Raw genomic sequence first — 72,089 nt, forward strand, 5'->3', positions numbered from 1 at the left:
AAATGATTCCAGCTCTGTTATCTGGTACCTGTGGCAACAAACGTGTAGATACATCAGAAATAGTATTTATTTGTATTAAAATATATTCCCCATGCCTTCCAATTCGTCCCTGATGGAGCAGGCATTTTGCACTCTGGTGTGGATATGGAGTAACAATTTGTCCATTCTAGTCAACTGTCTTGACTACCCAGGTGAAGCAATTTCCCACCAGGTTAAACAACCTTCCAAAGCCTTCTTTCTGTTCCCCTTACTTCCTGGCTTGTATCCTTAGTACATAGTTTGTAAACGTTATCACAGAGGGTTTGGTACTTTAATTCGTGCATCTAAAAGGTTGGACAAAATTAACCATGTTTGCCCTTCAGTACATTAGATCTGCAGCTACATTAGTTGACTCTGTGTCTTTAGATTTTGCAAAAGGGAACTGAAATCCAGCAAATCGTATTAGAAGCCCATTCAAAAAGTGAACAAAAAAGCAAATGAAAACCACCCAGAATGAAGTGGTGTATTTTTCACTTTGCGTTTTGTAGGCATAAGTCCCTTCTTTATAATTTGCAATTTTTTCTGAGAGGTGGTGGATTTTCACTTCAGAGGCAAACAATATCATGACAAGACAGCCGCAGGAGCCTGCAAGAGAAAGAACAAACAGCATGTTGGGACAAATATTTCCTGATTGTAAGGGACAGGGAAGAGGGTTTATGTGCAAACTAAAGAAAGCCTTTTCCCATCATCCTCATTTGCATTCTTCTGCAAAAATATATTTCAAATTTGTAATCACGAGCCTGGTTCTCCAACCGATGGCTGGTAGTGCCTGGGTTATGGCTCTGCGTGAGAAGACTTTTGGGGTGGTGTGGGTAGAATCAAGCCGATCTTACAAAGACTGGGAGACGTTCCACTTTGCGTGAGGAGAAGGCTGAATTTCTGGGTACCTTAAAAGCACAGTGGTGGAATCAGGCTATAAAGCAGCCACTGCTATGGTGTGGCTTCAAAAGAACAATTTCTCTGTACTTCACAGGTCATGCAGAAGAAATGGCAGTCATCCAGCCCCCTTGTGAAAGGGCTGAGGGTTTCCTTCAGAAGGCTTACATGGTTCCTCCCCCTCCTCGGGCTCCCACCTGGCCACAACTGCCCAGACGTGTCCCTGAGCAAAGGCAGCCATGGATAAGGTGTCGAGGCGGAGAGTATCTGTTCTCCTTGTTTGTAATAGAGCTCAGGATTTTTACCTGGGCATGTGGCTGACTTGAATGAGGACTACATTGGTTGAGGGGGGCTGGGATGTAGGGGCCAGAAAGTTTCCTTGAAGTTTGCAGTATTAGGGGCCTGCACTTTCTTTCCCCTGTCCTCCTTCCTGTAGCTGAAATATGGATGCAATGGCTGGAGCACCAGCAGACGTTTTAGACAAGGTGGCCTTAGAAATGGAAGCCATATATTATGGAAAAACAGGAAAGGAGGAATTTTGGATATCAGACACCGGGAGCCACCAGTGTCTTCAATGGACTTTAACCTCTAGATTTTTGTGTGAGAGAATAATAAACGTGTATTTTTTTAAACCCATTATTATTTAATTAATTTATTTATTTATTTATTTTTGGCTGTGTTGGGTCTCCGTTGCTGCACGCAGGCTTTCTCTAGTTGCGGCAAGCAGGAGCTACTCTTCGTTGTGGTGCGCAGGCTTCTCATTGTGATGGCTTCTCTTGTTGCGGAGCACAGGCTCCAGGCGCGCGGGCTTCAGTAGTTGTGGCACGTGGGCTCAGTAGTTGTGGCTTGCGGGCTCTAGACCTCAGGCTCAGTAGTTGTGGCATGTGGGCTTAGTTGCTCTGCGGCATGTGGGATCTTCCTGGGCCAGGGCTCGAACCCGTGTCCCTTGCATTGGCAGGCAGATTCTTAACCACTGAGCCACCAGGGAAGCCCTATCATTATTATTATTATTATTATTTTCCCCTTACTTACCACTCATTGGTAGCCTAATCTAATCTTAAGTGGTGTGGTTGTGGCCTGGATGAGATCTCTGCAGGACAGGAGCACGTCATATTGAGTGGTGCCTGGAAACTCTAATAGGCCCTCTCCCGTGAGGATGGAAAATGAGAGCCCCCCAGATGGATGGATGGCACAGGGGGCAGAAGCAGGTGGCAAGAGGGGCAGAGTCAGGGGCACCGAGGCGAGCCAGGGCTCCCAGGGCTCCCACAGCTACATCTGCATCCTGGGCCACCACAGTGGGGCGTTAGTTAACAGGAAACTTGCTGAGATGGTTTTCAGACTTTGGTCAAACCAATTTGGGTTCAAACCCTGATTCCGCCAGTAGCTATGTGCAAGTAGTCAATTTTAACCTCCAAGTCTCCACTTCCTTGTCTATAAAATGTGGACAGTAAAGATGATTCAAGATTAACACTTGGTATTAGAATCGGCACATAGAAGTGCTCACTAATTGGTAGCTGTTCCTCTGGTTTTTATGTATTTTTTCATCTTGCAAGTCTTTACCATCGTCCCTTACTTCGTTCCACCACATGCTCTCCCATTAGGTTTATGACTCCTTGAGGAGGGGTAAGTGCTTTTGCCTTCAATTACAGTTAACTCAAATGCCCTGGGAGCACCAACATAGTGGCTTCAGTTCCCATTCATTAATTCACTCATTCATTTATTCCATTAGACTTATTACGGGCCAAGCATGGGAATAGTGGTGGAGATCTCAACATTAAAGAAAATGCAGATGGTTTCTGCTGTAACAGAGAGTATAATCGGGCAGGGAACTCAGATAAAACAGTTATAAACCAATCTCAGTGGGTGTCATAGTAAGGGAGGTGCAGGTGGCTATTACTGAGAAGGTGGGCAGCACCCTAGAAGGTCCTTTGGAAGTAGCTGTAGGAAAAGTTAGCAAAGGGAGGTTGGGCTGTGTGGGGAGAACGCTCCAGACATGAGGTGCTACCATGCAAATGATGTTCCCATTCTTTTTCCAAAGGCTGGGTTTGGGTTGGTAAGATGGGGGTGGAGTTGGGTTGGAGGTGAGGAGGAAAGGTGAAATTCCATTTCTTCTGTGAGAATTTCACCTGGGACCGGCTCCCGCCAGCTTGAGCCTCACCATCATACATCGCCAGGTAATTAAGTGATATAATTTTCTTGAAACTTCACTTCCCACCAGCCTTGGAGAATATTCCTTTGTAAAAATTGTCAGCCTATTTTTGTATTCTGAGCTTAAAACCAGAGCTCTCCCCTGGCAATACTGTATTATTCCTTTATTGTTAGATCCAACAAAGAGGCTGCGATGCTGTTTTCTCTTTATCTTTTATTTGAAAATTGTGGAGAAAATGCCATTGCTTTTACCATAAGAACCTTCTTTGTGTGAGGAGATGGTGAATTTCAGACAGAAGCGAAACACTGTATTTCCCTGGTGCTTGAAAGGAAAATTCAAGCTCGGTTTCCTTTTTCAAGTTGTTAAATATTTTAAAGGTGCTGCTTTGTTAAGGAGAAGGCATCACACTGAGACTGCATTTCAAATTCTTAAAGTAAAAGTTGCTTGGGTATCTAAGACCAATAGCCCTTTGCTGGAGCTAATACTTCAAGCATGCAAGCTCCCCAAACACGATGTAGTCGTTAAGAGGATGGTCTGAGATTCTGCTCTGGAGTCTGGGGTTGTCCATGAGGTCGACTTGGTCATTTCAGAGTCAGAGCATGGAAACCCAGCCTGAGTCTCTGCCAACCCCTCAGCGACGCTAGGACACGTGGAGGGAAACAACTCAGTGTGAATTTAGGATATTTTTGCCTCTCTCTGTCCCTGACTCTAAAGGAAATGTGGGACCACCAATACCTATTTATGGCTTATGGACCAAAAGATACCCAGGAAGAGTCTCTTGTTTGTGGCCTGGCCGCTGGGGACATGAAGAGAGGTGTGTAAGGGATGTGATTGGTGGTGGGAACAGGGCTCAGCACGTTTTCCGATCTGGCCCTTAGATTCCAGCAAGGGGGCTCCTGCTATGGGTCCCACATTTAGAGGGTCCTGCTTTCTCTCCTGTTGACACCCCTCCCCATGGGGTGAGGAATGCTTGATGTCAGTGGGATGGGGCCATCTGGAGTCCCTGACCACATGCCAGATGGTACCCCTGGGACCCAGGAATTTCCTCCGCAAACAGCCCTGAGCATACTTCCTGGGCTGGCACGAGCATACTTCCTGGGCTGGCACGAGCATCTTCCTGGGCTGGCACGAGCATCTTCCTGGGCTGGCACGAGCATCTTCCCTGGTCCATTTACACAGGGGTGGATTTTGTGGCTTCTGCTATACAGGCCTGAGGGTGGCCAAGGAACAGCTGTCTGGGGGGCATGGGCAGAGCTCGGATACGCGGTGGAGTGTTCACACACACATATGCTCGAGGCCCTTTACAGTGTGGATGGAACCAGTCACGGGAAGAGAGACGAATAGACAGGGCTCGGCCCTCCTCTCATCACCACATCAGGTGCAGAATTCCCAGGGCTCAAGAAGTCTAGATTTGAATCTGGCCTCCGGGTCCTTATAGAGAGACGTGTGTCAAGGGCGAAGGATAAACATGTTTCACTGAATAGTTTATTAGCTTATAACTTTTAAATGTTGAGACACGTGGTGTGTGGGCTTTCATTCGTGCTCTTGCCCAAGGGTTAGGATCAGGCCTGCCCGCTTCCTCCCCGTTACCCTTGTCCCCCAAGAGCCCAAACTCAGCTGGGGCCATTTGGACAGATTTCCCCCTTGTCCGTCTATCTGACCAACACTGTTCCAGCTCACAAGAAAGGTTAAAGTACACCAAATCTAGGAAAACCCGACAAGCCTTGCTCAAGCCAGAATTTGGAATATAACCAGGCATACGAGGTTTTGCTCCGGCTGTCTTACTCAAAGACGAGCCATTTTCCTTTCATGTGTTTGATTTCCCCACCATCTGGCTGGTACCGTAGTGGGTTTTGTTTTTTTTTTTTTTCCTTCTCCTTTTAATGACTTTGATTACTGAGTTAATTTCTGACTGAATAGGATGGCTGAGTTATAGGGCTGTCACACCATGAATTACCAGTCAATTAACAAACATGTGTCATGTACTAGACACTACACACTCAGGGCTCTCCTCTGGCAGCTGAGACTACAGAATCGGTCACCTCTCTCCTCCAGTCCCTTACAATATAGGGACTGAAGGTCACAGCCAACAAGAAAGCTGCTTCTTTATCCCTCGGTGACCCCTGAGAGTGACTATACTTTATGGGTGGGAATATCCTGCCAGGGTCCATGGGAGTCTAGGGTACCATGGGTTTCCGTAGAAATGTGTCCTCAAAGGTGAAAAAAAAACCTCTGAAACTTTCTCCTATTATCACTAAGATTGCATTTCGGAAATAGTAAATTAGAATTTCTATTCCATTTAAAGTAATGGCCAAGATTTCCAGAAAGCTAACATGTCATCTTTAAACTCTCTTAGAGATGTTGAGGGGAAGCAGGATTTGTCACTCCCAAATATACCACTTCAACAGATTGATTATTTTGAATTAAAGTTACTTAAGAAACAACTAGTGCAAGAAGGACACTCTGACCTTCCTCCGTCTCCCTGAAATCAGGAAATAAATTTCCCACGTGAAGCGTACCCTCCCTGCACCCGGAGGGTAGAAGGCATCCTTATCACCAGAGATAGGGAATTCAGGGCCGAGATGGCTGTATAAAAAAACCTTGCTACTTCTTCACTAATTTACTACCCCAAGCCCAAACTCCTTTGGTCAATTTTTCACAAATTTATTGTTTCTTTGTCTGAAAGGTATAAACGCAGCCTGCTTGGGTCAGTTCTTTGAGTCTCATATTTTATGAGCTCCTGTACGTATGAAACTAAATTTGTTCTTCTCCTGTTAACCTGTCTTATGTCAATTTAATTATGAGGCAGACAAAGAACCTGGAAGGGAAGAGTGAAAACTTTTTCTCCCCTACAATGACAACTGTTAGAGGCATTCCATTTCCTCTACAGAATGATAAGTTGAAAATTTCCTTCTTTAAGGAGTCTTGAGAGATGATACATGGGGTTGAAAAAGCCACAACTTTTCAGGTGTAAGTGCTAATTTTCTGTGAAATTATGTAATCTCACTAGAAAGTCAGTTATTATTGGTGAGGTCTCCAGCAATGGTTTCTTCCCCAAATGGAAGCTTCTCCAGTTCCAAACTGTTTTAGAGACCAATGGCTACCATCTAGACTAGTAAAGCAAGCTAATACCTAAGAGTAGATTTTGAGGTCATAATGGAGAGCAATTTGGTCATGTATTTCCAAAGAGCAGGTGTGGAGGAAGTTATAACACCAGTTGGGTTCAGCTTTTCCCCCTCTTCTGTGATACAATGTCTTCTGTAATGGAGAGTTGAAGAGCCCATATCTAACTTAAGTTTTACAAATGTCATGTTAGTGAGAAGAGTGATTCATGCAAAGATCTTTTTCTCATTTGAATTGATTTGCAGAAAAGGAGATTGTCATTTGTTACTAGAAAATACGTAGAGCTGCTTCTGTTTTATTCATTTACCAACAACTACTTACTGGATGCTGACTGAGCTATTCTGGGCACTGGGGATACAGCACTGAATAAAGCAGACAAAAATCCCTGTCTTCATGGAGCTCTCAGTGGTAGAGAGAGTGGAGAGAGAGGCTATAACAAAATAAGTAATTTCATTCTGTAGTTTATCAGAGTGTGATGTGTACTAAGGAGAATAAAATAAAGCAGGGAAGAGGGATGGCCTGGGGAGGCCTCAGAGAGAAGATGACACTTTAGTGCCTCTTGAAGAAGTCAGGGGGTGAGAAGGTAGGTATTTGAGGGGAAGAGCATTTCAAGCTGAGGGAACAGCGAGTGCAAAGGGAACCAGGGGATTTGAGCAGAGAGAAGACGAGAACCAGGCAGAGGGGAGTAAGCGGTGAGGTATGTGTGCGGGTTTCTAGGGTGGGCACAGCAAGTGCTGCTTTGGCGGTCGTAGCAAGGACTTGGGTTGTGACTCTAAATGAAAGAGAGGGGAGACACTTGTGCATGTTCTGAACAGGACAGGAGCCTCTTTGCAGTTGTGACGGGACAAGATTGAGCATCTCCTTGAACCAGATCATGCACTGCAGGCCCTGTGCAAAGTGAGCTAAACAGTCCTTCTGTTGCGTCCCTGCCGTGAATGAGCTGAATGCAATCCCGTCACTATGGTTCTGCCCCTTCAGATGCTGCCCTGTATCTCAAAACAAAATTCCTTGTCCGTTGACCGTCACGGGCTGGCTAATATTACTTCTCTTCCTTCTGTGGCCTCCTTCCAAAGCTTATGCTGAGAAACTAGTCTTTTTGGTGCTGACTTTTGCTGCCACCGATCCTCTCCCTCCTCAGGCTCTGTGGCTTTAATGCCCAGGTGTCCCTGGGTCTTTCTCAGACTCTGAGCAAGAGCTCCTCCATAAGGACTGAAGCGGAACTAAGCTCCAGATGGTTTTTCACTAACAGTTGCAGAATAATATGCCCTAGACTTATTACAGAGGCCAGGATATTATTAACACTGAAACTGATATATAACGTAAGCATCCTTCTATTTCTGTACTGCTATTTGTTTTCCTGTCTTCATGTTTTACATATGACTGAGCTTATTTATGTTCCATGCCACGGCTGTAATTTTCGTAATTAATTATGTCCATATTAGGAGTATCCCCTTTTTAAAGAAAGGCAGTTATTTTCTTTGTTTGCCTTGCTTGGTGTAACTCAAACATGATGCTACATGTAAGAGAAGGTGTAATAAATACACTTCGCAATAAGTCCACATTTCGGTGGTTTTCATCACCTCTAAAAGGCCTGAACCAATACATTCCATAGCATCCTCAGGGAATATTCACTGAACTGTCTAGGCTGTTCCACTAAGGATCCATGGCAAGTCTTCCACGTAACCTGCTCTCTTACATGCATATGTGGGTTAGACTCTCTATCATCAATTGGGAACCTTCTCGAATGGAATGTATAAAAGGCATATATCACGGCTTCCCTGGTGGCAAAGTGGTTAAGAATCCGCCTGTCAATGCAGGGGACACGGGTTCAAGCCCTGGTCCGGGAAGATCCCACATGCCAGGGAGCAACTACGCCCGTGAGCCACAACTACTGAGCCTGCGCTCTAGAGCCCTCAAGCCACAACTACTGAGCCCGTGTGCCACAACTACTGAAGCCTGCACGCCTAGAGCCGGTGCTCTGCAACAAGAGAAGCCACTGCAATGAGAAGCCCGTGCATCGCAACGAAGAGTAGCCCCCGCTCACCGCAACTAGAGAAAGCCCGTGCACAGCAACGAAGACCCAACACAGCCAGCCAAAAATAAAAATAAAATAAATAAATTTATTTTTTAAAAAGGCATATATCAGTGCTCCAGTGTGAAACTATGGGTCTAGTTGCTGCTATACTCAGCTCCTTCTATTTGGGCTCCCGGTCTCTCTCTACCTCCTTAATTTGAGTGCCTCTCTCTCTCCTACTGTGTTATAAACCTTGAGGAAAGTGTTTTTCACCGTTTTCCCCATTCTGTCTTCCCTGCCACCCTTCCTTGACTCTCGCAGGTGGCCTCCCTTCCACATACTTCATTGTTGATCTGTACTCTTTTTTTTAAAAAAACTTTTAATTGGAGTAGAGTTGATTTACAATGTCATGTTAGTGTCTGGTGTACAGCAAAATGATTCAGTTATTTATATATATATATATATATATATATATATATATATATATATATATATATATATATATATATGTATGTATGTATATATATTCTTTTTCATATTCTTTTCCAGTCTGGTTTATTATAGGATACTGACCATGGTTCCCTGTGCTCTACAGTAGGCCTTGCTGTTTATCTGTTTTATATCTAGTTGTCAGTATCTGCTAATCCCAGACTCCTAACTTATCCCTCCCCCACCCCCTTCCCCCTTTTGTCACCATAAGTTTGTTTTCTATTGTTGGCCTGTACTCTTGAAACATCCCCCTCTTGTAGCCTCTGGGACACCACGTCTCCCGATTTTCCTTCTTCCTCTCCAGACACACCCAGTCAGTGCCCTTTGCTGCCTGCTTCTCAGCCCCAAAATTAACTGATGGCGTTATTCAGGGATTGGTCCTAGGCCAGTTTTTCTCTATCTACACTCTCTTCTTAGATGATCTCATCCATTTTCATTGCTTTGAATGATATCTATATCCTGACAACTCTTAAATTTACGTTTTTTGTCTAGACCTCTTCTCTGAGCTCCAGACTCATATATCTGACTGTCTACTTGACATGTCCTCTTGAACATCTCATAGGATCTCAAACTTGACATGCCCTAAATGGAACACTTGATTTCTAATGCTAAGCTCCTCTCCCCACTTCTTTTTTGCCCTAAACTCTAAGCCTGTTCCTCCCCTGTCTTATTCAGCTTGATTAATGCCACCACTGTCTACTAATTGCTTAAGCTACCTACAAAACATTTCGGATCTACTTTCAAAATGTTTTTAGAATACATTCATCTCTCTCCATCTCCAATGCAATAGCCTAGTCTTTCACCAGACAGTTCTTAAAAGGGAAATCAGTTGGACTTCCCTGGTGGTGCAGTGGTTAAGAATCCGCCTGCCAATGCAGGGGACACGGGTTTGAGCCCTGGTCCGGGAAGATCCCACATGCCAGGGAGCAACGAAGCCCATGCGCCACAACTACTGAGCCTGCGCTCTAGAGCCCGAGAGCTACAACTGCTGAGCCCACATGCCACAACTACTGAAGCCCACACACCTAGAGCCCGTGCTCCACAACAAGAGAAGCCACAGCAATGAGAAGCCCGTGCACCGCAACGAAGAGTAGACCCCGCTCGCCACAACTAGAGAAAGCCCATGCACAGCAACGAAGACCCAATGCAGCCAAAAATAAAATAAATAAATTTATAAAAAATTAAAAGGTAAATCAGCTATCAGACAGCTTCTTAAGGACTTTCAAAAGTGTCTCATTGCAATTAGAATCCATTCTGAATGACTTACCGTGGCTTTTGAGGTCTGACGTTAACTGATGTCAACTGATCTCTCTAATTTTTTTTTTTTTTGCCCATTTTCCCCTCACTGCCTGTTCTCTAGCCACATGGGCCTCCTTTCAGTGCCTACAACAAGCTGGCCTCTTTCCCTAGCATCCTCATGTGTGTTTTTTCCTCTCCTTGGGAAGTTCTCTGAGGATCCTTAGCTCTTTTGTATCTTTAGAACTCAGCTACCTGGAGTAGCCTTTGCCAACCACTGTATCAAGACCCGATCCTCCCTTCCCTTCATTCTCTATCATGACAGCCTGTTCATCAGCCTTACTGTGATCTTTAATTCCCTATGTAAACTTCTGTTGACTCTCCCACTAGATTTTAGGCTCCACGAAGGCAGGACTGTGTGCCTGATGGGTTGTGGTAACACCAGTACCTCTCATAATGGCTGCTACGTAGTGGCACTCAGTCAGCGTTTGTTGAATAAATGAAATGAGTGCACCTGTATCAGTGGTTCTTGACACTGGTCACACATTAGAATTACCTACGAAACCTTAAAAAAAAAAAAAAAGACCAGTGCCCAGGCTCCACCCCCAGAGACTCCAATCTGTGATGTGGGACCCAGCATCAGTATTTTTGGAACTTACTTCTGGTGATTCTAATGCACGGTCCGGGAAGAGAATCACTGTCCAAGATGAACCATGGGAGATCATTAAGATATTACTAAAATCCTAACTCAGGGAAAGACTTCTCAGGCCTGGGTTATGATTGACAAGATGAGAAAGAACAAATTAACTGACTTGGGTGGGTTTCATGGAACAATGACAATGGGAAGACAAGTTACACGAAGAAAGCTGAGGAATGTGAGCCAGACTGAAAGCCATGAGAAGTGGAAGGCAACAGGATATTGGGCCACAAGGACAAGCAGGCCGTGGTGACTGAAACCGTTGCTGACCTCATCCAGAGGCTGGCGCCCTTTCCTTTTCTCCCCCTGAGGTCTGGCTTGCAGGGCATCAGGGGACACAAGGAGATGCCCACAGCATTGTTACTCTAGGCAGCATGCAATGCCCCAGACAGACAAGCAGGAAGAGCTCTTTTCCCTTCTCTTCCCCGCAAGGAGGATGCCAAGCCTGGGGGTCCCATCCAGCAGGGAGGTAGACAGCTGAAGAAAGAGCCCTGGCATGACATCAGCACAAGGAAAGGTGGCATCTTGGGGGACCCAGGGTTGAGTAGGAGGAGAAGAAGAAAAGGGAGGAAGGAGTTTTTCTCTGCTGGCTATGAGGGAGGCCGCCAGGGTAGAGAAACAGGGGGGAAAACTCAGCAGAAGAGAGCTGCCCCAGGGGAAGGAGGTCTCTAGTGAAGTGTGACTCCCATGGGCATTAAGGGACCCCCCCCCCACCCACCCCAGTACAGGCTCTGGCCTCTGAGTGTGTGATTCATTGGCTCACATTTCGAGTGTTTGTGATAAGGGCCGTGAAATCCCCATCTTTCCACGAGTGGGGTTTAAAGCTGGGGTCTCTGTGAATATTACAACCTTAGATAAACTTTTCCAAGCCTCCAGGGGCTTACAGGTACCATATGTAGATCAAAGGGAATGAAGTAGTTAGTCTGTGATTCAAGAGTGACTTGTTACCTCTAGAGGTCACAAACTGTCGGTCCATCTGACCTTCAAACATGTTTCGTTGTCAGGCACAGTTTTTAAAAAATTGTTGAAAATTCTGGTTTTTAAAAATAAGAATTTTTTTTTAAATTGTTGAAAATTCTGGTTTTAAAAAATAAGAATTCTTGGGCTTCCCTGGTGGCGCAGTGGTTGAGAGTCTGCCTGCCCACGCAGGGGACACGGGTTCGAGCCCTGGTCTGGGAGGATCCCACATGCCGCGGAGCAACTGGGCCCGTGAGCCACAATTACTGCGCCTGCGCGTCTGGAGCCTGTGCTCCGCAACAAGAGAGGCCGCGATAGTGAGAGGCCCGCGCACCGCGATGAAGAGCGGCCCCCGCTCGCCGCAACTGGAGAAAGCCCTCGCGCAGAAACGAAGACCCAACACACTCATAAATAAATAAATAAATAAATAAATAATAAAGGAATTCCTTTAAAAAAAAAAAAGTAAAATAAATATCCTTTAAAAAAAAATAAGAATTTTTATATCTGTTTTTAAAAAAAACGGATAATCTGGAAACACTGGGCCTTTATCCTCCGCAAGACGCAGATGTGGAGCTGGCTCCTTCTTTCCTTTCTCCCCCTCTCTTCCTTCCCTCATCCACAAACCTTTATTGAGCACCTGCTTTTGCAACAAGTTCAAGGATAAATACAATACAGTGTAAGCCCAGGGCCTGTGTTCCCGCATACATTTCTGTGCTCAGGTTTTCTTTGCGTTAGACTTGGCCGAAAGCCGAGATAAGATCTGGGACTCGGATTAAAGTCTGCGTTCTCATGAGTCATCCTGCTTTTCAAATACCGTTAGTTTGGTCGTCCGTTAGAACTGTCAAATAATTTGTCTTCCAAATGGGCTGTTCTCAGTTTCATTCAGAAGCCGGAGTGTGAGATGGCTGTGCCACTTTATAAGCTGTTGTGTCTTGGCATCAAACCAGCTCTTCTTTTCTGTGCTTTGTGATGCTGGGTGCAGGCTCCCCCCCAACTCTGGTTCTGCCTTGTCACCTGCCCCAGTTCTACCAATAGGGAGGATACCAGGGCAGGGGAGGAAGGTCTGGCTGGCCTTGCCACGGGGTAGCACTTCTCTGGGCCTCCGCTGAGGAGTTCCCAAGCCCTTTCCACATTCCCAGAGCTGCCTGCTGGTGTCACATGACGGTGCCACTTCCTCAGAGGTCTGAGACCCAGTGCCCCGAGGCCTCTCCTCAAGCCTCTAGGTTCTGGTAACACTAAACGCTTCCCTGGGTTCTCTAGCCCTAGGGCTGGCCACTGCTTTGTGACATTGCCATCTCTGAGTTACCTCAGCGTCTCCTTTTTTTTCAGTCCTCCAACATCTATTTAATCAGCTCCCTATAGCCCTGGTTCTCAAACCTGAACTTGCATCAGAATCACCTGGAGGGCTTGGTAAAACACAGATGGCTGGGCCCTACTCGAGGGTTTCTGATGCAGGAGGTCTGGGGTGAAGCTGGAGAATTTGCTTTTCTATCAAGATCCCAGGTGATGCAGATGCCGCTGGTCTGGGGACTCCCCTTGAAGAACCACTGCTGAACATTATATTCCCTCTGTTAAAATAGTGTGTGTCCTGTTGTCTAGCTGGCCCCTGGTTGATTCAAGGGCCTTCACTAAAACAGCACACCACCCAGATGCTCCAGTTTGGTTTGCTGTTGTGGGTGGGGTGAAGTAATCCCAATACCTACTTCTAAGCTGACCTTCCCTTGAGATTGAACCACTGCCTCTGCCTGTCTGTGTGCACCCTGTACTTGGGTTCTTGCTCCTCTGCCCTGATCGCAAAGCTCTTGGCCTTCCTTTACATTACTCTGTCCCATCTCTCTGGATCTTGTCCCACCGCCTCTGCAGGTCTACTCTGCTAATTCCATCCCATTCGCATTCCCATTCCTCTAACCTGTGCTGTTTAAGTGACCGGCTTAACATCTCCTTCTGGGCTTGCTTTCGCAAGTCAGTGAATAGGTATTGAATCGTTTACTGTGTGCAGAGGCCCATGCTGGATGCTTTCGCTAGAGATCCAAAGATGAGAAGGACTTAGACACTGCCGTCGTAGGGTAATCATTTCTGCACAATTGAAACTGTATTATTTGCTTGTGAAAAATATGGAGAACATATTAGCAGAACCTCCGCTAGAGAGAGAACTATTTTGGTTGGGTAAATAATTTGAAGAGCAAGATGTAGATGGCGTAAGACCCCAAGAGGTTGAGACAGGCTGAGACCTGGGACCCTTTTACCAGAGTGCTTGCACCTGGACAAATGTCTCCTCGAGCGAAAGAATACAAAGAAACTACAAGGGACTAAAAACCACTGCACGCATGTGCACGTGGGGCAAATTATGATACAAAAAGGCCAAAGCACAACTGCCACTTTCTGCGGGGAGCAAAAGCGGGGTACTGCGCAGGATCCCTGCACACAGCACCACCAAGGGGGTGAGCAGACCACCTGTCACCCCTCCAGCCTGACCCACCGATCTGCTCCCACCCTCACCGCATTTAAAGAACCAGCTCCCCCCACCTCAGCGAGCAAGCTAGGGCACCTGTTACTTGGTCTTACTCCCTTGTGCTGCAGCACAAGTCCCAGTAAAGCCTTGCCTGAATTCCGCATTTTACCAATTTCTATTGATTAAGGAGCCCAAGAACCCAGGTTGGTAACAAAGGGTGCTCAAGTGATCATGAATAGAGGCTCATATACTGCTTTCTAAGGGAGCACCCGTTAACTACAAGGTTTTGTTTGCTAGAGAGGGAGCTATGCGAGTTTGTGGCTGGAGTTGAATTGTGCAGGGAGAAGGGAGTGGTGTCAAGAGAGGGAAGGGGCCTGGTGGCCTGGGGGCTGGGGGCTGGCAGCCAAAGGGCAGCTGCAGAGAAGGAAAGAGTCTGATATTGATCTTCAATACACTGTTTGCTGGTGTGAGTTGTATTCTCTCTCATCTCTCCATGAAATCACTAATACAATTACTTGCTTCCTGGGGATATGACAAAGCATTGAGTCTTTTTTGCAAGTTTGGAGTGGGGTGAAATCAGAGACCTCCCACTGAAGGATGGTGCATATGAGTTATGTAGACAATTTTGATTTTCTCATCTCTTTCTCTTTCTTGTAAATATATCCTAAGCACCCTGTGGCACTGACTAGGTTTCATATTATTTCCCATCAGCCCTAGTTATTGAGTAGGACGTGTTTATTAATGAACTAATTTTGGGGTTTAGAGTTTTCTCCTTGCCCAGATACATCTACTTAGGCTACACAAAGACCCTATAGGCCTGAATATGGCAACTCGTTTGGGTGGAACACCGGCTCTTTACTCTTTTTTGATGGCTTTTATTTATTCTTCTGATTATGAATAAATAAATGCACATTCCTGAATGTTTGGAAATAGTAAAAAGTATGAGAAAAAATGAAAATCACCCATAATTTTACTGCTCAGAGATAACTACTACCAACAGAATACACTCTCTTTCTCTCTATATATATATGTGTGTATATATATATATATACATATATATATATATTTATGTATATATATGGAGGCTATATATATGGAGAGTCTATATACAATATATGTATATATTCTCTATATTTATATATAAAATCAAATTAGGTTCATATTTATAAAATCTTTTTCTTTTTATAGTAATCTTTTATTTATTTATTTTTATATTTATTTATGGCTGTGTTGGGTCTTCGTTTCTGTGCGAGGGCTTTCTCTAGTTGCGGCAAGCGGGGGCCACTCTTCATCGCGGTGCGCGGGCCTCTCACTATCGCGGCCTTTCTTGTTGTGGAGCACAGGCTCCAGATGCGCAGGCTCAGTAGTTGTGGCTCACGGGCCTAGTTGCCCCGCAGCATGTGGGATCTTCCCAGACCAGGGCTCGAACCCGTGTCCCCTGCATTAGCAGGCAGATTCTCAACCACTGCGCCACCAGGGAAGCCCTATAAAATCTTATATATGGCTTTTTTCACTTAACTTTTTGATACAAGCATCTGTCCTTTTGATTACATCTTCTTCAAAAATATAATTCAATGCCGTCTAGTCAAATAGATCACCATAATGAATTTACTGAATTCCCTATTGCTGAATAATTATAGTCATCTCCACTTTTTGCTCTCATAGATAGTGCCACAGTGAACATCCACGTATATGTACTGTCACTTTACATTTGGGTAGCTCTGTCTTTTGCGCATTGAAAAGCCCATTTGTCTTCAGAGAGAGAATTCTGTACTCACCCGAAATGAAGCTCAAGAGATACAACCCTAGTGGACCATGCAGAGTTTCAAAGGGCTTGCCGAAAGCATTGTACATGAAGAAGGCTGTCCCCACCAGGGTTAAAACGATAAGGATCGTGGAGAAAAGAATGACATTGACGTGGATACTCACTGGGATGGCTTTGAGCAAATCTGGGAAAACTGAAGATAAAACAAAGATTAGAAGAAATTTCATCAGCGGTCATCTGCAAGTGTAATTAAAAAAAATTAAATCCCTCTTTTTTTTAACTTCAAAAATCACTAAAATCCTTCTGATGAATACATTCTCACTTACTAATTTACAAGGGATTTACAAAAAGGTTTAAACATGGGATTATTTTATAGAACTCACCAGTAAAAACTAGCAAAGGGGGAGATTTGAGGGAATTTTGTTGTTGTTGTTGCCCTCGGTCATATGTAATTACTTAAATAAACAAGTGCTGGCTTTATAACCAAAATCTATACATTTTGATGACCAAACTTTTAATGACATTTCTCATTAGTCTTTAAAAAAAAAGTCTGTCTTAACTTGTAATGACATTTTCAGAACTGGGGGAGTTCAAACATCAGGAGGTTTCTATATTTCCTTTCCTACAAAAACAAAAATTTTTCTTGTCCACACCAAGATCAAAGAATGGGGTATTTTCAGTCAACTTCAATATTTTGATGTAGCACAAGCTGTGGGAAAATAATTTCTGGTGATACAAGAAATATTTTCCATTTAGAAAACATGCCAAATCTATTTCTAGATTTTGTGTTCAGGGCAAGTTTTTCTTGTTTGCAGAGGAAATGAAATACTTTATAAATGTAGGATTTCTCTTATCTGGTGAGTCATTAGCATGCTCAGCATTAGTGAACCTGGAAAAACCAAACTGGAGAAGTTTAGTTTAGTCCATTTTAGTTTCCCAAACATTATTTATTGAGCACCTACTGTGTGCCAGACATTGTTCTAGGCGCTGGAAATAGAGCCATAAAATAAGATAGACAAGGTCCCTGTTGTCTTATGGAGTTTATAACCTAATGGGAGTTGATAGACAAATACCAGGTAAACAAATGAATGTGATAGTTTATTGCCAAAGAAGGCCACCATCAATTCCTTTCCTCCTTTTACATACATGTCACTTCTGCTTTAAGAGGTAGAACTTATTCCTCAATCCCCTTGAACCTGGGCTGGCTTATGACTGCTTTGACCATTTGAATATGGCAGCAGAAATACATTGTGCCACTTTCAGGCCTGGCTTATAAGAGGACCAACCATTTCCACGTCTTTCCTCTTGGAGACTTGAGCTGCCATGCAGGAAGTCCAGTTCTCTGCTGGAAAAGGAGGCCACCTGGAGGAGCACCGGGGCACCAGACAAGGGAGGGAAGAACCTTAGACATCCAGCCCAGAAAAGCCTCCAGATGACTCCAACCCCAGCTGCTGTTTAACTGCAACAGGGAAAGTCCCAATCAAGAACTGTCCAGCTGAACTGGTAAATTTTTGTTTCAAGCCCCAGAGTTTTGAGCGGCTATTACGCACTGATAACAAGACACTTCCAGATAGTGATAATGCTGTGGAGAAAGAAAACAGGGTGATGGGATTTTGAGTGACTGGATGAGTGGATGGGGGTGGTCAGGAAGGTGACACCTGAGCTGACACCTGAATGTTGAGAAGGAAGTGCCTGTATAAAGATCTGGGGAAGAGCGTTGCAGGGAAGAAGAACACAGCTGAGGCAGCAGTGAGCCAGTGTGGGCCACGGTTTCTGGTGAATGAGGTGGAGGAAGAAGTGGGTTGCTAGGCTGGGATCAGATTCTTGGCATCTGCTAGATCCTGGTCTGTTGACCCTGGTGGCAGGGGGGGCGGTCTGCCTTTAGGCTAAATTCATTTGGAAGCCACGAGAGAGTTTTAAGTAGGAGAGAGACCTAATCTACTTCATGAGGTGAAAAGATCGCTCTGGCTGCCGAGTAATGAGTACGCGGGGGGGGGGGGGAGCAGGGGTGGAAGCCGGGATACTGGGGGTGGGTGTGGGGAGGTGGCGGGTATTTACAGTGATAAGAGATGGAGGCCTGGCCTAAGGTGTAGCAGTAGAGGTGGTGAGAGCTTGTCAGATGTGGAGATGGAAGATAGAACTTGTTGAAAGAAAGAAATCAAGGATAACTCCTAGAGTAACTGAATAAATGTTGATGCTATTGAGACAGATAAGTAGAAGAAGCAGGTTTGGCCAGGGGAGGGGGAAGTGATGCAAGAGTGCTGTTTTAGATATTTTAAGTTTGAGTTGTGTTTGGGATATCCAAGTAGAGACGACAAAGAGGATTTGTCTGGAGGTCCATGGAGAGGGCGGAGGTATTTAAGGAGGTGAAACTAGGGTGAGGAAAGCAAGGTACCTAGGGCAAATAGGGAAATTTAAGGAGACAGTCACGCTCTGGGGCCAAGACTGCCCTTGCACAAGCCCAAGAGTAAATGTCTCCTTAACTTTTATGACCTAGGTGCCTCAGTGGCCCCACTCTGGTTCTGGCGCTCGTATTTAAAGCCAGGGGAATGGCTATCACCTGTGGAGAAGCTGTAGCTAGAGGAGAGAAGGGCCCAGGAGAGAAAGAGAGCTTGTGAGTTAGGAGCAAATCCATGGATTGGACAGCAGGAAGCCAAGGAAAGAAAATGTTTCAAGGAGGAAGTGGTCGGCTGTGCAAATACATGTCCTAAGGCCACAACGCTGTGCTCCTGACCACGTGTCAGAAAGCAACCAGGTGAAGGAGTTGCAACCCAGTTGAAGGGTTCAGAACAAACCCTTCACCACTGCTAGATATAACTAACTACATACGGACATGCATAAAACATGCTTAGCGCTATCAGATAGGGAACATCCTCTTCACGGGTACAGACAAGGTCATTTGTGCCCTGCCGGCGCTCACTCAGGGTCCTTGCTCAGAAGTCATGGGCAGGTCATTTGACTACTGAGGTTTACTTGGGCTATATTTCTTTTACCTTCTCATAAGAGAAATGCACACTAAATCTATGAGATACCATTTTCCACAAATCATATTTACAAAGATTAAAACGTTTAGTGATATCCTGTGTGAGCTAAGGTGTAGGGAAATGGAGACCCTTGTGCACTTTTCTTGGGAGTGTAAATTGGTACAGCTTCCTTTGGGGCAGTTGGGCACTACCTATAAAGAATTAAAATGCACATAACCTTTAGCTCAGCAATTTTACTTCCAGGAGTTTAGCCTATGGATATTTTGCATATGAATCCAATAAAATATTACAAGGATATTCATGGCAGCATTTTTTTGGTAAAAACAAAAGGTTGGAAATAACTTATATGTCTATCAGTAGGGCATCCATACAATAGAATTAAGTCAATGATTTCAAACAATGAAGCAAATCTTTAAGAACAGGTATGGAATTATCATCAAAATGCGATGTTAGATGAAAAAAACACATCAAACAGAGAAAAGTGCCTCATTCTATCATTTGGGAAAAAGCCAAAGGAGAATGTATATAATAACAAGTAATTATTTAGGTACTTAACTTATCTGATTTAGTTCTCTCAGCAATGCCGTGAGATAGGTACTTTTATTAGTTCTATTTACCAGAGGAAAAAACTGGGGCTCAGAGGCGATGTGCCCAAGATTTTTACTTAGTAAGTGGCAGAGGACACACTTGAACTCATGTCCTCACTCTTATCCACCAGGCTACAGCCTGGGGACAGGCATGCTTGTCTAGGTAGAGACTATTTCTAGAGGATTACACATGAAACTGGTAACACTGCTTCTGGGGGAGGGGACTGAGGGATATTTCATTATGCACCTTTTAGTACAGTTTGGAAAAAAATTTTTTACCACTGTGCAAGCATTATCTATTCAATAAATACATGAATACTTTACAAAAACAATTAAAAGGATAAATGAAGCCAAAAATTCCCACGACTGTCCTAGATTAAAAGACACTTAGGAGATGTACTAACCAAGTGCAATGTATAGGTATTATTTGGGATCTGAACAAAACTTTATGAAAGACATTTTGAGATAACCAAGGAAAATTGAACATGGACTGAGTTTTAGATGATATTGCATAACTATTATTGATTTTGTTGGTTATGTTAAAGGTATTGTGATTGCGTTTTGAAAAGTCCTTATCAATTAGAAATTGGATGGATGGATAGATGGATGGATGGATGGATGGATGGATGGATGGATGGATGGATGGATAGATGAAGATAAAATGAGAAAATGCCTCTGCTTTGTTTGGAAGAGGGTGCAGAGGCACACGGGGTGTGGAAGTGCACAGGTGCTGAGCCTCGGTTGTCAGTGATTGTACTGGTCCACGCTGCCCTGTGCTTTGGGGGCGCAGAGCGAAGCGCTTGTCTATGATCACCAGCCCTCCAGAAATTCCAGCTGCTGAGATAGCTCAATCCATCCAACCTGTTATTCTTACACTTGGTTAGCTGTTGACTTGGTTTTGACTAGCAGTTATCGAAAACCTTGCTTCCTTCCATCTCCCCACTTGTAGAAAGTGTAGCCACCTCTTTGTGTCTGATGGGGCAGCTAGCTGAAGCCCCTCTGAAAGTTGAGGTTTGTTACCAAATTGAAACAAAGGCAGAAGAAATTGCACTGATTTGCCTCCTGGAAAGAAAAGCCAGAAGCTAAAATAAATTTCATGTGGAGCCTATTAATTCTTATGAAGTCTCTTAAAATTCCTACTCTTGTGAGAAAGTCACCCAGGAGGGCACTAATCCCTGCATGTTATGCTTACATTTTATCAGGTTTCTTTGTTTGATGAAAATTCCCCAAGTCTGTAATGACCAATCAGAACTCCGATAACAACCCTCCATTTTCCAGCCAACACTAACATGACTTTTCCTTTGCGGAGGATGAGAGCAGACCATTCAAATAAATATTGGGAGGTGTCACTTTAATGATATTGGATATTGTGTATCTAGGAGGTAGATTTGTTCGGTCTTTCCATTCTTTGAGGTGTAGGATTACACCACAGAAAAAGGATTTGAACATTTTGATCTGTGGAGGGGCTGTCGTTAATCCAGCGTTGCTTCTGGCCTTGAGAAATTACTTGATTAGCTGTTGACAAGGAAAGGGAGTTATTTATGAACACGGGCAGCCGATGCCACGTGAGCAGCACAGGCTTGGTCTGTGGGTTCAGCATTATTCTCTCTCTCTTTCATTCCCTTATCACCGATTTCCTCCATTCTGTCTATGAGTCCGTGTGTCTAGGTCTCCTTATCCTTCGACCACCCCAAACCCCTAATTACCCTTCTTTCCTCTTCATTATTTCATTACCAGACTTTCTCAAAGAGAAATATGTGAGTAATAATAATATGAATAAAAATAACAGCCACTAATTTTATGGCATTTGCTATGTACCATGTGCTTTAGGTATATTGCATAAATCAACACACTTAATTCTTAACAACAATATAAGGAAAGTTCTATTTTATCCTCAGTGTATAGGTTAAAAAAAAAACCCACAGAGAAGTTGAGTAACTTGTGTAAAGTCACACAGTGGCATTGCTGCCTTGGCTTTTACTTTCTCCCCCTATTGTTAAGACCAAAGTAAAATTAACACAGTAAAAAATTCTCTTTTTAGCATACAGTTCTGTGAGTTTTGACAAATGCTTACGATCATGGGACCACCACCACAATCAAGTTATGGAACTATTCCACATTTCCCAGAATTTCCTGTTCCCCCTTTGTAGTCAACCCGTCCTCCACCCCCAGCTCCTATATGTGTGACTTTATAAGAAACTGCCAAGTGTTTTCCACAGTGGCTGTACCATTTCACCTTCCCACCTGCAATGTATGAGGGTCCCAGTTTTTCTGCATTCTTACTGGCACTTGGCAGGTTTTTAAAAATTGTAGTCATTTAATAGAAGTGTAGTTTATCTTGTAGCTTTAATTTGCATTTGCCAAATGACTAATGATGTTGAGCATCCTTTTGTGAGTTTACTTGCCTTCCATATATCTTTTTTGTTGAAGTGTCTGTTCATATCTTTTGTGCATTTTTTATTGAGTTATTTATTACTATTATTATTGAGTTTTGAGAATTGTTTATGCATGCTGGATACAAGCCCTTTATCAGATAAGTAATTCGCAAATATTTTCTCTGAGTTTGTGACTTGTCTTTTCATTCTCTTATCAGTGTCTTTTGAAGAGCAGTCCTTATTTTTATGAATTCCAGTTTATGAGTTTTTTCTTTTAGGTATCACGTTTAGAGGTCAAATCTAAGAAGTCTTTCCCAAATGCAAGGTCCCAAATAATTTCCTGTATGTTTTTCTTCTAGACATTGTTTGGCTTTAGGTTTACATTTAAGTCTATGATCCATTTTGAGTTATTTTTTGTATATGGCCAAGGTTAAATTTTTTTTTTGCATATGAATATCCAATTGTTTCAGTACTTAAAAAGCTGACCATAGACTTAACATATGATCCAGCAGTCCCACTCCTTAAAATATGACCCAGCAATCCCACTCCTAGATATTTGCCTAATAGCATTAAAAACATATGTCCACACACAAATCTGTATGTAAATGTTTACAGTGGCTTTATTCATATTTGCTAAAAACTGAAACACATCTTAAATATTCATCAACTGGCGAATGGACAAACAAGCTGTGACCTGTCCATAAAACAAAATACTACTTAGCAATACAAAGGAACAGACTGTTGGTGCACACAGTAGGATGGGTGTACTGAAATGCATTATGCTAACTGAAAGCAAGTGAATTCAAAAGGCTGTGTATTGTATGATTCCATATATGTGACATTCTGGAAAAAGCAAAATGATAAGGACAGAAAACAGATCAGTGGTTGCCCAGGGTTGGAGGGTAGGGGAGGATATTGACCACAAAGGGGCACAAGGGAAATTTGGGGGGTAATGGAAGTGTTCTATATCTTGATTGCAGTGGTATTTACATGCCTCTATGCATCAGTCAAAATTCATAGACCTGCACACCTAAAAAGGACGAGGTGTATTATATGTAGTTATACCTCTATAAGCCTCACTGAAAACAGAAAACAGCAGGAGGAACAAGGTCTAGAATGAGCAGGGTCCTCCAGACGCGAGTGATAGACTCAGCAAAGGTGACCATTTGGCATGGAGGAAGGAAGAGCTTAGTTAGCGAGAAGAAAAGGATCACTGGGCCAAGAGTCAGGCGCCCAGGTTCTGGTCCACTATGGGACCCTGAGCAAGTTAACTGCTCCCTCTTTCTCTCTGTAAAATGAGAGTTTTCCATGGGGCAGCCTGGGAAATGACCGGGCATTTGAAATTTGACAAAGGAAGTTCATGTTTCAGCTTCTTTTCTAACTCTCTGAACTCCCTAAACCTTGATTTCCTTATCCGAAAAATAAGACTAGTCCCACCTTTCTCTCACATCTGTGAGGATTCAGTGACATCAGCGTATGGAGAACCCAGCTCATGGTAGGTGTTCAGTAGAGGTCTGCTGTGGTGCGCCCCTAAGGCCAATTCCACCACACTCCACCCCTTCCCACTTCCTCAAAGACACTGCTGAGGAATCCTCTCCTCTCTCTGCCACTGCATCAATTTTCCCCGTCTGTTGGATCAGTTCCATCATCACACAGACATGCTATCATTTTCTCATCTTAAAACAAAAAATCTGGGACTTCCCTGGTGGTCCAGTGGTAAAGAATCCGCCTTCCAATTCAGGGGATGAGAGTTCGATCCCTGGTGGGGGAACTAAGATCCCATGTGCTGCGGGGCAACTAAGGCCCTCGCACCACAACTAAGACCCAATGCAGCCAAAAATAAATCAATAAATAAATATTAAAAAAAAAAATCTCACTTAAGTCCTTCTCCAGCTATTACCCCCTTTCTCAGTTTCCCTTACAGCAAAAGCTCTCAGGGAGTTGCCTACACTCTCAGCATGTCATTCCTCTCTCCACTTTCTCTCTTGAACCCACTGCACTAATGCTACCTTTCCCAGGGCACCAGGGAGCTTCAAGCTGCCAAACGCAATGGTCCATGTTTCTCCTCATCTTACCTGGTCTACGTTTGACACAGCGGCTCACTCCCTCCTCCTGGAAACGCTTTCTTCCCCCTGGCTTGCAGGAACTGCACTCTCCTGGGTTTGCTACCTCCCTGGCTACCATCTTGAACTACTTTGTTGGTTCACCTCATCTCCTGAGCCATCCAGGGGACAACTCAGTTCCTTGACCTCATCTCCCTCTTCCCGTACTCCCCTGGTGCTCTATGCAGTATCATGGCTTTAACTGGAAGTACTCTCAAGCAGATGTTTCCAGCCCAGACTTCTCCCTGAATTCCACCCTTGCATGTCCTCCAATTACCTATTGAACATCTTGACTGGGATATTGAATAGGCATCTCAAGGTGTCCCAAACTGAACTCATAATCTCCTCTTCTCACCCTTGCTTCCTTTAGCCTTCTCCCTTCAGCAAGCCTTCGGTTGCTGGCGGTCCGATTCTTCCTTGGCCTCATCCTTGATTCTTCTCTAACTCCCACATTTCATGTTTAATCCATCAGGAAAACCTGCTGGCACCTTCAGAGCCTGACCACATCTCCCTGTCTTCACTGCTCCAACTGGTCTAAGCCACCACCATCTCTCACTTGGAGGACGGCAAGGGCTTCCTAACTGGTCTCCCTGTTTCCACCCCTCCATCCTGCAATCTGCTCTCAACCCAATAGCCAGTGGAATCTTTTATAAGTGAATTGGGTTATTTCAGTCCCCTGCTCAAACCCTTCTAGAAAATTCTAATCTCACCCAGAGTATAAGCCAAGTCAATACAATGGCCTACTAGGCAGTACATGATTGGACTTCTTGTCAGACCTCTGACTTCATCTGCTACCTGTTTCCTTGCTTGGTGTGCTCCAGCCACTAGTCTCCTTACTGTACTTCAAACGAGCCGGGAACACTGCTACCTCAGGGCCTTTGCACATACTGTTCCCTCAGCCTGTATATTTCCCTAGATAACTCATGGCTTGCTCCTTTACCTCCATGTATTTACTTAGATGCCACTTTCTTGGGCAGGCCTTCTTTATTTAAAGTTGCAACCCCCTGCCCAGTCACCCCCCCCACCCCCGAACTCCCAACACCTTGTGTTGTTTTTATTTTTCTCCATAGCAATTATCACCGTTTGATAAGTGGTATATTTTTACTTATTTGTTTCTTTGTTTCCCCCGTAACATGAGGACAGGTGCATTGGTCTGTTTCATCCACTGCTGTATTCCTAGCGCCTAAGAATGCTGGCAAAGCAGTATTTCTCAACCTTTTGTTTTCACTGTTGCTCCTCACCCAAGGAGTCTTTTTAGACATTCCTCCTAATCACCCCCCATGCATGAAATTTTAATACCACAGATATATTGTATATTGGTTTCTGTATTGTATTTGTATGTGTACTTTATACACATATAATACATACTTTCTAAGGAGTAAGGGATATTTTCTTGACCCCAAGAATCAATTTTCACCTCCTTAGGGGGTTCTGCTGCTGTGGAGAAGGCATAATGCAGCTGCTGGACACAGATGTGTTGGATGGATACGTTTTGCTTGGAGTAGGATGCAGGGATGGAGTCTGGTTAGCAGGTTTGGGGATTCCTGGTGGAAGCCAGTGATTCTGATGGAAAGGAGTTAGTGCCACATCGGTGAGGAGGGAAGGAAGGAGAGGAGAGGACCATACAGATAACGACGTCAGGGCCAAAGGAGAAGAAGAGGGTTGGCAGTTTGAAGTGTGATGGGAGTTTCTGGTTGAGAACCAGAATTTGTCCTTTGAGTCAGGCAGTCACTGGTGACCTTGATATAAGCTGTTTCTGGGGTTGGTGGTAATAGAAGCTGAATTGAGTTTTTGGAGAGAATCTGGGACAATGCAGTAATAAAATAGAATAGTTGCCAAAGGGATGATAGGAGCCAGTGTGGGGTTTTTTTTTTTTTTTTTCCTTTTAAGAAGTTGAAAGACCTGGCTGGCAACTGGAATGGAATTTCAAATCTCTTTATTAAAAGAAAAATTTTAATCCAACATACTTGGGAGATTGTCAACATGTTCGATGGAAACTGATGGCTGTTTAATAACAAGGTTTAAAGTTTGGGATTTGTGAAAGAATCCATCTCAGACTTGAACATGACACAGCTCTTTTTTGTTAGCAGGGCAGGAGGATGGGGGAAGATGGACTTGCTCTCTCCATATTTCTGTTAGTTTGAGCAAAGGTCCAGCTCTTTATGGAGGGATCTTATAACTGAACAACATTATAACAGTGAAATGGAAATTAAGGTACAAATTTCACCCACAATCTCACCAACATAAAAAGCAAGCTTTTCCTTTATTTTTGTTCCTTTCAAATCTTTGTCCATCTTACTATTTATTTTATACATTACTATAATCATAATGAAGTTTCAAGGTCACATTCTGTTCTTTTTACTCAGAATATAAGCATTTCCCATGTCATACAGATTGTCTTCATAACTACCATTTAGATAACTACATGGATTTTCCATCAAACTGATGCAGTACTGTCCATTAGGTAGCCTTCCATTATTTCAGTGTTATAGCTAATGCTTCCATGAACATTTTCAAGCACATACCTTTTTCTTTCTTATCATGAGGGTGGGTGATGAGCAGGAATAACCTTTCTGGATGAATTCCCAGGAAAGGAATTACCTGGGCCAGGATGCTTTCTAAGAGAAAGCTATCTAGATATGTAAAGGTCGAGGGAACCTAAAGATGGTGAGTTAGAGTCTGTAACATACATGTTAAACTCCTGGTTCAAAGCTCAATTTCCCCTCTGTGAAGTCTGGAAAGTGGAGATTTCTGACAAGATATCGAGTCAGAAACAGAGCTAGAAGAAACTAGTCATTGGACTGACTCTACCAATAGAATAGAAGGCAGCCAAGTCACAGGAGGGAGAGGAGAGAAAGGGAACCCACATCACATAGCTCGCTCAGCACAGAGGAAGGCTGTGGTACCCTCATGACTACAGTCTACTATTATGAAACAGAGCTGAGTAAGTCACAAGTTAATGACTGGGAGTGAAAACGCAGTCACAGGGGATGCTCTCTTTAGGAAGTTTACCCTCCTGCTGTCATTTGGCCGGGGTGGGGGGGCTCTATTCCTTGGGCTGTATGTCTTGCCTCTGGACTCCCACTCTCCTTGAGCCTCTGATCTGTGGCACCCCCATTTCTGCAAAGCCTTTTCCAGTCTTTCCCTCTTCTGTCTCTCGTCAGATATTCCAAACCTCCCCCCCGCTTTTAAGCACCTGTCACATCCCCACTCCATTTCCCTTAGTCTTCTCTGCCTGGTCTACAAAAGGCTCGAAAATATCTAGAGAACCGAAGTGTTCCATTTCACAGAGAAAGCAAAGGCTATCAGAGGAATTCCCTCAACTTTTCAGTACCCCAGGGCCACCCTTCTTTTTGGTCCAGGCCAACCTTCCCTCCATTCTTTTTTTTTTTTTTTTTTTTGGCGGATTCTTTTTTTTTTTTTATAATATTTATTAGGTTTACAATATTCAGCCCTTTTTTTTTAAATTTTATTTATTTATTTATGGCTGTGTTGGGTCTTCGTTTCTGTGCGAGGGCTTTCTCCAGTTGTGGCAACTGGGGGCCACTCTTCATCGCGGCACGTGGGCCTCTCACTATCGCGGCCTCTCTTGTTGCGGAGCACAGGCTCCAGACGCACAGGCTCAGTAATTGTGGCTCACGGGCCCAGTTGCTCCGCGGCATGTGGGATCTTCCCAGACCAGGGCTCGAACCCGTGTCCCCTGCATTTGCAGGCAGATTCTCAACCACTGCGCCACCAGGGAAGCCCCCTCCATTCTTAATGAAAAAATTTTTTCTCCTTTCCAAGGCTTGGCCTCCTCCCTGTGCTCTCAGACCCTTTTTTGCTTCACAGGGTCCTTCCTAAATCCATTAATTATCTACGTGTCCTATCTGTCTTCAGCTTTTTCCTCCCTACTGGTCTATCCCCTCAGCATAGAATCATACTCAAGATTCTCCCATTGTATACACACACACACACACACACACACACACACACACACACACACACACACACACACACAAACACACACACACCCCTAGCCTGGCCTTAGGACTCTTCTAACTACTCCCTGACCTCAGTCTTTCTTTGGGTCCTTACATTTCATTCCCTCCTCGGCTCCTGCAAGGACCTCCCTTCTTAAAGGAGGACCACTCCTTCAAGACTGCTTTAGCAAAGGTCCCCTATGATCGTCTATAAGAGTCACAGGGCTATCTTCGTTGTCTCTCATGCGATGCCTCTGTGGTGGTCAGGACTGTTGACCATTGCTTCCTGGTTGAAGGTTGCTCCTGCCACAGTTCCCTCCCAGCTCACTGGCCATCCCCTCTCAGTCTCCTTCACAAGTCCCTCCTCCTCTACCCGGAAATATTGGTGTTTTCTAGAACACATCTCCTTTTGCCTTCTCATTCGATTCCCCTCTCTGGGAAGCCTCCTCTTCAGCTGTAGCTCCAACTACCACCTCCAATCTGCCAATTCCCAGCACTGTGCCTCCGCCCCAGCCTCGCTCATGACCTCCGGATCTGCGTAACTGATGGACGTCTCGTTGCTGGCCCATAAGTGAACCTCATTAAACATGACCAAAAGTAATTTCATCTTCTCTCTAAATTTTCCCCTTCTGTATTTAGCTTGGTGAATGATCACAACCATCCCTCCAGAGGAAATCTGGGGTTCATCCTCTGTCACCAAGTCCTGTTGATTTTTGCTTCTGATTATCTTGGAAATATTTGCTCCCCTTTCCAGCCCTCTGACAGTGCTTTGGTTTGGACCTCCAAATCTTGGAGGAGCCTTCTGACCCACCTCTCTTTTGGTCTTCTAATCCATCTTCTGTCCTGACACATACCTGCTAAACATCCTTAAACGGTCTCCCAATGGCCACAGGATAAAGTTAACTGCTTCCATTCAGCAAAGCCCCTCACATTCTGGTCCCTGCTTCCTCTCCAGCCTTACCTTCCTCCTCCTCCTCCTGTCTCTCATACATCCTCTGCACTCTGGCCACAATAGGCTCTTCATACCTTGGCTCATGCTGTTCCTTTGCTCACATTGGCTTCTCCAATACCATTTAGTGAAATCTAACTCTAATCCTTCCTTTCCTCTGATTTCTCTGTGCCTTGCCCTGACAGAGAGTAATTCTCCTTCTTTGAGCTTTCTGAACAAAAAAGTTCATGGTGGTGGTAAAGGGTGCTATTCCACCATCCATAGTTCTGGTTCTTCCCCATTCTGTTCTCACGATAGGATTGCACGTTTTGGCCCCTTTGAGGGCCCCATGTAACAACCTTGGCCAAGAAAATATAAGTGGAAGTGGCATGTGTCAGTTCCGGGTCGGAGAATTTAGTTGCCAGTGTGAGAGCCTCAACAGCTCTTTGTTGCAACAACTGGTGACATTCCGGATGGTAGCTGCATCCTGAAACAGACCTATAGCTAATCTCTGACAAATATGTACTGTGAGCAAGAAATCAATCTTTGTTGATTTTTTTTGGCCACACTGTGCAGCCTGCGGGATCTCAGTTCCCTGACCAGGGATTGAACCCGGGCCATGGCAGTGAAAGCCTGGAATCCTAACCACTAGGCCACCAGGGAACTCCCATTCTTTGTTGATTTAAACCTATGACATTTGGACATATTTGTTATTAAAACACAACCTAGCCCTTCTTGACTGAGGAACCTGTACAGCTCTTACAAGTGGTCAGTTATTTAAAAACACTTCTGCTAGATTCTTGGTTGTTTCTCTTATTCCCTTTGTGTCCTCAGAGTCTAGAAGAACACTTGGGCACATAAGCACCAATGATCTTTTTTGGCGGGGTGAGGGGGATGCGGGCACATATACTCTAACTTACAAAGAATTTGTGTCTTACATGTGAGGTTACACTGTTTTCAATAGATCATTGGAAAGTAATAAGATAAAAAAACTGTTTTTACTAACTGCTAAGTATGTTCTTTTATTACTTGCCATTAATCCATGTTTTATTTGATTGCTATAAATGTATGGCTTTCATTTCACTTGCCTTAAAATTTATTTTATTTCTATCTCCTGCGTTCTTCTGTTATATTTTATCCTGAAACTTTGTTCTCTTTTTATCTCTTACTGATTCCAGTCTAGCAGTCGTATCTTTCATCCTACAATTCTTAAAACAGGAATCAGTAAACCCGGTCTAAACCTATGTTTAAGCACTAACCAAGACTATGTGATGGTTAGAATATCACACATGACCAAAGCAAGAAGGGTGGGGAGCTGGTGGGAAGAGAGAAAAATAGCCAGGCATCAACCAAAGGACAATATGGCAGATTTGGAAAAGCATAGCTTTGGGAATTAGGAAAGTCTGAGATTAATCTGGTTTTTCCATTTACTGCTCATGGGGGTCTCTGCTACCTCAGCTCCCGTACCTGTAAACGTGGGTGGTAATAGAAATAAGTCACAGAATTTTTGAGAGACACAGTGAGATCATTTATGTGGGAGCTCTTTGTAAATTTTACGCAATCACTTAAATATTTTTTAACATGACAAGAATGGCAGAAGAGTTGTAGTTCCACCAAGAGTGGTGGATTTAAGAACTCAGTGCAGTGAGAGTGCTGGCATTTTCAAGCCTCAGGATTGATCACTGGGAGGGCGAGGAGTTATTTGGCCCACAGGTGGGGGTCATATCTGTACATTAGGACCTAAGATCCTCCCAGAGGAGCCCTTAGATTACATGGAAGTCAGGCAAACTATCTCGTAGCTCAGAGTTTTTTTTTTTTCCTGACCTGGTGGGTGACTACTGCTGTACGTAATCCAAGAACTTTGGATTTAGAGCTAATCACTTATTTGCTACCTGTCACACACTCCCCTCAGTGTCTGATCTACTGTTCCCATTCTCGCTTCTGTTTCCCTTGTGCAATTGCTTGCACATTCTCTGTAATGGTTGTCTAAAATGATGCTTGGGCTGATGACACACCTCTAAAGAGGAATTCCTGATAGTCTCTTAGAAGGAGCAGAGCCCTTGCACAGGAGACACGCAGATGGAGGCCAAGACATTAGCTTTATTTCTGACAAAGTGCTGGAGAATGTGCCGTCCCCCCAGTTCCGCTGACTTAGGAGTCTCCCCCCACTCCCTGCCGGCCACAGGCAGGGCTGGACAGCCGAGGGCCTCCCTATCCAGGGCAGAGCTGGCTCCTTACCCCGGCCAGGGGAAGAGCAGACTCCAGTAACTGGTGGGCAGATTTGGAAAGAGGGGAAGCCTTTGAAGCCGCTGGGGCTGGGAGCCAAGTATGCTCAGTGTCTTCCTGCAAACCCATCAATCAGATCTCTCATTCCCTCCGAGGCCAGGTGGGTGTGGATGAAGTGTGAGACCCTTCACAGAGATATGCAGCTAAAGGAATGGAAGGCAAACATCCCAACTCAAATTTGACCAGAAAACCTCCCAGCTGTGTGGAAACAATACTAACTACTGCTTCTCCTCACCGCCCTCCTTCTGGTGACCTGCCCAGCCCTAACACTGAGGGCTTCTGGCTCTTGGCCTCACCTGATTCTACCTGTTCTGGCCGTCATCCACCGCAATAGTTCTCAGCCGTGGCTACACATTGGAATCACTTGGGGAGCTTCTAAACTATCCAGTGCTCAGGCCCCACCTCCAGGGATCCTGATTCAGTGGGTCTGGGATGGAGCCTTGGCGTCCGTAGTTTTCAAGACTCCCCGGGTGATTCTAAATCACAGCCAGGGTTACAGACCACTGATCTAATGGTTTAGGTCGCATCGACCCTATTCGTCTTCGTCTGGCTAGATGTAAACTGCAGGTAACACCATCTGTGAAGCTCTCAGAATGAAGGCAGCCCCTCTGATGATGATGTTAGCCATGGTGCCGCCACTTCTTCCTAGATTAAAGCCGTGATGGTAGCTTCAGAGGTCCTGTTTTTCTTCTCAACTTGTCCTTCACATAAAAGGTAGGTTTCAAAAAGAAGTTGTATTTGGCCCCTTGGTGCTCAGCTATTCATTTTCTTGAAAGGGAATAAGGGGGAAGATTTCTTTTCTTCTTACAGAAATGCTCTTGATCTGACTTTCCCCTCAGCCCATCTGCAGCCAGTCATTATGAAAATCCAGTAAAAGACATTCCCTGACATAAACTCAGTGCATTCATCTCCTTTAATATCACCCCTAGTCGCACACGCAGGTATTGAGCCAGGTTTCTGATGGTTACGTGGTCAGGGAGAATGAAATCCGTGACCCCAGCACTTAAAAGGAGGAGACATGATGATATGATAGAACCATTTATAATACAGTTTTCTTGGTACCACGCCTGAATTTCTCTCAGCTGAACTGTATCTACCTGACTCCAGCCTATTGCAAGCAGCCCCATCAGTGAGTCTTAATCACCCACAGTGGCTGAGGGACGGCAGATGCTTTGGTGCATCTGTGTCTCTGGTAACAGAACCCATTTAACTGCTCTGAATCCATGGGGTATGATTATATTGGGGTAATAACTCCCAAGAATGGCTTTGCCACAGTTATAACATGCCGAGAGGGAGGGGAATACGAATCCTGCATAAATTAGTCTGCCAGGTACAGTTAGCTATTCGTCAGTGCTCTCATACCTGTAATAAAAGAGTATCACACCACAACCAGCCTGGGTTGACTAGACGAAAGGCACATAGACCAGCTGCATGACTAGACGAAAGGCACATTTGTCATTGTTTAATTTAGATGAGTTTTGTTTTTAAAAGAAATATGCCTTTAGCTTTATGAAAACCCTGATATAGTCCAGAGATTAAAATGAGTTTTTATTTTTCATCTTCTGAAAAAAAGAGATCTGGATTTATACTCATTCTATCCCATCTATCCCACTGATTCCTCATAAAAAAAATATCAGTTTTTGTAGTGAATCAAATGTACCTGCTTTTTTTTTTTTTCATCCCTGCCTCTGTTTTGAAACTGTTCATGTCACCTCAGGAAGGTGCCTGCCATTTTCATCATTGCTGTGGTGAAACATTTATTGTAGTCCAAGTAGCTAACTTTGAAGATCATATCATGTAGATTTTCGTAGGCAGAGATTTTAAATCAGCTAACCACATGTGCGGTCAGATATCTCTGCCTTCAACGTAAACTATCAACATCAAGGTAATATAATTACGTAACCCATGTGACCTGCTCAACCCAGATTCTTAAACAGGCTTGGCTTGACAGTTTTACTTTCCAGAGGTCAAAGATAGGGGCTGAGATATCAGGGCCACTGAAATGTGAAATAAAGAGGAAATGAATGAATTCAAATCTTAAGGCCAAGTACCATCACCCGGTTATATGAGAACTAGCTTTTGTGAAGCACCAACATAATTGTTTTTCACCTTTGAGGTTTTTTTTTTTTAAACTGAAGTATAGTTGACTTACAATATTATATTAATTTCAGGTGTACAACATAGTAATCTGATCTTTTTATAGATTATACTGCAAAGTTATAAAATATTGACTATATTTCCTGTGTTGTATATTATATCCTTATAACTATTTATTTTATAACTGGGAATTTGTACCCCTTCATCCCCTTCCCCTACTTTGCCTGCCCCACCCAGCTCCCGTCTGCTAACCACTAGTTTGTTCTCTGTATCTGTAGGTCTGTTTCTGTTTTGTTATATTTGTATTTTGTAATTCACCACATATAATTGAAAACACACGGTATTTGTCTTTCTCTGTGTGACATTTTACTAAGTATAACACCCTCCAGTTTGATCCACATTGTCACAAGTGGCAAGATTTCATTCTTTTTATGGCTGAGTAATAGTCCATTGTATATATAAAACGTATCTTTTTTATCCATTCATCTGTTGATGGATACTTTGTTTCTATATCTTGGCTGTTATAAATGATGCTGCTATGAACATAGGGATGTGTATTTTTTTTTTTATATGAACCTGGGAGGGAGAATTTTTTTTTTTAATTTTATTTATTTATTTATTTATTTATTTATTTATTTATGGCTGTGTTGGGTCTTCGTTTCTGTGCGAGGGCTTTCTCTAGTTGCGGCAAGCGGGGGCCACTCTTCATCGCGGTGCGCGGGTCTCCCACCATCGCAGCCTCTCTTGTTGCGGAGCACAGGCTCCAGACGCGCAGGCTCAGTAGTTGTGGCTCACGGGCCTAGTTGCTCCGGGCATGTGGGATCTTCCCAGACCAGGGCTCGAACCCGTGTCCCCTGCATCGGCAGGCAGACTCTCAACCACTGCGCCACCAGGGAAGCCGTATATCTCTTTGAATTAGTGTTCTTGCTTTCTTGGATAAATATCTCGGTGTGGAATTGCTGGATCGTATGGTAGTTCTATTTTTAATTTTTTGAGGATCCTCCATGGTATAGTGGGTAGTGGGTATACCAATTTACATTCCCACCAACAGTGCACAAAGGTTCCTTTTTCTCCACGTCCTCACCAACCCAACATAATATTTTAAATAGGTGGTGAAACTGAGTCCTACTCTTACATTTTCCTCAACTCTTTGCATCCTTCTTTGCATATTGTAAGGAGACAGAATGTGGCAGAGGAATGAGCAGATCAAGAATTTCAATCCTAGGTCTGCTACCTACTAGGTCTGTGACTTTGGGAAGGTTTTGTGACCTCTCTGAGTTTCCAGTTTCTATATTTGTTCAAGAGAAGTAGTATCATAACACCTCCCACGTAAGGGTTGGAGTTCATATCTGCAGAATGCCTGGCACCCGTGAGACGCCCAATAAATGGGCAGCTGAAGTTAGTAATTTTTTCTTTTGGATTGTCTGAAAGTCCTTGGGGAAGATGAGTCACCCTCAGAGAATAAAAGAGAAGGCAGAGCAGCAAATTGTGAGAACGATTTAGGAGTCGTCCTCCAACAGGTAAAGTTCACACTCCAGGGTTAAGTTCTGGAAGTTCCACTGAGGTCCTGCCACATAGAGCCGCAGAAACAGCCCTGTCAGCCTCTACTTCATCTCTCAGGAAAGCCCAGGTCAATGACTTCACTGGCTGTTAGAGTGGAGGGTAATTTAAAGGGAAGGACGGTGTGTGTATGTGTGTGTGTGTACACGTATATGCAAAATTACAATTGTCAAGCTTGATTTTGTGGATTTTTTTTCCGGTAAGGATATTAGAGGTAGTTGTTAGGGAGGAGAGAGAAATAAACATTCTTGTCCTGTACTAGCCAAGGAGAGCCAGAAGTTCCTTTTCTCAAAAACACCTTTTCCATATTTCTCGCTAATTTGAGGATAATTTCTGCTTAAGTTCTGCCTTTGGGTAAAGAATACCCGTGGAGTGTTAAATATACTAGTCATTCCTCATTTCTTGCCATTACCAGTTTATGAAATTAGATTCAGGAAAGAGGAGTTTTTCAGTGAGAATGGAAGAGGAGTTTCTAGGAAAAATGAAAGAAAAAAACGGAAGGAAGTAGGGCAGCCTCTCCCTGCCTTTTGATTTTCTCCCTTTTTTTGCTTTCTCAATAATCCTCTCTTAATTACGTGAGTGTTTATGGCTGTTCCTGCTGTTTGGAACCCACTAACCCATTTCCCTAGAATTCCAGAATTCCCCATTTTTCATTTTCTCCTTCTTTAACCTGTAATTTTCTACACAAAAAGTAAAAGGTTATGACGGGGAAAAAGAGAAGCATTCACTTTGATAATGAAATTCATCTGGGTCCTAATAAATGGTAGGTATTTCAGAATACTTCACTTTAAAAATCAGGAGCTTTGAAAATGAAAGAGCAAAGGCATACAAAACTCACCGCTTCTAATGATGGTGGCTAAAATCTGTCAGTGGGGGTTTCAAGCAACTGAAGCTAGAAGAGTCACATGCAAATTTAAAGCTGGAAGGGCCTTGTCTAGGACAGCCAGCCCCTTGTTTTATAGATCGTAGAGTGTTTGAACTGGAAGAGACATTAGAAATAGCCTAGTTTCACCTCCCATTTTATAGATGCAAGAACTGAAAACCAACGAAGTGACATGATTTGCTGAAAGTCTAACCTCCAGTGAGTGGCAAATTACATCGCAAATTGCTTAAACGTTTACTAAGCACCCCTTTGTGACAGGCATCATGCTAGGTCCTGGTTTGAGGGAGAAATGGGATGGTTTGAGGGATACACAGCCCCTTGCCTTCTTGGGGCTCCCATTCTCCTTGCAGTGAAATACACATCCTCAAACACTTTTAGTACAAGGTGATTTGAAATAACAGAGTGAACATTAAGGTCTGGAAAGGATAAAGGAGGAAACAGTTATTTGACTGTGAGAATTTGGCTTTCCCCTTCATGCTAGTGCTTCCTAAACATTACGATCTGCTATCCCACTAATCACTTTTTCCCCCCAATGGGAGGAGAAAAACATCTCTATTAGCTGGATTGTTTTAATGGGTGAGACTAGACAGTAGCCCCCCACCCCCCAACCCCGAGCTAAAAGCCCAGAGGGGCCCTGCATGCTGGGTGACACAGTACAGGTGGCTTCCTTGCCTCCTCCCTCCCACCAGGTAGTCTTCCTCAAACTCAATAGGTGTCCCTCCTACCCGCACTGTGCCTGCTTCCACACAGGCGGTGCGCTAAGGAGGCGGGGAGAGATAGGCATTGTTACTAGAAGGTGGTATGTCAAAGACCTCTGCAGCTCCGCCATGCGTAGGGAGGGTGACGGGAGAGATGCAGGTAGATCACCTGGAACAGGTGGGATCTGCAGGAGACAGGAGTCACACTTGCAGGAGACCATGGAGACCGAGTGCCAACTCTCAGTGTTGGTCGCAGAGACCCTAAATCCCAACTATTCTACCCCAAAATATGTTTGAGAAGCCACCTGCTTGCTCACCGAAGTAGTTTCAACATTCCCTCTGCAATCTGGGTCATATGCCTCATTTGGTCAAGAAACTCTGCTTCTCTAAAATGTGAAGTCAGCTAAATTTCTGCTAAGAAAATTTTACAAATTTTCCATCATAAGGTCCAAGATGCTTTAAAAAGTATGACTCAAGCTGCAAGCTGTGATACGTGATTGGTTAAATTTTATTTTTCACATGTCAAAAAAAATATTCCATATGTTTTCCCCAGCTCATTGAACTGTCTTGGCAATGAAGAGATCAGCATATCTAGGAATGATTGATACCATATGATTCTTGGGTATCATATTTTGATGATGCGCCGCACTGTTTCAAACCAAAACAGAAACCCACCCACACACCCTGTGCTCAGAAACCGGTCCTTTTTGTCTTGATGACTACATTTAGAGTTTAAACACCATCATTAAAATTTTACAGGTGACGTATCAGGAAAAACTAAGCCGACCAGTTGTGTTGCCTAGAAAGAAAAACAGTCCTTCATTATAATGAATGAAATTGTGTGCTAGGTATGAAGGCTATGACCTCTAGAAGATGAATCGCTGACCCATAAATGGATGAGAATCAGGCAGAGTAAACGAGGCAAAAGTTTTCCCAGCATAATTGTGCCTGCTGGCAGGGAAGATTTTTGTTATAATTAAAAGAGATAGAATGGTCAATAGGGAACATTTAATAGGAACAAATATGACAACATCGCCTAACTATTTTTCTGGTCCATTCTTCATCCTCACGTTATACCATATATCTGGGTTTTCAGAGTGACACATACATTGCACATAAAAATAACACACATAAACTTGTACAGCAGAACCAAGCAAAAATTCATTTAGAATAAGGGCACTGTCAATGCCCAATTTATTCAGAGTAAATCTCCAACTAAATTTGCACTGTCCAATGCAAGATTTTCTTCACTAGGCTGGGGAAAATGTTCAGAGTATCATGGGGACTAATGCAATCCTGTGAGATAGGCTAGGGTATTGTTTAAACCCCACCAGCTCTGTGAGTCTTCACAGAAAGCAAAGGGGCACCTGATTAGAACAACTTCATTATAGACAGGGCTGGTGTAGGACACAGCCATAAAAAATCCTTCATTGGACCAGAGAGGACTGTGGCCCTGTGAGGATTAAATGAGACACGCTATGCATAGCGCTTACTGTGAAGTAAGTATTTAGAAAACATATTGTTTTGGAACATGTCCTGTGCTATGAGTAAAGTTTATCTTCATTTCACTGTACAAAATGCAAAGGCTCCAGAAAAATCCCCTGTAGGCTCCCTGCTTTTGTCTAAATTCATTTGTGAGAAGCTTTATTCACGCTTTAGCTGCCAATGACTCATGGTTAAATCGTTTCACTCATCTTTTTTCCTTTTTTGTTTTTTAATACAGTTGCAAATCACGTGACATTCTGCTTTGTTCTTTTTTCCCCCCTAAGGGAAGCTAAGCAACTCTGAGAGCCCCATTACCTTAATGAACTAAAGCCATGCAGTGAAAAGGGTGGGTATCCACTTCATCAAATCTAGTAGATGATAATTTCTTGAGAAGCTGAAGACTAATTCTTGGGGATTTTCTGGAGCCCTATGCAAATTCATATCACTTAACAGCCTATGTGAGTTGAAGGCTGGTATCCAATGACTGCTAAGAAATTGTCAGGAATGTTGCAGAAATATAAATAGGCCAGCACTGAAATTTAATTAGACACTGCATACGTTAATAATAAATTCAATTAATTTAGCCTTCTACCTATGCTAGAAAAAAAATACCCAGGCAAAATAATAATTCATATTAAATGCCTCAGTTGGTAACCTCCTTTCCTGAAGAGTGATTTATGCAGTAATTTACTGGCTGTGTCTTCATAAGATTGTTCCAAACCAGCCCTTTTGAAATAATAATAATTTCTGAATGTGCACTAGGAGAGATATAACAAATGACTTTTTATTAATTTTCATTTAATGAGTTGCCTATTCACATGGTAATTTTTTAAAAATTCTCTTCTTAAGATAAACAGGTTGTAAATACTACAGGTAACACTTCCATTTCACAAATATCGCGACAGGAAAATCTGTCTCATATTCTGTACGTGATTCGAAGGTTAATCAGTGGCAAATTTTCTATCCTAAATAGGCTTCCAATTCTTTCCCAGTTAGCACAGCGTATCATTTTAAATTTCTATAGTCAAATGATCCAAATTGGGTAAGGAAAAAAAAAAAGAATATTTTTCGACAGCAAAGCTCTTAGGAGGGAAAATAAGGGTGTAGACAGGAAACAAAGTTCTGTGCAAGGGGGAAAAGCAGCTAGAGTTGGTTAAGGAGCCCATGACACTGGTTCTTTTTTAAAGAACAAAACCAAGATCATCTCTTACAGCTTTCCTGTTGCACAAGTTCCTCCCTTTTAAAAAAGGAGCCCATAATTTCTTACCTAAATATTAATATTTAAGAATTTTAATTGCTTGTCTTTTCAAAAAGTTTAATTCCCTGGCAACTCATGAACTATAAGTTGTCATAAGAAAAATAGCAAGAATGAAATAATAAAAACAAAATAATAAAAACTAGGAAGAAGAAACTGCTCAGAAGAGACCTAGGTATTTCAAATAGTTCATACCTGTTTAAAAAATCCTGCAATAGACAGGGCCAGGCTCTTAAAAATAATTTCTTGCAACACTTGGAAGAGTTTGCCTAAAGTATTAAATAATTCAAATGCAATAGTTACTTACATGAGAACCGAAAGGGCCTTGCTCCCAGCCCGCATTGCCTCACGCCCTCTCCATGGAAAAGCCCGTACTGCATCTCGCCCATGAACTTGTCCAGCTCCTGCCCCGAGGCGTTGACGAGCAGAGCCCCAGTTTTGCAGAGGAAGGTGGCTTTGATCCACAAAGGTGTCCCCAGGGCCGTCACAGCTCCGAGGGCACACACAAAGCTTAACATCCCAGCCATGCAAAAAATGACTTTCTTCTGTTGGCTTGGCATGATGAGAAATGGCTCTTGTGAGGGTGAGGTTCACAAACCAGACCTTTGTGACCGATGAGAAGTGACTGCCCCTTTGACTGAATTTATTATGGAAGCTGAACAGACAGAACCCCGCTGAAAAGGCAACTTCTCCATCGACGGCGTTTCTCACCAGGGGAGATGTCAGAATGCCAGGAGGAAGGTGGCTTCATCACACTCACTTGGTTTTTTTCTCCTTTTCTGCTGCTGCTTCTAACTTGAAATCTTTGGACTAAGAATCTGTAAAATAAAACTCTTTCAAACTGCCTTCAAGTATCTCCTCCTGTGTCCCTTGGTAACAGAGGTCTAAGATAACAGATGGAGTCCTCCGTGTAACTTGATGAATGCCTCCCCTCTCCTCTGCCTTTTGTCTGATTGGGTGAGTTGAAACTTTCAGAAACAGGCTTGGTTCCTACGGTAAATTTTCAGCAACTTGAGAAGTTCATTTATTGATGTGTTTTTATTTTTGTTTTTGCTTTTGGTGGGGAGAGAAGAGGAGTGTCATTAGAGGTAGGAAGAATATGTATACACACACACACACACACACATATATATTGGCAATTAATTGATTCTGGAAAATGTTCATTGTAGCAGGATAAAATAATGGACTGAAGGGGATTCTGTGTGGATCTGAAGCACCGTAGACCAACAACCAGGGCTCCTAACTCCTTTTCTCCCAGATCAGTGATTTAGAACCAGTGTGTCAATAGAGAGTTTGATTCAGTTTTTTCCTGGCACACAAAAATATGGAGAGGCAGGCGCAAATATCTAGATTTCTAAATGTTTTCCTTTAAAACATTTGACTGCTTTGGGACAATGGCAAGGGAATGTGGTTCTGGATCTGAGAAATACCAGAATCTGGAAAGAAGACAAAGGCATTGTCATGGAAATAATGGATTGTAGTCAGATGGAAGGCACTAAGAATTCATCACTGAAAAGCACAGGTCCCAGCAGAGGTAATTGGCCAGAGAGACAAGAGACAAAGGTGTGAGCAAGACTAAATAGCAAAGTGAGTTTGGTTAAATTGTCAAGATCTGAAAGCTAAAGTTCAGAATTCAGTGACAGCTTTTTCACTGCATTTCCAGTGAGATTCCTCTTTCTGCAAACAGATATAGTACTCGTTTGTGTGTGTGTGTAAGTGTTTAATGAATGTCTATTTATGCCACATTATTGTGCTAGGCTCTGACCTACCAAGTGAACTTTTAGTAAGAACTTATTACATCTGGCACCTTGCTAAGTGTTTTACCTAAATTATCTAATTCTCACGATTAGTGTATAAAGTGATGAGGAAGAAGATCACCATGATATCCCCATTTCATAGATACGGAAACTGAGGCTCAGAAAGAGCAAACAACTTGCCCAAGAGAGTAGTGGAACTGGATTCAAATCCAGGCCTTCTGAGATTTATGTGCTATTCGTAGCAGCCCTTGACCTTGAAGAGATGACCAGCTCTTCAGTTTGGGTTGGGTTGAGCTGGGAGTAACGGCAGGGTAGCCCATCATCTGTTATACATCTTGGGTGCCTGGGAAACACAGACATCTGCAAATAGAACTTTCCCAGTTGGTCAGAAGCACCTGTTTACGCTAGCTTCTAGTCTCTTGATCCACTTTTAAGCATGGCAGCTTAGAAGAAATTAATCTGTGAAGATTCCACACCACTGGCAGCATAAATGAGTCTTAGGTTAATAGCGCTTTGAGGGGGACTTTAAGGTATACTCTTGGACTTCTTGGCACGGCTACCCTCTTTTAGTAGTTGCCAGAGGCTGTCTTGTTGGAGATAGACAACTAAGTATAGAACCAATTCAGTAATGCCAATGTCCCTTCAAGGGAGGAGGGGGGAACATAAACCATGGCCGCAGGACAGCGCACACACAAGATTCTGAAGAGTCACTCAAAATTAGGTTTACAATGTAAGTAAGCCTATTTATTTCATGTAACTTGACACACAGAATAAACAACTCATTTGACTTCCCAATGAATTCTCCACTGGATTTAGAATAATTGCCATCATTGCCCACTAGCAAAACAAGGGGGCACCAGTGCCCCTAGTAAGTGGTTATGTGAGGGTCCATATGCCACACCCATTACAGAAACTTTAAGATGCCTAAGGAGAGCTAAGTTAATTAAATCAACATATTCTGTAATTGGAGGAGACAGAACACTTCCAAGCCTAGAAGCAGGAATCACCTACAACTTAATCAATACAATTAATACCTCTACAGAAAGGACATGGTAAGAGAGGGGTAGTTAGCATAGGATGTTGGTTTAATGAACAAAACCCAGCCAAATGTACCTAAAGCTGTCCAAGAAGAAAAGCCCTGACTATGTGTGTGGACAGCAATTAGATCACGTCAGTTCTTAAGTTTGCATCAGTCTATAGTGAAGTTTTCCCTGATCTGTAGAAACATGAGAAAAATAAATACAACGTAGTAAGTTGACCTTTTATTCTGAAATTTGTCTTTCCTAATTTTTGTTAAGATTTCCTTTCTTTAATGGAATAATAGTAGTTGAATTTTTAACAACTTACTTGGCAAGCTAAAAAATTGACAAAACTTTATCTGTTCCCAGTTAAAAAAAAAAAAAAACTACTTGTCTATGACATACCAATTATGGATCCCCATGTGGAAACAATGAGGCCTAAAGCTTCATGGTGACCTGGCTGGTCTCTTTGCCCTAAGCCAGTGGTTCTCAGCTGCTCATTGGAATCACTTGGGGAGATTTTTTAAAAACCGCTGATGTCTGGGTTCTAATCCCTGAAATTCAGATTTGTTTGATTTTAGAGTATGGCCTTCACGTCGAATCACACCAGGTGATTGCACTGGGCAGTCAAGGTTCGGAGCCAGGGTTCAGACCCCATTCTAAACGGCTGCCTTCTGATGACTGACTGGGCTTTGCAGATATCTCAGAGGTGGGATGTATCAGGCATGGCCATCTGGTCACTTGAGAGGAAGTTTCTCATTATAAATTAATAAACTGGCACAACCACTTACAGCTCAGACTTTCCTGAATTCTGTTCAGCACCAAGAGCACATCATCTTGTCGAATTGTCCCGATGAGGTCAAGTTTCAGCCTCTCCAAGATGAAAGACCAGGTCGTGGATCATAGCTTTACGGCAAGTCACCACATGAACGTTAGCGGTGATGTCTCCCGGTTGTGAAGGGTCCCCCTCGTGTCCTGCACCTATCTCCCCTCCTCTCTGTGCAGCTCCCTTTCAAACTTCAATATCAACCACCCACAGGCTGCATAGTAGTGTGTGTGATCCACCCTCCGAGAATGATATAATAGAACCTGGCAGTCATTATGCCTGACAGCCTTCTTTTGAAATTTCATCTTAAGTGTCTTGAATTACAGTGATGACACCATTTTCCTTGCAGCCTCTCCGAGAATGTGAGTCATTAATGTCAGCAAGTTTTCACCAGGTATTCTTTACTTCTCTCAATCTTAATAGCAATACATTTGGTGACATAAGAAAAGGGAACTAAGCCTTTCCACCCTCCCCAGTGACCCCTTTCCGGTGCTGGATGATGATATAATTCCCCAGTGTGACTGGAAACAATATCGAGAAAGGAGTACAACTGCAGACGATGTTTTTACTTCCAATATAGTATTTGTGTCTCTTCTCATGCTAATTTGGCTTCATTGGTTTTTCCTTATGGCCATTCAAAAAAAAAAAAAAGGCTCCAATCCAAAGGCATAGAGATTCTCACCTGATTTGCCCCCTGAGAGTAAGAGGGAGCACGGCATGGTGGGGTGTGGAGAGAGAGCTGGGGAGAAAGATGTGCTCCAGGGTCTGGCTCCAGGTCCGTCACTAAATTAAGAATTCTTTAATTTCTCTGGCATTTGTTTTAGTCATTTATGAAAAGAGTGGTCTTGGCTATATGTATAGGCAATTCTCAAATTATTTTTAACTGGAGAAACCGTTTCCTCAACTGAACTCTTGGGTGTAATAAGAGATACAAATCGAGCTTTTATATTGGGAGAGGTGGGGATCCAGGACCTTTGTCACTGGGCACCCCCCTCGCTCCTTATTCCCTAAGAGCCCCCCATCCCAACCCTAAAGTCAGCTCTGAGAAGCATAGTGATAAGCATGGACCACATGATCGTTTAATTCCCTTCTATCTATAAAACATTTTTTTCACAAGTTATAGAATTAAAATTTGTCCATTTGCTAGATTATTTCTCTCTCTTTATTTGCTGTACTAATCTGTTACGTATTATAGAACATTGCACGGCTGAGAAATACTGGATGGTTGATTATTCCAATTATTAGTTTTTAGATTATTTGGTGAGTGTTTCTGGGTTTTGTCTGATTTGTCACTAGTAAGAGTGATTTCGATTTTCTTCCAAGTGGATCATTATACCCCAAGGCGTCTCTAAGAGAGATTCAGCAAGGGTTTATCAAGCTTCCTATTCTAAGACAAGAGGCCTTTGTGAATCTATCCCATTTTTCTCATCTTTAAAGCAAAATCTGGCAAATTTGATTGACGTTCCTTGACTAATTCAAGTTGCTGGTGATCCTGAAGTAGCACTGTCATTCTCTAATGACTGTAAGGGGAAAAGAAACCACTCCACAGAAAGAATTGATTGATTTATTAGGGGGAAAATTACCACATGCGCTAGACCTTGATTGCAGCTAATATTTGTAGAGCTAATTGCTTGAACTAGAGGATTAAAAGGGTTGAGGGGAGGGAAGAAAAAGAAAACAAAGTTCTCTTAGAATATAGATGAAGCCTCTGTGGATTTGGACTGGAGGGAGAATTCAGTGTGGGATTTTCAGGGCTGGTGATGATGGTGGGATTTTCAGGACTGGTGATGATGGTGGGATTTTCAGGGCTGGTGATGATGGTGGGATTTTCAGGGTTGGTGGTGATTGTGGGATTTTCAGCATTGGTGATGATGGTGGGATAAGTATAAGAGTTGGGCTTCTTATACAGAACAGCCGGAGAGCCGGAGTGGAGGAAAGTTGCTGCCTGTGTCAGATAAGATGTGTGACACTCCTGATATTTCTGGGTTTCTTGTTGGTATCTCATTACAAGGCTAGGTTGATTCTTAAACCTCAACCCAGCAGGATGCCCAAGCTATTACAGAAGGAAGACACAGTCTGAGATACCTCCTTTAATAAGAATAGATGAACCAGATTCTAGTACAGGGAAATAGTAATAATTTTCCTCGTTGATATAACCCGGGGAAGGTGTATTGAGATGGTAAACTTTGTAGTAGTTTGAATCTGTCATTACCAACTATTATTATTGTATAAATGTTTTCCTTTGTGTGGGTGTGTGACACTTAAAATACTGACAATTTCCTTGATGATTTGCATCAAAATAATATTAACAAAATATTAACAAAAATGTAATACATAGCGGGGCTTACTCTGTTTCAGCTGTTATTCTACATATTAACTCATTTCTTTTCAGACACACTGGGACAATTATTAGATTTCCTACCCCTCTCTGGTTAAGATGTTCCAAGTAGTAGGATAGCTTAATTTTCAGTCAGGCAGATCACAAAGTCTCCTAAAATATTCTCAACTTGGAGAATTGAATGATAGTACAATTAGGTGGATTTATATCTTGTCAAATCTGTAGAAACAAGGAGTGTTGACTTATGGAGCTATGCTAGCTAGAGAGAGATTTAGACTAACTCTAAATTTTATTTTTGTTGTTGTTGTATATTTTATTTCTACATTTGTTATAAACTCCATAATACACTATTATATACATTATTTTGCTTAAAGCAAAAATAATAAACATCTCTTATTAAAAATGAGTGATTTTTAATATTTTCCACATATTTACCATATTCTTTTTAAATATATTTATTTTTTATTGAAGTATAGTTGATTAACAATGTTGTGTTAATTCTAAATTTTAGACATTTAAAATTTTTTAAATTTTATATTGGATAATAGTTGATTAACAATGCTGTTAGTTTCAGGTGTGCAGCAAAGTGATTCAGCTATACATATACACGTGTCTACACTTTTTCAAATTCTTTTCCTATTTAGATTATTACAGAGTACTGAGCAGAGTTCCCTGTACTATACAGTAGGTCCTTGTTGGTTATCTATTTTAAATATAGCAGTGTGTACATAGACATACATTTTTATTAGTGACTTATTTAAAAACATAGACTAGTCTCTCATTCAAAATGTTAGCTTCATATCAAACCTATATCTGAACACTGACTATGGGCAGAGACAGCTAAAAATAATGGATGACCAAATGGAGACTCGATATTGTCTTAAGAGTTTCTAAGGATGGGACCAAAGCAACAAGATATCTTCAGGTTTGAAAACGTTAATTGCCTGGGGAAATCTGGGTTGGCAGGACTTCACGGGAAAAGACAATTAACCAGACAATGAGCCCCGGGGAGCCAACAGTGTGAAATGACTACTGCAGGTGCTACTACAGTGTAACACATACGCCTTTGGGGTGTCTGCCCAGCCCCCAGCACTTTCTTTGAGAAATTCCTTCAATACACACAGATATCAACTCTGTGGCTACCACATTTGTACTGTGTGACCCACCCTTTCTCGCCTACATTGATTAGGAATAGCCATCTGGACCAGTCAGAATCCGTCTCCTGGAAATTTGGAGGTGAATTGAGAGGCACAAGGTCAAAGCTTTGGAGGCCAGTCTGCAGAAAGAAGGAAGCAGTCTTGCCCCACAAAGAGGGCCTTGAATTGTCCTCTACTGCTGTAGCTGATTGCTCCATTTTTCTGCCAGCTGTCACCCTTCTTCCCAGAAGTCAAATGTAGGTCTCCGCTGCCAAAGTTTTCTTAAGTCTTTTACCTGTTTGTTTGCTTTCCTGGGAAGCACTGATTTCAGCTCTTCCCACCATCTGGTACTTGCTTTGTCGCACCAGGTGGAACTGGCTGGGAGGGTCACCTGAGTGAAGGGCGTGTGGCATCAGCCTTGGACTCTGTGTGCAGTGCACGAGCGCATGTGTGTCAGTGCCAGCCAGAGAGCCCCTGTGTCCCGCCCTGCCTTAGCTCATGGGAGCTTTTGCTCGGGCTGGTCTTGACTGGTTCCTCCTTCATCAAGCAGGAGCACTTTCCTTTCATGCTGCCCCTACCCCCATAGGTGTCCAGGACCCCACCCTCCAATCCTGGAGGAACCACAAGAGTCCTGGGTTGCTGACCTTCCTGGGATTGACTTCATGGAGAAGAACAGAAGGGGGTGGGTAGGGCTGAACTGAGTCCTGGGGCACACACAAGCAACCCTGCTGCGGCTCTGTAGCTGGCAATGTGCTGGCTGTCCTTCAGCGCGGGGCCTCGCTAGCTGGTCCTGAGACGGATTGTGTAACCGTGCAGTTAGGGTCAGCCAGAGAAAGACAAATATCACGTGCTATCACTTATATGTGGAATCTAAAAAAATGGTACAAATGAACTTATTTACAAAACAGAAACAGGCTCACAGACATAGAAAACAAACTTATGGTTACCAAAGGGGATAGTGGGGAGGAGTGGAGGGGGAGAGAGAAATTAGGAGTTTGGGATTAACATATACACACTACTGTAGATAAACAGATAAACAACAAAGACCTACTGTATAGCACAGGGAACTATACTCAATATCTTGTAATAACCTGTCATGGAAAAGAATCTGAAAAAGAGTCCATATATATGTATGCCTGTGTGTATATACATCTATATCTATATCTATATATCTGAATCACTTGGCTGTACACATGAAACTAACACAACATTGTAAATTAACTGTATTTAAATTTTAAAAATGGTTACTAAAAAAAAACCCCAAAAAACAGTGCAGTTAGGCATGGTGATCTGGGACTTGACTTCCACTCCCAGCCCTAGCTCAAACTCAGTTTCCTTCTACACTCTCTCCTGAATACTGGGTCCCTTCCTCTTCTTCGCCTTCCCAGACTACAATATCCTTTAGCAAATCTGCAGGCAACAAGGCATGCCCTACTCAGATCTGATTCTTTCCGCCCACCCTCAGGGCGGATCACACATGAATTAATCTTCACATATCTTTCCTTCTACCATAACCATTCTCTCCCCGCCTCTCCACCCCTCTCCTCCTCAGCTTAATTAGAAAAATAAATATTTTGTTCACCCGTGAGAAGATCTTGCCCAAGTCCATATTTATTCACCTTTGTAAAACAATACTGTCCCCTTGGGTGGTAAAGCATAAGCTAGTCACTAGGATATCAAAGTGTTAAAACTGAACAGTTTAAACCTGGTGGCCAAGACAGCTTCATTTAAGCTCTTGTAAAGCAAGGCAAAACTTCTAGGTTAAGAGTCCCTTTCCAGGAAATTCAGATCGAAATGAACATGAGATCTTTATTATCTGACTTCTCTGTGCATAGTCCTTATTTGAAAAAATAATAAAAGCAAATTGTAGACAAAGCAACCTAGAAGGCTACAAATCCCTTATCTTTAAAGGCTCTTTCCAAGATAAGCACCCACGGGTGGATAAAGGGGTGGTGAGTGCTGGGAAACCCCAGCTGGTCTGGGAAGAGCCTAGGGAATTACCATACTTAGGAGCCAAAACTCTTTGACTCTTCATGTGCTGAAAATGACCAGCAAGTCAGATCAGACATGACGCTGTGTCTTTAAATGATGTCAAAGCCCTGGGCACTACAGAGAATAGATATAAATTCAGTGAACCTGGGATGCTTATGAAAGAGAACCACACTTCACTCTGTGCCTTCACTTCTGTTGGAATGAAAGCTAGGCTAGCCAATGACTTTTTCATATCAATGATGACATAAGAAATGTTTTATCATTATGAAAAGATTACTTTAACAAAGATATTTTAAAAGGAGAATGATATCCTATTAAAAATTAATTAGAAATGTATTATAGATCTAAATATGAGGCCTAAAATGTAAAGCTTCTGGGACAAAATCTTTGTAACCTTAAGTTAGGTAAAGATTTCTTAGACAAAAAGAATATGAACCATAAAATTAAGAAATTGATAAAAGTGTCTACTCTTTGAAAGACACTGTAAAAATAAATGAAAAGGTAAGTCACAGACTGGGAGAAAATATATTAAAAATATGTACCTGGCCAGGCCCACCCCACCAGAGGGCTCTGAGAATTAGCTCCCTGCTCCTCAGGAATGCCCCCATTCCCTCCTGGAAGTAAGTAGCTCAGGATCTAGGGCCAGGACTTCCCCAGCACACACTACCCCTCCTGGCTGGGTGGCCTTAGGCAAGTCGCTTTCCTACTCTGAGCCTCAGGTCGGCCCCCGGGGTTGTTACAAGAAAAAAAATAAAATAAAAATGTACCTGATAGGGCTTCCCTGGTGGTGCAGTGGTTGAGAATCTGCCTGCTAATGCAGGGGACACGGGTTCGAGCCCTGGTCTGGGAAGATCCCACATGCCGCGGAGCAACTGGGCCCGTGAGCCACAGCTACTGAGCCTGCGCGTCTGGAGCCTGTGCTCCGCAACAGGAGAGGCCGCGATAGTGAGAGGCCCGCGCACCGCGATGAAGAGTGGCCCCCGCTTGCCGCAACTAGAGAAAGCCCTCGCACAGAAATGAAGACCCAACACAGCCAAAAATAAATAATAAATAAATAAATTAAAAAAAAAAATGTACCTGATAAAGGACTTGTATATAGAATATATAAAGAACTCTCAACAATAGGAAAATAAATATCCTAAGGAAAGAAAGTGGGAAAAATATTTTAACAGACATTTCACCAAAGAAGAGATGTGAGTGGAAAATAAGCCCTTGAAAAGATGCTTCATATCGTTGGTCAAAATAAAACCGCAATAGGATACTACAATCTACTTATAAAATGATTAAAACAAAATAAAATAAAACATACAAACAAAAAAAACAACAAAAAACCTGACAACACCAAGTCCTGGCAAAGATGCAGAGCAAATGGAACTCTAATGCATGTTGGTGGGAAGGCAAAATGGCACAGCTGCTTTGGGAAAAAGTTTAGTAGTTCCTTGAAAAATTAAACATACACTTTCAATATGACCCAGTAATCTACTCTAGATATTTACCAAAGAGAAATGAAAGCATATGGCCACATAAAAACCTGTACTCAAATGTTTATAGTGGTTTAATTCATAATTGCCCCCAAATGGAAACAACCTAAATGTCCACCAACTGTGAATGGATAAACTGTGGTACATCTACACAATGAAATACCACTCAGGAACAAAGAGGAACAAACTACCGACACACACACCAAAATGGATAAATCTCAAATGTTTTTTGCCAAGTGAAAGAAGTCAGACTCAATTGTATGATTTCACCTATATGATGTCTGGAAAGAGCAAAACTATTGGGACAAAAATTACGTCAGTGATTGTCAGGAGCTGGAGCTGGCGGGTATTGACTATTAAAAGGCAGAAGGGAAATTTGGGTGATGATTGTGGTGGGGTTACATACCTGAAAACATTTGTCAAAATTTCTAGAACTGCACACCTAACTCTCCTTTTTAGGGAGAATTCTACTATATTGAAATTATATCCCCCAAAAGGGAAAAAAATGAAAATATCTTGAAATGCCACCACTCGGCATATAGCTCTCCATATATTTTCTCGTGCAAGAAGTTAAACATGGGACTTCCCTGATGGCACAGTGGTTACGAATCCACCTGCCAATGCAGGGGACACGGGTTCGAGCCCTGGTCCGGGAAAATCCTACGTGCCACGGAGCAACTAAGCCCATGCGTCACAACTACTGAGCCTGCGCTCTAGAGCCCGCAAGCCACAACTACTGAGCCCGCAAGCCACAACTGCTGAAGCTCATGTGCCTAGAGCCCATGCTCTGCAACAAGAGAAGCCACCACAATGAGAAGCCCACGCACGGCAATGAAGAGTAGCCCCCGCTCACCACAACTAGAGAGAAAGCCCATGCACAGCAATGAAGACCCCATGCAGCCAAAATAAATAAATAAATTAATTAATTAATTTTTTAAAAAGTTAAACATGAATTAACCTTTTTCTTAGAATAGAAAAACAGGATATACTAGTCAACTCAATATTTTAACAGGAAACATTGTTTCTAAAGGAATTATAATTCAAGAAATACTTCTTTCAAAATTTGTTCTATAAACCTTCAATGTGTTTTAGAAGTGGCATAGTCAGGAGACCTGGGTTAACCTAAAGGTCTTGACACTATCTTATCCAATGACCATGGACAGGTAATTTTCCTCTTTGGCTTTTATTTTTTCCTACTTCACACTAGTAAATTTGACATGATTCATAGATCTCAACCTTTTTTTCTGCCTATACAGAAGTAGCAGATAAAATCCACTGTCATTGGGGGGAGTTTTCATCACAGATAGTGGTTTCCAATGGGTTAGGGGAAGCAGCCAAGGTAGACAATAACCCTCGAGGGGTCATTTTAGTATCTTTGGGGGTGATGAGACATTTTAAAAAATATTTTATTTATTTATTTATTTAGGCTGTGCTGGGTCTTAGTTGCGTCACGTGGGATCTTTAGTTGCGGCATGCAGACACTTAGTTGCGGCATGCATGTGGGATCTAGTTCCCCCACCAGGGATCGAACCCAGGCCCCCTGCATTGGGAGCACAGAGTCTTACCCACTGGACCACCAGGGAAGTCCCGGTAATGAGACATTTTAAAAGCTCTCACACATCTGAACTTCTTGAGGGAGTCACCCTCTACTTGTTTGAAAAATTACTGTATTAAATAATCTCCATGAAGCATTTTAGTTCATTCTGGGATTCGGCTGAGAGCATGATATGGGTAAAACAGTGTCTATCTAACACTAACTTGATGCTGCACAAAAGTTCATCTTTCTGTGACGATTCAGAAGACACACATACCCTGCAGTGTCCTGGGATCATCACCACGGTCACTTGGACCATCAGCTCCCATCAAGCAGAGCAGAGAGTACAGATGGTACAAAGCATTAGGCTGAAGCTGTATTGACCCTATGACACCCTGCAAGTTCTATTTTAAATAAATCGACTTGGGTTTATTTGTCATGTGTTTCTTTTTCATAGAAATAGAAAGAAGGGGAAAAAATCCACTTATTTGTATTTTCTGGTTGCTTGTATTATGGGGGGATAAAAGAGGGAGCAAGGAATTCCAAGAGTAAGATGTGAGCCAAATGTGATTGGCAAAATGTGAGCCAAATCTCCCCACCCAGAACTCTGAGACATGAACCATCAGATGATAATGATTGGAAGAATCATGTAACAAAACCAAAACAGAATGCTTCCTCCCCACTCCCTAATCCTGAGCCTTTCCCATACTGTTAATGGCATCCCTGTCTCCGCTCAGCTCAGGCCAAACCCCAGAGTTGTTCTTGACTTTTGCCACCACCTTCTACTCTGCAACATTCAATCTATCAGTACATTCTTCCATCTCCGTCTCCAAATTATATCCTGATCCTGACTGTGTGTTGTTATCGTGCTAGTCTTAATCACCATTGGCTCTGGCCTGGGCTCTTGCAATTACCTCTTAGGTTCTCTTCCTTGTACAATTTATTCTCAATTTCGGCCAACACAATGATTCTTTATCAATGTAAATCAGATCCCATCACACTCCTGATGGATGATTTTTGGTGAAATCCCATCTCACTGGTAACATAATCTGGACTCTACTGTGACCTACAAGCTCCTCTGGGCTCCAGCCTATCTACCCCATGAAATCTCTTCTTACCACTCTCTCCTTGGGCTTAGCACCTGTCTGCTTTCTCTTCCTAGGACAGTCAGTGCTTGTGTGGGCCCCTGGGACTTTGCTCTTGTCCTTCCCTCTGCTGGGAATGATTATCCCCTAGACCTCCCAATAGCTGGTCCCATCTTTCCATTGCAGATCTCAGCCCAAACATTGCCTTCTCAGAAGGTCTTTCCTGGATCACCCTCCTTGAAAGCACCCCTTGACCAACCACTCTGTGCCATTGCTCTGTTTTATTTTCTTCATATTGCCACCTAGAATTGTATTATATAATTTGTTTGTTGGTCAACTTGACTATTGTCTGTTTCTCCCATTAGAATAAGATTTCCATGAGGACAGGGAAATTTTCTTGTTCTCCACTATGTCTCCAGGGCATGGAACACATATCTTCTGACACAGGGAGGACCCAAAATAAATACCATTAACTGAATAAATGGGTGCATGTGTAGGCAAAATGTTTCTGCAAATCAGAAGTGGGAAGAACAAGCAAAATCTGACAATAATAGCCTGTCTAAAATCTTTGCAGAGTAAATGGTATTAGCATGTCTAAAGAGAAAAATGAGTCAATCAGGGACTTCCCTGGTGGCATAGTGGTTAAGAATCTGCCTGCCAATGCAAGGGACACAGGTTCGAGCCCTGGTCCAGGAAAATCCCACATGCCGCAGAGCAGCTAAGCCCGTGAGCCACAACTACTGAAACTGAGCTCTAGAACACGCGAGCCACAACTACTGAGCCAGCATGCCACAACTACTGAAGCCTGCGTGCCTAGAGCCCGTGCTCTGCAACAAAAGAAGCCACCGCAGTGAGAAGCCCGCACACCGCAACGAAGAGCAGCCCCAGCTCACCCCAACTAGAGAAAGTCCGTGCAGCAACGAAGACCCAATGCAGCCAAAAAAAAAAAAAAAAAGTCAATCAGAAGAATCAGCAGGGAAAATATAAAAGAGAATGTCAGAGAGAGAAAAAGTTAGCAATGTGCCTTCAGTTGTTGGGAGAGGGAGGTTTTGGCCTTTAAACCTGATATGTTGTGTTCCTGATACAAAGATGTTCCTGCAACAGAGATGAACACAAAAAGATGATGACACCTTGATCCTTTAAACACGAGACTCACTGAGCTCCACTGCTCTGACCTTAGTTGTCTGCTCCCAGAGGGTAATCTGGCTTTACCCGTGGATTCCTCTCCTGGGAGGAGGGTCCTGTCCAGAGCAGATAAATGGCCAGTCCCTTTGGGAGTTCTGGTTTGTGCCTTAAATAAGGAACCTGTGTTCTGATTTATTCTTCAGTCTTTTGTGACCTTTGTTAGTGGGAGTCTACCCCCAAGAAGAGAACCATTCTCAGAGCCCTAGCAGAATCAAGTTAATGCGTCTGAAATGCTGAGTGCCAGACTCTGCAATGTGGTGCCCTGGTGAACCAACATGTCTAAACCACCCTCTTTCAAACTTATTTTCTTTCCCCTTCCCTCCTTCCTCCCTCCCTCCTTTCCTTCCTTCCTTCCTTCCTCCTTCCTTTCTCCTTTCCTTCCTTCTATCTATCTATCTATCTTAGTCTACCATCTCTGTCTGTCTTAGCGCCCCAGCTGGAAATTTTGGCTCACTCAAATGTGGTAATCTGAGCAGGAGAGTTTAATAAAGGGACAATTTACAAAGGTGTGGGCAGAGTTTAGAGAAATCACAAGGGATGTCATCCTCTATGAGAAGTGAAGGGGACTGGAGAGGGCACAGTTCTCAGAATCTATAGATAAAGAAGGCTGTGTGGAGAGAGGCACCTGACAGCAACTGTGCCATTCTGTCAACTTCTGGAGTCCACCATGACCCCACAGGGAGCAAGATGACCTGACTTCCTTTTCCTCTCCTCTGATCTGTTACTGGTGCTCCCATTGGCCAAACCTAACTGGAAACCAAAAGTCAGTCTCTCAGGGCATCGGGCATGGTGGAGAAGAGTGGAAAATTGATATGTAGGGGAAATGGATATGAAGGGGGAAATGTAAGAAATCTTGCTGACTATAAATATCTATCTTTCTATCTATCCAACCAACCACCATCCATCCCTCCATCCATCCTTCTATTATCTATCTATCTAACTGAAGTAGTAATGTATACACATGGTTTACAAAATTTAAAAATGATAAAAATGTAAACAGTGAAAACTAAGTCTTCTTCTATCCTTGACCTTCAGTTTCCCAAGCTCTCTCCCCCGAGGTGATTTCTTGTGAAACTTTCCTGTTATATTCACTGACCATCTTAGCATAGATGTAAATACATCCTCTCTCCACCACCTGCTTTCTAAACAATTGATAATGTACCACGCAGACTCTTCTACATCTGGCTTTTTCATTTAATAAAATGTCTTTGCGAACATTCTAATGGGAACATATATATGATTGTTTTGGTTGTTTGGTCTGATTGTTTTGACAGCAACAAATTCAACTTTTGCTAACTCTGTGGTGGGATCTCATTGACGATGTATGCACTCTGTCCATGCACGTATCCACAGCTTCCCAGGATATACACACCCTCTCCCTAATTTGAGATCTGGAAGCAGTTCTCTTCTGCATCCATGTTGAATGCCCTATCCTGGCAACCTGTAGTCCAAGATGCAAAAGGGTAATGTCTCTGAGTTTGGACTCTCTGTGTGCCAAGGGTGGAACCAAGTGCTTTAAGTTCCATTGTATTGCTGTAACCAACCTGGGCAATTTACTCTCAGCTGTGAAGCAGCCCCAAATACCTGATTTGGACAAGGTTCCTTGCACAAATGTTTTTGAAACCATTTTAATGTTTTGTCACCCCAAAACAATACCCTGATTAAGCAGCCCTCAAGTCTATAATACCCAATACTAGAAGTCAGGAATGGTCTAAAATGGGGGATAATAATGGATTGCAAGGATGAATAGAATAATGATATAAACACTTTAAAATAGTGCCTGGTACCTAATAAATGCTCAGTGAATGTTATCTATTCTTTATCATAGTAACAGATATTATTATATTATAACATATTATAATTACTTCCTGAACTGGGGAGATGCCTCACTGGAAACAGCTAAAATCATAAGCACATTTGAAGAAAACCAAGGGACCAAGAATTAACAGTTGCTACATATTAGTTTCTATTCTTACATCAAGTTAAAAATATTAAACATAAGACTTAAATTTTTCTTGCCCAATGCCCTCGTATGCTTAGTTACCATTCTAATATAACTGTTGTTACAGTTTCTCTCTGAAACGTCACTTTAGAAAGATTTAGAGTTCTTAAATGGGGCTATTTTGTTCCATTTTAGTTCTTGATAGCAGCTCCCAACCAGTGAATTCCCTATAGGAACATGCACAATTTAGTGTGTGCAATATGATTTATTTTAGCTCCATAAAAAAGGTAGACTTTGTTTTTCCTCTGAAAATTTGAGCAACTTTTTTTTTTTAATTATTTATTTATTTTATTTTATTTTTGGCTGTGTTGGGTCTTCGTTTCTGTGCAAGGGCTTTCTCTAGTTGCGGCAAGCGGGGGCCACTCTTCATCGCGGTGCACGGGCCTCTCGCTATCGCAGCCTCTCTTGTTGCGGAGCACAGGCTCCAGACACGCAGGCTCAGTAGTTGTGGCTCACGGGCCCAGTTGCTCCGCGACATGTGGGATCTTCCCAGACCAGGGCTCGAACCCGTGTCCCCTGCATTGGCAGGCAGATTCTCAACCACTGCGCCACCAGGGAAGCCCTGAGCAACTTTTATGTAGTGTGTGTGTGTGTGTGTGTGTGTGTGTGTGTGTGTGTGTGTGTGTGTGTGTGTGTGTGTGTGTAGAGAGAGAGAGAGAGAGAGATACAGAGAGAGAGAGATCCCATTTAACTGCAGTTGCATATGCCGTCAAAATCATCTCTTCACATCCTTATGACATTTACCTTACTTTTAATTTGTAGAAGTAATATTATCTCAGTCACAGGGGAAAGAAAAATTTCCAAAGCTAATTCTCCAATTGAAAGCTGATGTACCTACAAACAATTCTGCTGGCATTTCCAGGGCATTGAATACCAAAGAGAATGTATTTTTATATTTAATTTTTGGAGATGAATATACCTACATTATAGGAGAATCGTTAATAAAGAAGGTTTATTAATTGCATTACTGGTGCATTATACCTGGGCATCGTGTGACAGTTTTTTAGTCCTCTGAATGACTGTGCTGTAACAAGGGGTGAATCTGTGTCATAGCCCCAAATAAACTCTCAGCGCTGTGGTTCCCAGAAGCGTCATCTCTGACACTGTCCCCTTTCCTGAAACTTTGCCCAACACTGTGGTATGCATAGTTGATTGCAAACATTCTCTCTAGAAACTTCAACAATTTAGCAAGATGTCTTTGTAGCAGAATCGTTCTTTGTGTTTAAAAAATTAACTGAGTTCAGCATGGGCATAGAAAAACATCTGAAGGAATACACGAAGATAGCACTAACAATGGTTCTGCCTTTGGGAGTGGCACTGGAGGTGAGGCAGGAAGAAGAGAAGGGAGCTGTTACCTGCTGCTTCTTCCAGGTCTGCCTGGTTGACTTGTTTACAGCCTGCGTGTACTAATGCAGAAAAGAAGCCTGAGGCTTTACCATCTACTCCATCTCCCAGCTCAGAAACCAGGAGGCAGACTTGCCTTTTTCCCTTTTGCCCCCCGTACCTGATATGCTCAGTAACCAAGCCCTGTGAGTTTACTTCCTACGTATCTCTCTGTGCACCCCTACCCCCATCTCTGCAGCCCTCGTGACAGCTCGTGAGCTCTCGTCTGACTAATGCAATGGCCTCTGAACCCGACGCCCTGTAACCTCACCCCAAACCTAAGAGCAAATCTAACCGGGTCACTTCCATGCTCGAAATCCCCCACTCAGCACACCTACCCAGCTCTAACCCCTTCTTCACAGACAAATTTTCTTATTGAAGTGTAGTTAATTTACAGTGTTGTGTTAGTTTCAAGTGTACAGCAAGTGATTCTTTTTCAGATTCTTTTCCATTATAGGTCATTACAAGATATTGAGTATCGTTCCCTGTGCTATATAGTAGATCCTTGTTGTTTACCTGTTTTATATATAATAGTGTGTATATGTTAATCCCAGACTTGAATCTGTTTCCAATTGCAAATGTGACCAAGAACACGCATGGCCCCCCCCAAAAGAGTTAATTCTCAGCCTGGTGTAAGACTTCTCACCACCCTGTCTGCCCATCTTCCCAGCCTCACTTTCAGCAACAAGGCCTCTGCAGCTCCCCAAATAATCCCCTGCTGTCTCCCACCTTGTCTCCTGGCCTCTGTGGTTCCCTCTCTGGATGGCCCTTCCCTGTCTTGGCTTCGTTTGAAAGTTCCTCCTCCTTCTCCCCTGTGAAGTTTTCCGGTACCTGCAGGCAGAGCTGGCTTCTCCCTTTCCAAGTGGCTGATTAGTGCCTCATCACACTTTATGGCAACGATTTCACACTTTCCCCCCAACACTATTGTTTCTTTGAGAACAAAGAGCTTATTTATTTATTTTGCTTATATATTTACATTTTAAATTTTGGTACCCCCAACATTTTCCATGTGCAGTGAATGAACATTTTCTGTGGAATGTTTATGCTGAACGAATGAATAAGTGAATGAATGAATGCAAAGAACACAGACTAGGAAGTACCAGCTTTGTGATCTCGTCTTATTTCTGATATTCGGGCTGGATCTCATTTTTCTTGTATTTTTAATGGCACATTGGACACTCCTGTTTTCTGTGATTCTAAAATAATTTTTTTCAGTTCACAGTTTCATTAGATTCCAGGTTGTGAATCCTGAGGGACCTCAGAGGAACCCTGGAGGCCAGCTCCACCCTGGAGCCTCTAATTTTTTGCTCTGTAGTATTCATCAAAAAGTAACTGTGCCACTTTGAACAAGTTGCTTAACATCTCTGTGCCTTAATTTCCTCAGCTGCGATATGTGATTCGTAAGGTAGTTGCCTCATGGAGTGCCAGTGAGGATTAGACCAGGTAACCTACGTAAAGTTCTTAGAACAATGCCTAGCATACAGAACGTGTAATAAGTGTTCAATAAGTATCAATGATACTGAGGTTTCCTTGATGTTTTTGAGGGCACTTTGCACTTTTCTGCATAGGAGGAGAGTAAACTGAGCCTACTGTGAATTGCTGTATTCTATAATGATTAATAAAGTACTGTATCACTGAGTTATATGATCAGTATAGAGCTATATAGGCATAGACAAATTCCTTTGTCTGCAATGAATTGGGCTTCAAAGATGGTACGGTGAACCAAGACAATTTAAAATTTTAAATAAGTGACTACTCTCATGTTAAAACATTCCATCACTAGAAATGCTATTCGTTATTGGCATATTTTGTCCCCTTTTGAAATGTAGATATTCTAACAGGTAGGAACATATGAGTCATGTAAACCTTAGTGTGAATGAATTAATTACATCTTTCCCTGAGAGCAGTGTTGATGGGCAGAATAGATGAGTGCTGGGAGGAAGGGAAGAGTAATCTGCAAGAATCAGTTAGATGTGATGGGTTTGGGGACTCTGGCGATTCTTGCAAGGTTGGCAAGCTGGGCTACCTTTTCGAATTGCAGACTGGCCTCAACCAGTGATCAAGTTCTGTTCAAGGGCAGCATTATTCTGATCGTTGAAAGCTCATGCCCAGGACTGCTGGCCTGGGTTCTGGCTGCCTGGTCACCCACTCTTTGACAGCTATCTTGTTTTCTAAATCAGTGAGGATCTTGGTTGCAAGTGACAGAAATGCCAACCGAAAACTATTTTATTTTTATTTATTTATTTATTTTTGGTTGCACGGCTTGTGGGATCTTAGTTCCCCGACCAGGGATTGAACCCTGGGCCCTAGGAAGTGAGAGCATGGAGTCCTAACCACTGGACCACCAGGGAATTCCCTGAAAACTTGTTTAAGCAGAAAGGGAACTGTTTGGGCTCATGTAACTGAAAAGATCAGGAGTAGTGATGCCTTCAGGGCTCAGAGGAAATCCTCCAGGCTCAATATCACTCCATCTCTTATCTCAGCCTTTTACTGTGTTGACATCCATCTCGGGTTTCATGGCTTGATGGTAACAATAGATTTAGTCTCTATATCCCCTCAGGTTCAAGGCACATGGGACTAGAGCTTGCTTTTGTTTCAGAAATCTCAATAAAATTCTCCTTGTGTCTCATTGGCTCTGAAGGGGCAATGAATCCATCTCTGAAGAAATTACTGTGGCTGGGGAAAATACAAGCACAAATAAATGGAAAGACATCGTGTTCATGGATTGGAAGACTTAATATTATTAAGATGTCCATACTACTCAAAATAATCTACAGATTTAATGTAATTCCTATCAAAATCCCAGTGGCAGTTTTTTTCAGAAACAGAAAAATTCATCCTAAAACTTACATAAAATCTCAAGTGATCCCAAATAGCCCAAACAATTTGAAAAAGAAGAACAAAGTTGGAGGACTCACACTCCTGATCTCAAAACATATTATGAAGCTACAGTGATCCAAACAATGTGAAACTGGCATAATGGCAGACATACAGACCAGTGGAATAGAATAGAGAGCCCAGAAATAAACCCTTACCTATATGGTCACATGATCTTCAACAAAAGTACAAAGACCACTCAATGGACAAAGGAAAGTCTCTTCAACAAATGGTGTTGGGGGCTTCCATGGTGGCACAGTGGTTGAGAATCCGCCTGCCAATGCAGGGGACGCGGGTTTGAGCCCTGGTCCGGGAAGATCCCACATGCCACGGAGCAACTAAGCCTGTGTGCCACAACTACTGAGCCTGCGCTCTAGAGCCCGTGAGCCACAACTACTGAAGCCCGAGCACCTAGAGCCCGTGCTCCGCAACAAGAGAAGCCACTGAAATGGGAAGCTCGTGCGCCTCAACGAAGAGTAGCCCCCACTCGCCACAACTAGAGAAAAAGCCCGCAGCAACGAAGACCCAACGCAGCCAAAAAAAAAAAAAAAAAGGTGTCGGGAAAATTGGATAACCATAGGCAAAATAAAAAAAAAAAATGAGGTTGGACCCTTACCACATATAAAAGTCAACTCTAAATACAGTAAAGACCTAAATGTAAGAACCAAAACTATAAACCTCCTAGAAGAAAACATAGGGGAAAACCTTAATTACATTGGATTTGGCAATGGTGTCTTGGATATGACATCAAAAGCACAAATAGACAAATGGGAATACGTCAAACTTAAAACTTTTGTGCATCAAAGGATGCAATCAACAGAGTGAAAAAGCAATCTATGGAATGGAAGAAAATATTTGCAAATCATAATATCTGATAAGGGATTGATATCCAGAATATATAATGAACTCCTACAACTCGAAAACAACAGAAAATTAAATAACCTGATTAAAAATTGGCTAAAGGACTTGAATAGATATTTCTCCAAAGATGATATATAAATGGCCAACAGGCATATAAAAGATGCTCAATATCACTAATTATCAGAGAAATTCATATTAAAATCACAATGAGATATCACCATCATTCCTCACACCCATTAAGATGGCTATTACAAAACAAACCAAAAAAACCCCACAAAATAGCAAATGTTGGCAAGGGTGTGAAGAAATTAGAACTCTTGTACACCATTGATAAGAATGTAAAATTGTGCAGCCATCATGGAAAACAGTATGGAGGTTTCTCAAAAACTTAAAAATAGAACTATCATATGGTCCAGCAATCCTACTTCTGGATGTGTATCCAAAAGAATCTAAAGCAGGGTCTTGAAGAGATATTTGCACACTCGTGTTCATAAGCAGCATTATTCACAATAGCCAAGAGGTGGAAGCAAACCAAATATCCATCAAAAGACAAATGGATAAACAAGATATGGTATAAATATACAAAGGAATATTATTCAGCCTTTAAAAAAAAAAGGGAAACTAGTCACATGCTACAACATGGATGAAACTTGAGGACTTTATACTAAGTGAAATATGCCAGTCACAGAAGGACAAATACTGCATGATTCCACTTAAATGAAATATCTGAAGTAGTCAAATTCATAGAGACAGAAAGTGGTATGGTGGTTACCAGGGTCTGGAGAGAGGGGGAAAAAGAGGAGTTAATGTTTAGTGGGGTTAGAATTCAGAGCCGCAAGGTAAAAAAGAACTGGTGATCTCTTTCACAACACTAATGAACGTATACACTTTAAAATGGTTATGCTGGAAATGTTATGTGGTTTTTTTTTTTTTTTACCACAATTAAAATATATATATATATCATCCTAAGTCCCAACCAGATGAATTAAATCGGGTGAAATGGGGCTAGGACTTCAATATTATTTAAAAGCTCCCTGGATGATTCCATGGTACAATCAGGTTTGCAAGTAACTGCCCTAATCTCTAATCTGGAATCCAATCTGTCTAAGCAATTCTTCCTCCTTAGCCAATTCCTGCAAGGGGGAGCCCCTTCCCCTTTCACACAGAGCAGTATGGAATCTGAAGTTTATTGTGCACCTTCCTTCAGAGCTGGGTTGGGGTGCAGATTCTGTATGAGCCTCCAAATCATCCCGAAGAGGCGAGAAGCAGGACATCAGTTAACGCAAGGTTTCTACGCACAACCGTTTGTGTAACTTGTAGGCAAACAAAAATGGGAGATGCCTAGTGTAGCTCAGGGTCTGGGCCCAGGCAGAGCCAAGCCTCTCTATAAGGGTAGTTAGCAGAACAAAGAGGGCAGGCAGAGAGGAAAGAGACCCTAGTAGCCCAGGGTGCTGCCCAAGGAATGAAAAGTCACAGTGGGCACCAGGAGGACGGTGCCCCTCTTCCCCCAGCATCGTATGGTTGGGATAAGGACAGAGAGAAAGTCCCAGAAACCAGAAACAGACTGTTGAAAGAAGGGAGAAGGGGAAACTCTCATTCTTTTTTTTGTCTACAACTGGACTTATTTAATTCGTTTTTAAATAAAATAAAATCTGCCAGGGTAGAGGGCGGGGTTGGGGGGGAGGGGAAACATCATTCTTTACTAGGGGGAGAGTGGGGAGCAGGTAGTGGGGTTTGTATGCAAGGAACAGTAATCAATATTCAAAATCTTCCTCCTTAATACACCGATGGATTGAATTCCGGCTTTAGCATAATTTAATTAAATGGACTATTGTTTTTCTTTCTCACTGGTTTTAGTATGAGGTGAGCAGGATTAGGTTCTAATTGAAGCAGATATATCTGCCTCAAAGCCAAGGAGGCCTGGATAAACAGACTGAGAAGGCTTTTATGTAAATTTCATATTCCGAAGGGTGTGGGTGCACAGGGGGATACATGTTACCTCCTTGGTTTCCCGTTTTAGAAAGCAGGGGGAAAATGTTGGGTGAGTCAAAATTTTTTTAAATTACAGTTGGGTTTCTTCATAAAACATATTAGCTAGGTGGTGTTGGAACAGGACTATGTAATTTGTGCTTCTGTAACACTTTCCTCCAGAAAACGTGTTTAGATTTTATTTTCTTTTAAAAAGGGAACCGATCTTTAAGTGCCTATTATATAGTAGCAAGCTCGGAGTTTTAAAGGTACTACCGAAGTGATTTCCTACAATGACGCCCATTTTACAGTTGAGGAAACTGAGGCTCAGGGAGACTTTGTAAATTTTCCAAGGTCACTTAGCTGATAAATAGCAGAACTGGGGTTTGAAGCTAGTTATTTTTGGCTCAAAGCCTATGTTCTTTTTGCCAGTTAACCCAGATACTAAAGGAGGTGAAGCTAAGCTGTATAATTCCTTCGATTCAGCTTTCAGCATTAAACTTAGATAGCAGATATACATCTTAGTCCTCAAATTCAGAGATCTAAAAAAATTCATTTTTAAAATGTTTATAAAGCAATTTTATCACAATTTCAGGCCTCTGTCCTGTTAGATGTTCTACTAATTTCTGCTGAAGTGCCCATTGTCCCAGACCAAGTGTTTCCTTAGGGTCTGCAAGTATTAGTGCTATTTGCTAATACATGTTTCGTATAAAAAACATACATATATATTTATATACACACACACACATACATTAGTATTTGCTAAATGTTATTATTTTACATGGGATGGTGGCTGATTTCATTTGATCTTGATGACCACTGAGTATTCTTACGTGTGTTTAAAGTACTTTTTAGGACAGACATGAAAATATTCCATGTACTCATTGAATTCATAAAACATATTTATCCGTTGTACAATGTTTTAATGGTTATCATGTTTTTGTTTTTGTTTTTTTAATAATTATTTATTTATTTATTTATTTTTGGCTGTGTTGGGTCTTCGTTTCTGCGCGAGGGCTTTCTCTAGTTGCGGCGAGCGGGGGCCACTCTTCATCGCGGTGCGTGGGCCTCTCACTATCGCAGCCTCTCTTTTTTTTTTCGCAGCCTCTCTTGTTGCGGAGCACAGGCTCCAGACGCGCAGGCTCAGCAGTTGTGGCTCACGGGCCCAGTTGCTCCGCGGCATGTGGGATCTTCCCAGACCAGGGCTCAAACCCGTGTACCCTGCATTGGCAGGCAGATTCTCAACCACTGCGCCACCAGGGAAGCCCATCATGTTTTAATTTATAGCTATTTCCATACCACACTTTGGCCTTGCTGATCCTTAGCACATCACGGCTACAGCCTGGGGCCCAGCCACTGAGGTCCAGTCCCTGGGGCTTTGTTCTAGAAAAGTTCTTCTTTGATCGTGCTTCTCGGAAAAGTACTCATCTCTCACCTCTAATTTTGGTCTCCACAATGGGTTTCGGCTTTTGAAAATAAAAGCCAGGAAGAGGATAACAGCAATACCTACCTCAAAAGTTTCTTGTGAAGATTAAATGAATTATCTATCAAGTACTTAATACAGTTCCAGACACGTCATACAGGCTCTGTAAATATTAGCTGTTATTATTATACATTATTTTAGAATATATTTACATATTTATTTTCCTCTAGTTTTATTTATATAATTTACAAAATACATAGTAAGATATAGAATAACTTATATAACTTGCGTATAATTGGTGGTGATATTGGTTTATGCCCCACAGGCACAGGAATTCTATTATTTCACACAATTCCCATCAAAAATGGAGGGAAAAGTACAATGAAGTTACAACTGTATGCACTGAATCATTCTTGCCAAGAGAGAACTTCCACTTTGTCCAGGCATCAATGAGAATTCCCATCTGATGATTGGAAGAATTTTCCAAAGACTAGCTTCTGGCTCTGTGTCTTTCAAATCTTGCTTCTCCTCCACATCCACATACCCACTACCATGTGCTGTAGGTCACTTTCGTCTCAGGATATGATCCCTGGTCCTGAGCTTTATTTCATGATGAATCAGCATAGTGGACAGAAGGAGCATTCCTAGAAGCCATCCCTACACTGGGATGATTATAAACCACCTAAAAAGATGCCACTGCATCCAAATTAAGTGTAATCCCAACTCAACTTCTCATTAGTCAGATCCAAAAAATTCCCACAGATACTTAATGCCCCCTGAAGCCTGGTCAAGAAGGGAAGCCTGGTCAGTCATCTTAATTAAGGTAAATATATCTTCCGCTTACAAACTTTCTAAAAATGTGACTGTGTTAACTCATTTTTAGGATCCCTCTAAAGATCTTCAAAGATGTCTGTGCAAGTGAGAGGCCCTGAAGCTTCAAGTTGGTTCATTTCATGGTAAATTACTTCACGAGTACGCAGTAGGATTATCCGTGTAAAGGACACAGGACAGTGCCTAACCCATTCAACAGATGTCAACCATTGCTGGCAGCTGAGGGCTGGTGAGGGTAGGAGAGCTCACCTGTGCTGACTTTTGTGCACATGCCCTCTCCAGCTTGCTCATCACTTCTCTGACTTGACTGAGCCCAAGGAAGCTGACCTCCGTGTTCCATCTTACACAGACTTCCTTGCCCCTGGCTTCCTGTTGCCTTTGGCCAGTGGGAGGCATCAGCGGGAGATCGATGAGTAGGAGGAAAAAGAGACTGGGATACTTATCATCCCCCTTCCCTGCTCCCCCGAATTTTCTTATGGTTCGGACCCCATCTGCGTCCAGCTGCAGCTCCTGATGGGTGGCTCTTCCTCCAGGACTACAGAGCTTGCTGGTTCCAATGACACCCCTTCTGCCCTTTGCTCTCATCAGGCTTAAACGTAGTAGAAGCTGCCTGCTGCTGTTAGTCCCTAGGTGAGGCACCTTACAAGGCACACTCCTTGTTCCCTTAACCTGTCCACACCCCTGAAACAAGTCCCTTCATTCAGTTCTTTCAGCCAGTCCTTCCGAGTGTGTGTTTCCCCAACTGATACATTGTTCTGACCCCAAATCCTTCACCTGGTGGTCATTTCTGGCAGCAGTACTTTTTCTTCCTCCTGGTATCCTGAGATAAAATGTGTTGTTGATTTTCTTCTTCTCAGAGTGAGCGCAAAGAAAATGTGTACCTAAAGCCATTTCCTCTTCTTGAGGTGCAGTCATCAAAGTGTCCGAGATCCACGTGTAACTTGGAGAGTTCTGCTTGTTGACCCAGCTGTTAATTTCCCCTGCGGGTGACACATCCCTCCGAGTATTTGGCCTCTCTTTAAAATTTCTAAGTCTCCATATGTGTTTATGTAACCACTTAGCTCTGTCCTATGTAGCTCTAGGGAAATTTGCTACACTCATTGGAAGTTGAATTGTCCCATCATATTACATAAGATGAAAGCCTGACCCCATTCAACTGCCAGAGCAACAGCGAGAGGAGACATTAAGTGAGAACTGATTTTCGGTCCGGAGATCCCTTTCCATTCATGAGTCCTTGAGGGTTTCTCCAAGGCTGCAGATTGCCATTTTTTGAAAGGAATATAGCTTTTCCTACCCCCAGGAGCTACTTAATCTGGGCATTAGAAATGTTTCCGAGAGTGGGGAGGAACACATGAAAAACTCACTGACGCCGTGTTTATCTTTTGTAAGAGAGAGGGAAAGGAATAAGCAGATACAGAACATTCTTACATTTTGTTCTTGACTCAGCTGCAGGTGAGATCCCAGAGACTCTGACTTTATTTATTTTTTGACAGTCGACCTGACCTTTATTTATTTTTATTTTTTTAATTTAATTAATTTATTTTTTTAAATTGTATTTTATATTGGACTATAGCTGATTTAAAATGTTGTGTTAGTTTCAGATGTACAGCAAAGTGATTCAGTTATACATATACATAAATATCTATTCTTTTTCAAATTCTTTTCCCATTTAGGTTATTACAGGTTACTGAGCAGAGTTCCCTGTGGTATATAGTAGGTCCTTGTTGGTTATCTATTTTAAATATAGTAGTGTGCATATGTCAATTCCAAACTCCCAACTTATCCTTCCCCCCGACCTTTCCCCTTTGGTAATCACAAGTTTGTTTTCTATGTCTGTGAGTCTGTTTCTGTTTTGTAAATAAGTTTATTTGTGTCATTTTTATTTTTAGATTTCTCATATAAGCGATATCATATGAGATTTGTCTTTCTCTGTCTGACTTACTTCACTTAGTATGATAATCTCCAGGTCTATCCATATTGCTGCAAATGGCATAATTTCATTCTTTTTAATGGCTGAGTAATATTCCATTGTGTATATACATACCACATCTTCTTTATCCATTCATCTGTTGATGGACATTTAGGTTGCTTCCATGGCAGAGAATCTGACTTTAGATGCCTACCAGACCAGGGATCTCTGTGACAAAACTGCCTTTGAAAAGTACTCCTTAGGCCCACGTCTTATCTGATGGTCATTGCCACCCATGAAGGAGTTTTACTCCCCAGATGTTCCCGGGAAGCTCACACCTGAATCTGGCCCAGTCTGAACTGTTGATCTCTTCTTTTATTCCTTCAGCCAATATTTGTTGAGTGCCTATGATGGGGGAGGCCCTGTTCAAGGTGCAAAAGATACTGCAGTGAACGTGACAGTGTCCTTACCCTCCCGAGGCTTACGTTCTAGTAGGAGAGGCAGAAAATAAACAAGTAGGCAACTGAATAACATATACAATATATTATCATTTTAGTTAGTGACAGGTATTCCAAGGTAGTATTGCAGAGTGAATTTATTATAACCAATAAATATCTCAATAATGTTGGTATGCAGAAAATAATGAACTAGCAAGGCTGAGGCTGCTATGCTTAAAAAGGCCGCTTGCCAGGTTGGTCCTTGGCTGGTATCTGGGAACTTGAATGGTAAACCGTTCTCTACACTGGTAGAAAACTGAGCGGTAAGAGTGGCTTACTTGCCTAAACTGTCTGAACAGCTGCTTTCCTTCTGGGAGTCTGGAATTTTGGTATGTGCTGGGCAGAAGATGTCTGTGTGACCAGCCCCCAGTAAAAACCCTGGCACTGAATCTTCAGTGAGCTTCCCTGGTAGACAACATTTCACATGTGATGTCACAATTTATTGTGGGAGGAACTAAGCACATCCTGTGTGACTCCATTGGGAGAGGCCTCTTGGAAGCCTATGCTGGTTTCCTCCAGATTTCCACCCATGTGCCTCTTCCCTTTGCTGATTGCTTTATATCCTTTCTCCATAATCAATCGCAGCCATGAATATGATTATTTGCTGAGTCCCGTGAATCCTAGTGAATCACCAAAACTGGGTGTGGTCTTGGGGACCTATGACACAGTTGGGAACTCCAGAATTTCTAGAACAAGGGGATTAAGAAGGCAAACCATTTGGAAGATGGTGGTGGGGTAGCTTAGGGCGCCACGTAAAAAACTAGTGTGGGTCTCGATAAAGCTGTTATTTAAAACAAATACAAAATGACAATTAAAAAAACTAGAGTAACACCTAAGGGATATTTAGAGGAAGCTAACAGCTCCTTGAATAAGAGACACCCTGATAGTGACATAACCTTAAAAAATTGTGGCCACACATATGTTCGCCCTCTGCGGATTAATAAGCTCCTTGAAACCAGAGTGTTACAAGGTCTTTGTACCTTCATACTCAGAGAAGGTCATTTTGTAGACTGATGAGATAAATGGATTTACAGACTTAAAAAAAAAAGTTTACAGAAACTCAGAGTTTAAGTGGAGGACCCATGATTACCTAACCAGCCAATGGCTGAAGAAAGTTTTTAAACCTCTCAATTTGTTTTAACTTTCCTCAGCAAAGTAGACTGGTTTTGAGGCTTAGCGGTGTCCTGTTATGTTTACATGGAGGTTAAAAAATAAAAAGGGGAGAAATTTCTGCTGAGTTATATCCTTGTAGCTTCTTGGAAACCACTGTCCATTTAATTGACAGAGACCTTAAAACAAAAAGGCCTGGACGTCGAGTAGTAGGTGGAGGCCATGGGTGGGAATGGGTGTGCATTTGTGGTACCAACAGGAGAGGTTTACGGGTGGGGCCCCAGGCCCAAATCCCAAGGCAGCTGGAGGGGAGGGGCTGGTTCCCCGGCAGGCTTCTTGGTTCCAGAGCTGGAGTTAACCTCTTCCTTCTTGCTTTGTTCCTCACTTTTCTTTGTAGTGCTTCTCTCTCTCTCTGTCTTTTCAGACTTCTCCCTCCCCCCCTTCTTTCTTTGTTTTCTCACTTTCTTTTGCTCCCTCTGTCCCTGACTCCTACTCCACCTCAGTCTTTGTCCCTTAACTTTTACTGCCTTCTCTCTGGCTCTTTCTTGATACCAGTCTTCTCAGTTCAAGTTTTAACCCGCCCCTTGGCGAGGCTCTGGACTCTGCTTCTGTCTTATGTCTTGAACTTCCCTGAAACATGGTCAGCTTACCCTGGATGAGAACGAGCGCCTTCAGTCAGCTGAAAATTGGAAAAAAACAATTGTAGTAAGAGCCTACTTGGGCCAAGTATTACCTTCCTCCTGTTGCTAAAACTTGGGGAATGTGTCAAAGATGATACCAAGAGTTCAGCTGAGGTTTCTTGAACATTTACTGCTTTAAAGATGACAGTGATCCATGCTTTTTCACTAGGTCTGTATTTTTAGCCATAGGATTTGCCACCCCTGAAGATAGTATTACCATGTGCTGTAGTAAACACGCTGCGTATCTGAGCATGTCCCTCAGGTGCTAGAGAAGATCACTCAGCCACTCAAACCACTGGCGTCACTGGGAATTACTGACCTCCAGCCCCAGCTGGGCCCTTGGGACCTTTCAGCATCCCCTGTGATGATTCTCAGCGAGCCCCTACTCCCCTTCCCACCCAGGGATTCTGACAGCCCTTCCAACCCAGAGTTCTCACATCAGCAGATGACCCTCCCTCTACTTGATCAAGAAAGTGATTAGACATCAACAGTTTGACCTTACAAACCTCCCTTTTCCCATAACTTTCTCCTCTCCACCATTCATGGGGATAAAGAGTTCCTTTTTTAGTTCAAAGCCAGCCCCTTCACCTGTATTCTTTGGTTTTTTTTAAAAAATAACTTCCTGTAAAGGCTCGTACTTGGGGTGCTGTCTGCTAGTTGTTGAACATTTCCACTTTTTTTCTTTTTTAATTTTATTTATTTATTTATTTTTAGCTGTGTTGGGTCTTCGTTTCTGTGCGAGGTCTTTCTCTAGTTGTGGTGAGCAGGGGCCACTCTTCATCGCGCTGCACGGGCCTCTCACTATCGCAGCCTCTCTTGTTGCGGAGCACAGGCTCCAGATGCGCAGGCTCAGTAGTTGTGGCTCACGGGCCCAGCTGCTCTGCGGCATGTGGGATCTTCCCAGACCAGGGCTCGAACCCGTGTCCCCTGCATTGGCAGGCAGATTCTCAACCACTGCGCCACCAGGGAAGCCCCACCTGTATTCTTGATCCATTTCCTCTCATCTCTGGCATTGTCTTCTATGCCTTATCATCTCTCCTACATATCACCAGTTGTTCTACTGGCTCTTTGCATACAATCCGTAAATATGCTCAAAGACTTCTTTTGGAAAGAAACGATCTCTTTTGACCCTTTCCACCTTCCAATGCCTCTGGCTGCTGCCCAGATCTTTCTAGTCAAGCTTCCCTTTCTAGTCAAGTTTCTGGAAAGAAGAAAATTCACTTGCTTTTCCATTTGCTCACCTCGCATTCAGTCCTCACATCCCTGAGATCTCACTTCCATCACCCATCCCTCTGTTGAAAATGATTCTGGCAAAGATCTCTCCTCTGGCAAAGATTTCGAATGGTCTTCATATTGACAAAACCAAGAGTCACTTTTAATCCTTATCTTATTAGACTTCTCTGTAGTACTTGATGCTATTGATCTTCTCATTCTTGAAATTTCTTGGCAACTAGAATATTTATCTCCTGGTTCCTTGCCATTTCTCTGACTGTGCTTCTTGATCTCTCTAGAGGGCTCCTCTTCCTTTACTCACCTTTTAAGCTGGGAATTAAAAACTCAAGTATCTACCAGGACCAGGGAAGTAATATAAATAAATGAAGCAAGTATATGAAACAGCAGCACCATAGTAATAATTAATGGGAGTTGACATTAGCCTTGCGTTAGAAAGACAGCAGGGAGCGGTGGGAGCTGTAAACAGTTGGAGAACATGTATCCCATTTAAAAAGGGAAGCAGCTACTCAGTTTTGGTAGAATGTTGCCGTGTGAAAATGCAAGTCCAGGGGGTCCAGAGCTCCTGACTTTAAGAGAATCTGGAAATTCTCATCTTCAGGTGAAATTTCCTGATTTTAAATGTTGGCCGCAGAACCAAAGAAAACATGCTGAACTTGTTTGTAAAATCTACCTTAAATATTGGTGTACCTCACAGTTGTGTTCTGGCCCCATGGCTATCTCTTTACATACTCTCCTTATACTGGCTCAACTATTCTCATGATTTTAACTCCCACCAAGGAACTGAAGCCCCTCATCTCCCAGTCTGGTCTCTCCTGTGACACTCAGGTACATAAACCCAATTACTTGTTGGACATTATAATTGCATGTTCAATAAGCAATTCAAGTTCCACATGTTCAAACTTGAACTCATCGTTCCCCAGACATCTCGCTACCCTCTCAGCTGGTTGTATCACCATCCGCCTAGCCATTCAATCCAGATTTCGGGGAGTTAATCTGAGTTTTTGTTGTTATTGTTATTCTCTGTCATTCACAGCTCTCCACAACCAAGGCCTGTCAATTGTATCCATTATATTGCTTGATCTGTCTAATCCTACTACCACTGTCTTCATTAAGGTCCTCAATATCTCTTGCTTAAATTATCACATTAGACTTTTAAGTACTCCCAACCCATTTGCCTGCCTCCAGATTAACCTTCTTGAAATCTATTTTTTATATTGAGACCAAAGTGATAAAGGCAAATTTGATCACTCTCTCATCTGCTTGAAACATTTTGAGAGCTCGCCAATGCCTACTGAGTCAAGCCCAAGGTGGAGAGTAAGGTTTTCGGTGACCTCACCCCTCCTTGTCTGGTCCTTGATGCTCTAGTACTTCCAAAGAGCCTGTAACTCCTCACATACACCAGCATGCTTTCTGCCTCCTTGACTTCACTCTTTCTGTCCTTGCTGTCTTCCCACATAGTTCCCAGTGCCCTCTAATTCTTACCCAATAGTCAAGATACTTCTCTTTCTGGGAACCCTTCCCTGAATTTCCAGTTTGGGCCAAGAGTCGCTCATCTGGGCCCCCATAAACACTGTGTTTATATGTTACAGTTCTTCCTGTATCACATTATAATGCTGTGTTTTTGTGTTGCAAGCTGTGCTAGGGTAGAAAGCATACCCTGATTCATTTGTATACTCTCCCCTGACTTTAGCATCCAGTACAATTCCTGGCACACGGCAATGACTCAATAAATATCGCTAAACTAAACTGACCTAACATCTCAGTTGGGGAAATGGAAGCAGCAATCATGGCACTTGGTAATGAGAAATTTCCCAGGGATCCGAATGAGGTGTAGAATTTAGCCCAAGACTTTGGAGAAAGAGGATTCAGGACAAGTTTCGTACATAATTTTAGTTGCGAAACCACAGGAAGAAAGCAGAGCTAAGTGGTAGTACACTGAAATCCCAGAAGATGGGGTTATAGC

At 42.7% G+C, this 72,089-nt stretch overlaps 1 protein-coding gene across 2 annotated transcripts; it reads right to left on the bottom strand.

Moving 5' to 3' along the window:
- Positions 1-358: 358 nt before the first annotated feature.
- CLRN1 (clarin 1) lies at positions 359-39,559 on the bottom strand. Of its 2 annotated transcripts, XM_036851599.1 has the most exons (5): positions 39,307-39,559; positions 15,811-15,990; positions 14,423-14,446; positions 13,340-13,357; positions 359-624 (listed from the first exon to the last, which is right to left on the bottom strand). In XM_036851599.1, exons 1-5 carry the CDS (start codon positions 39,557-39,559, stop codon positions 359-361), a joined length of 741 nt encoding a protein of 246 aa, XP_036707494.1. The 2 variants fall into 2 exon arrangements, with proteins under 2 accessions (XP_036707494.1, XP_036707495.1); XM_036851600.1 differs by lacking the exons at positions 13,340-13,357; positions 14,423-14,446.
- Positions 39,560-72,089: the final 32,530 nt, after the last annotated feature.

Source organism: Balaenoptera musculus, chromosome 4 (assembly GCF_009873245.2).
Source record: "Balaenoptera musculus isolate JJ_BM4_2016_0621 chromosome 4, mBalMus1.pri.v3, whole genome shotgun sequence".
NCBI classification, from domain to species: Eukaryota; Metazoa; Chordata; class Mammalia; order Artiodactyla; family Balaenopteridae; genus Balaenoptera; species Balaenoptera musculus.

Bases quoted from the DNA above. Each gene is read 5' to 3' on its own strand.
- CLRN1 (XM_036851599.1), bottom strand. From the start codon at position 39,559: ATGCCAAGCCAACAGAAGAAAGTCATTTTTTGCATGGCTGGGATGTTA. The intron at 15,991-39,306 runs GTAAGTAACTAT...TTTTATCTTCAG, and splicing joins AAGGCCCTTTCGGTTCTCAT to TTTTCCCAGATTTGCTCAAA. The intron at 14,447-15,810 runs GTGAGTACAGAA...CCTTCTCTGCAG, and splicing joins TCTCTTGAGCTTCATTTCGG to CTGCCCTTTGGCTGCCAGCC.